This window comes from Erythrolamprus reginae, chromosome 1 (assembly GCF_031021105.1).
Source record: "Erythrolamprus reginae isolate rEryReg1 chromosome 1, rEryReg1.hap1, whole genome shotgun sequence".
NCBI lineage: Eukaryota > Metazoa > Chordata > Lepidosauria > Squamata > Dipsadidae > Erythrolamprus > Erythrolamprus reginae.
The window spans coordinates 395,329,463-395,401,359 of NC_091950.1; the positions used below are offsets into that span (position 1 = coordinate 395,329,463).

The following is a 71,897-nucleotide window of genomic DNA, read 5'->3' on the forward strand; positions in this document are numbered from 1 at the left end:
CCTAATCTCTGGGGGGAGCTGGTTCCAGAGGGTCGGGGCCGCCACAGAGAAGGCTCTTCCCCTGGGTCCTGCCAGCCGACATTGTTTAGTCGCTGGGACCTGGAGAAGGCCAACTCTGTGGGTCCTAACTGGTCGCTGCAGCAGAAGATGGTCCTGGAGATATTCTGGTCCGATGCCATGAAGGGCTTTACAGGTCATAACCAACACTTTGAATTGTGACTGGAAACTGATCAGCAACCAATGCAGACTGCGGAGTGTTGGTGAAACATGGGCATACCTAGGGAAGCCCATGATTGCTCTCACAGCTTTACATGAACTCTAAAGGAAACTGTACAGCAGGGAAAAAATATAAAAAGAAGAAGTGGTTTTCCTCTTTAGGCTGTTGAAAGTTCTACTAGGCAGCTGGATAAAGTCGTTTTGAAAATAAAGAAGAGATGGAGAGCCAAGAAATAAGAGATCTGTATAATGACTTACTTAGAAGCTTTAAGGAATGCAAAGAGGCAGTGAGAAATAGCATTGATTTTACAATTGTAAACAGGAAAGGAAGTCCTCCTTTCCTTGCAAGAATAAGATTGTAGCCTCATGTATGGTAGAAACCAGTACTGCAGACTGATTCTGCCCACAGGCTGATTCTGCGCAGCCATGCGGAGCATCAGGAAGTAAACCAGTAGCAAGAAAAATCAGAGCCCACCCTGGGTGGGGGCAATATGCTGACATTGTAAACTGCCCAGAAAGTACTATGAAGTATTATGGTGCAGTATATAAGTGCTATTGCTATATCTACTGCCAGTTACTCAAAGGTCTCCTCTCCTGACAATTTTTATACTGTATTACCAAACCTCAGAAAATAAAAGCAAGAAGCTTGAATGCTGGTAGGTTACAGAAATGATATGAATCAATTTGAAGAAAGAAATAAGAAACCCTGAAGATTTGCTAGTGGCTTTACAAATCCTGAAGATTTGCTGGTGACTTTACAAATCTATCCAATCAATTGATTTAACCTGATGACCTTAACCTTACTAACATATTGGAAAATTTTCTGCATTACCAACAGAAAAGAAAATGATTTAGCAAAGGAGAAAGCAACTTACAAGAATAAGAAGCTCTCCTGGTTTATCTTCCATCCACTGCTGGAGGGTTTGTGTTGGTATTGACTGGACTCCTGGAAACCGCTCTTCAATCCACTTGATCACCAAAGGTCTCATTTCAGAGGGTTCCCTCAAACCTGAATCTTCAAGGTCTTTCAAAAATTGGTCAGCCATTGACTTGTGAGGTTTACTGAATAAAGAACTCTTAGCTGCAAAAGTAAAAGTTGACTGCAAAAATTGCAAACAATTTTGATGGCAAAGATTATCACTTTAGTCGATATACGTATAAAATATGTTCAAGTGGTTTGTATGTCTCTTCTCTGTTTCATTTCTGCTTCTTGCTTCTCTTTCACTACAAGCATTCAGAATTTGACCTCTGGATGAATAGTACATAAAACCTGAACAATGAAAAAAAAAACATGACTGCAAAGGGAGGAGACACAGTCACAGGAAAAAGTTAATATTGCCTCCTGTTAACAAAAATCTGAAATCACTCTGCCCTTTGAACACTTAAAAAACGGAGGAGCCAAAGAGGAAAAAGGTGAGATCTAAAACAAAAGGCATATAAATTTGTTTGTAATGCATTACAGACAGTATTCTTGCACTTTTGACAGAGATGAATTTCAACCTATGTAATTTTATGATTTTTCTGTGTAATACTTTCCTCTTCAATACAACCCAATTCCAGGCTCCATTGAATTACATGATTATTTAAAACCATGCTAATCAAGCTTTGAACCTGTTTATGAAATAAACAGATTTAACTCCACAGTTGTTGATATGTCAGAGGCTGGATAGAGGAAGATTAAATGTGTCATTTTGGACATTTTTATCTTTCATATTTAAAAGTCCATTTTAAAATTAATTTTTAATGGAGTATGGAGTTTTAAATATGAAAGATAAAAATTAACAAAAACTAATATTTAAAATAAAGAAATAAGTACCAAAAATGCAGAAAAAAGAATAAATAATTCCTGAAGTATAAATGTAAATTAATGGTTAAAACATTACTTTCATGTTTTCTATTCTTTCTAGTTAACAAAAACATCCAGGTTAATTCTTTCTGTTTCACACAAAAAGTCCAAAAAGAATTTCCAAATGGCAATAAACTTCATAAATTTTATGTCTTTTTGCTGATCAAAGCTGTCAATGTAGCCATTTCAGCAAGTTCTATCATCTTCACCATCCATTCTTCCACTATGGGTACTCACATATAAAAATAAATTTCTGTAACTTTTTTCCAACTTTTTAAATTAGTCTCACAAGAAACACTTCTGGCTTTAATTGATATTAATATTTAAAATTTCCTGAATGAATGTATGTAATTGAATCCATTTTCACCTTTTTTATATATCTACCAAGTATAGAAACATAGAAACATAGAAGTCTGACGGCAGAAAAAGACCTCATGGTCCATCTAGTCTGCCCTTATACTATTTTCTGTATTTTATCTTAGTATGGATATATGTTTATCCCAGGCATGTTTAAATTCAGTTACTGTGGATTTATCTACCACGTCTGCTGGAAGTTTGTTCCAAGGATCTACTACTCTTTCAGTAAAATAATATTTTCTCATGTTGCTTTTGATCTTACCCCCAACTAACTTCAGATTGTGTCCCCTTGTTCTTGTGTTCACTTTCCTATTAAAAACACTTGCCTCCTGGACCTTATTTAACCCTTTAATATATTTAAATGTTTCGATCATGTTCCCCCTTTTCCTTCTGTCTTCCAGACTATACAGATTGAGTAAAATGTCCCACATTTCCTGTACAAATTCAATGTACTATACCTTTATACATTCTAGAATTTTTCCCCGCTGACTGGCGCATACTAACATTGTTAAATAAAAGTTCTCTTTAAGGTAATAATATAAATTTCATCCATTTCAACCACATATTCTCCCATTTATATGTGTAACCAAAAGAATCAGTCCATTTTATCATACTTTCTCCTGTTTCAAATTTCAGTAAACATGCATTTTAGAAATAACATGTTCATTATTTGTACACAGTTCTGTTTCAAACTCAGTCTTACAATGTTCAAAACCAAAAGTTATTTTACTTATGGTACTTTAAACCTTTTTAGTAATTGCATGTAGGAAAACCATTGACAAGTATATCTTTCTAATGGCAATTTTTCCTTGCATTCTTCTTCAGTAAAATCTAGCATCTTACCATAAGTTAACTATTTATGTTTAATTATAATTGTAATTCTTTAATACCATTTGTAACATTCTTCCTCTAAAGATTAGGATAGCCCTGCTGGAAGGCTTTGAAGATCTGTGTTGGGTCCCGTATATGTAAATGGCCTTTTTACCTGCTTATGTTAATACCAGAGGATAATAATATCTGTTGGTTGCTATTTGTATTTAATTTGGTATTTATATTAAAGCTACAAACTTGCTTTGACTGAACGGACTGGAATATTTTTAAAGATACCTCTGCAGACCTGGATGAACTCACAGATACTGTAACATCATACTCTAGGTTGGCCCCCCATCTTCTCCCAAATCTTCAACAAATCACTAGAGATATGCCATGTTGCTTCTTGCTTCAATTGCTCCACTATCGTCCCAGTGCCGAAGAAGCCCTCTATCAAGGAACTGAATGACTACAGACCAATTGCTCTAACATCTGTAGTTATGAAAACCTTTGAAAGACTAGTGATGTCCCACTTGAAAACCATCATGGAGCCACTGTTAGACACCCCCTGCAATTTGCACACCAAGTAAATAGTTTAGTTTAGTTTAGTTTAGTTTATTTAGATTTGTATGCCGCTCCTCTCCGCAGACTCGGGGCGGCTCACAACAAAATAACAGAAAACAATTTCAGCAAATCTAAATTTCTACTAAAAACATTTTAAAAACCCCATTTTCTAAGCACACATACATACACACATACCATTCATAAATTGTATATGCCCGGGGGAGATGTCTCAGTTCCCCCATGCCTGACGACACAGGTGGGTCTTAAGGAGTTTACGAAAGGCAAGGAGAGTAGGGGCAGTTCTAATCTCCGGGGGGAGTTGGTTCCAGAGGGTCGGGGCCACCACAGAGAAGGCTCTTCCCCTGGGGCCCGCCAACCGACTGTTTAGTTGACGGGACCCGGAGAAGGCCCACTCTGTGGGACCTAATCGGTCGCTGGGATTCGTGCGGCAGCAGGCGGTCTCGGAGATATTCTGGTCCAGTGCCATGAAGGGCTTTAAAGGTCATAACCAACACTTTGAATTGTGACCGGAAGTTGATCGGCAACCAATGCAGACTGCGGAGTGTTGGTGAAACATGGGCATACCTAGGTAGGCCCATGACTGCTCTCGCAGCTGCATTCTGCACGATCTGAAGTTTCCGAACACTTTTCAAAGGTAGCCCCATGTAGAGAGCATTACAGTAGTCGAACCTCGAGGTGATGAGGGCATGAGTGACTGTGAGCAATGAGTCCCGGTCCAAATAGGGCCGCAACTGGTGCACCAGGCGAACCTGGGCAAACGCCCCCCTCGCCACAGCTGAAAGATGTTTCTCTAATGTGAGCTGTGGATCGAGGAGGACGCCCAAGTTGCGGACCCTCTCTGAGGGGGTCAAAAGTCCCCCCCCCAGGGTAATGGAAAGAGAGATGGAATTGTCCTTGGGAGGCAAAACCCACAGCCACTCCATCTTATCCGGGTTGAGTTTGAGTCTGTTGACACCCATCCAGGCCCCAACAGCCTCCAGACACCGGCACATCACTTCCACTGCTTCGTTGACTGGACATGGGGTGGAGATGTAAAGCTGGGTATCATCAGCGTACTGATGATACCTCACCCCATGCCCTTGGATGATCTCACCCAGATCGCCAGATGCTGTTAATATGGCTCTGCACTACATCTATTCATTAAGGTTCCATTATTATTACTATTAGTCTTTTCATTGTTCCTATCATCCATCTCCTCCCACTTATGACTGTAGGATTGTAACGTTGCTCGTATCCTTACGATTTATATTATTGATTGCTGATTGCTTATTTGTATTTATATTATTGATTGCTGATTGCTTATATGATAATCATAAACATTTATTTCATGATTTTTGACAAATGTATCTTTTTATGTACACTGAGAGCATATACACCCAAAACAAATTCCTTGTGTCCAGTCACGCTTGACCAATAAAGAATTCTATTATCCTATCCTATCCTATCCTATCCTATCCTTTTAAATTGTTTCATGACTATTTGCCGTCCAGAATTATTGATTTGAGATGGCTGTCTAAACAAATGGAACAAGTAAACAAACAAACAAAAATAGAGGTTTCTGAGGAAAAAGCAAGAGAAAATTTCACATAGCAAAATGGAAGGTATTTTATACCTGTCTAAATGTGTGCTCATGAGATGGTCTCCAACTGCACAGAAATGACATTTTAAAATATTTTTTAAAATATTAAATAATATTATCATGGAAATCTTGTCACATTTACATAAATGTCAAAATGTGCTAACACTCTGCAATAAAGAATTTTTAAAAACCTGTAAGAATAACGAGTTCCCAATTTCTGTATTTAAAAAAAAAATGTGGATGTCAGAGATTGAATTACAGATCAGGTTCATATATTATACAGAATTTATAAATTCATTTCCATAACTACAAAATGTTAAATCACTACTGAGAAGCGTCCAACATGCTACACTAAAACCAAAGAACTTATATTATGGCTTAGCCTTAGTACAGGAAGGGACTTAATACATTCAAGAGCCATGATTTGGGAGTGGTTAGAAGCATTTTATTCTATCATGAGATTGCCTTAGGATGCAGCAGAAATATCTGAGAAGAGCCAATGGCAATACTTCAATAAAACACTGTTTTGTTTAGCAAACATGATCATTATTCAAAAGGAGAAAAAGGCTGTTTTTTAAAAATGCCCTCAGGAGGGCTAGATATCAGCTTCTGGCATCACTGTTACCACGGCAACGCGTCCTGGCGTCCTCCGGGAATTTCCCAGAATGCACTGAGATGCGTTGGGAGGGCTTAAGAACCGCCGCCGCCATTTTGGTGAATGGTATCGGGTGAGATCGGAATACAGTATTGTCTCCGCCACCATGGAGGGCGGTGAGTGGACGCGGCTCCGAGGAAATAACGGGACGGGGTGGGGTGCTCTGTTTCCCTTTTTAAGAGCCCTCTAAACAAACGGCGATCTCCCCTTTTATATAATTGATATTAATTCAAAAGTCACTCTCGTGATATAAGTGCATTTGTAGAGAGAAGTAAGTGAAACTCGCGTAAAAAACATGGCGGCTTCCTTGCCCCCGATACGGAATAGCCTCTTTGCTTAGGCTATCGTAAATGTAAATTAGGTGTGGCCTTGAAGGAGGAGAAATTGGTATTTAAAAGACCTCCAGCGGTTGCAGGAGCTGGGAGAGAACTTCTGCCTTTGTATCTGCTGATTACATGAGAGCAGCCACCGTCCTTCAGGTGGCCACCATATCTGTTGCTTCCCAGCAACTAATATCATATATATATATATACAGTACTGTATGTATGTATGAATATAGTCTGTGAATAAGCAGTAGACATATAAATAATAATAATAATAATTTATTAGATTTGTAAGCCACCCCTCTGTGAATAACCAAACAGCTGCTTTACAAATGATGTTCAAACTATCTACCTACCTACCTACCTATATCTCAACTCCTACCCTCAAAACCTCCCTACAGAGCACTACACACCAAGACAACCAGACGCAAGAACAGTTTTTCCCAAACACCATCACTCTGCTAAACAAATAATTCCCTCAAAACTGTCAAACTATTTACTAAGTCTTCACTACTATTACTGCTAGTTTTTTCCCATTATTCCTATCACCCATTTCCTCCCACTTATGACTGTAACTTGTTGCTTGTATCCTCAAGATTTTTATTAATATTGTTTCTTCATTGCTTATTTGGCCGTTATGACAATAGTTAAGTGGCGTACCTCATGATTCTTGACAAATCTATATTTTCTTTTAAGTACACTGAGAGCAAAGACAAATCCCTTGTATGTCCAACCACACATGGCCAATAAAGAATTCTATTCTATTCATCTACTGTCTATCTGATTTACATGCCGTCCCTCTCCAAGGACTCGGGGTGTCAAAATCAGGCAAACTATTAAGACCCTTTTATAAAGCCTTAGTAACACCCAGCTGGAATATTGCATCCAGTTTCGGCCATCACATTACCAAAAAAAAAAAGGCAGAGACTGGAAAAAGTGCAGAGAAGAGCAACAAATATGATTAAAGCCACAGTGGCACAGTGGTTAAGAGTACTGTACAGCAGTGGTCCCCAACGTTTTTTCCACCAGGGACCAGTTTCAGCAAGACAATTTTTCTATGGCCCAGTGGGGGCGGAAAGGGGCGTGGTTGGGGGCGGGATTAAGCATGGGGGTGCTGGTCCTCCCCGCCCCTCTTTCCCGCCATCGTCCTGTGGCCGGCAGAACCTGCCTCCCAAGCCCTCTTGCCCAGCGGGAGCTAAGCACTGGAGAGAGGGGGTCAGGCTGGCCCTCCTGCCTCCCCCCAGCCAAAAACGCAAAAGCGCCCCGCGGCAGAAGCCAAAAGAGGCTTGAGCCTCTCGGTCTTCCCGCCCCTCTGTCCCATCCATCGTCCTGTGGCCGGCAGAACCTGCCTCCTGAGGCCTCTTGCCCGGCGGGAGGCGAAGCGCTGGAGGGAGGGGGTGGTGGCATGAGGGCCGGCAGCTGCTGACTCCACGGACCGGTGCAACATGCCCCGCGGCCCGGTACTGGTCCACGGCCCGGTGGTTGGGGACCCCTGCTGTACAGTACTACAGGCTACTTCTGCTGATCACCGGCTACCAGCAGTTTGGCAGATCGAATTTCACCAGGCTTAAGGTTGACTCAACCTTCCATCCTTCCAAGGTGGTAAAATGAGGACCCAAGTTGTTGGGGGCAATATGCTTACTCTCTGTAAACTGCTTAGAGAAGGCTGTAAAGCACTATGAAGCAGTATATAAATCTTAGTGCTATTGCTAAAGGCCTGGAGACTAAAACATGAAGAACAGTTACAGGATTTGGGTTTGGCTAGTCTAGAGACAAGAAGGGCTAGAGGGGGCATGATAGCAGTATTCCAGTATTTGAAAGTCTGCCACAAAGAGGAGGGGGGCAATTTATTTTTGAAAGCACCAGAAGGCAGAACATGAAACAATGGATGGAAATTATTTAAGGAAAGGAGCAACTTGGAATTGGGGAGAAACTTCCTAACAGTGAGGACAATTAAAACTGTGGAACAACATGCTTTCAGTTGTTGTTTTTACCACTGGATAAAGCAAGGGTGTCAAATTTGTGACATCACATTATCATCATATTACGTATCATGACTTTTCCTCCCTTTGCTAAACCAGGGAGTGGGCGCGGCATGCGACGCATCTGGCTGACGGGCTGTGAGTTTGACAAGCAGGGAGTTGGACTAGAAAACTTCCAAGGTTTTGGAAGTTTTGGAAAACTTCCCTTCCAACTCTTGATTGATTGAACTATATAATGCAGAATGTTTTTTACTAAAGTCTGTATTAGGATATGTAGTCTGAAGTTGAATAAGAACTTTATACAGTAAATTGCTAAAGGAAAAGTGAAAGAGTAGTAGATGCTTGGAACAAACTTCCAGCAGACATGGTTGGTAAATCCACAGTAACTGAATTTAAACATGCCTGGGATAAACATATATCCATCCTAAGATAAAATACAGCAAATAGTATAAGGGCAGATGGACCATGATATTTTTTTCTGCCGTCAGTCTTCTATGTTTCTAAAACAGTATTGTTCCCAACAAGTTACTGAGGAGCTTCCATGCTGGTTTTCGGTATACTACTGTATACCTTTCATTTGTTTTGAGTTTATTAAACAGTATAACTAACATCTGATATGAATCACTCAGGTTGACTTACATGTTGACTAGGATTTTAAAATGTTGATATCAAAGACTGCATATTTTCTGAGACTCATATAGGTTACATTTCAAGAATTCCATTCTCTCTCCCCCCCCCCCCCCCATTTTAAAAGTGGCATGAAAACAACTCACCAGGTAATTAATACATGCAATATATAATATATACACTCCTTTATATTTGTCCTAGATGACACTGGAAATAGACTTCGTTTCCAACTAGAACTGGAATTTGTGCAGTGTCTGGCAAACCCCAATTACCTCAATTGTAAGTATCAAAAATACAATATAGATCAAAATCTCTTTATTGACTTCAGCCAAGCATCATAAAATCTGAGCAGAAAATTACAATACAAATACAGTATACAAAATTGAAAACTGTAAATTCATGCCCAAATTCATAGGCAATATATTTTAAAGCCAATGCCAAATATGGTGGCTAGTTGAACCTTGTTTGTTTATTTGACTAAAATCTGTGTGGTAGGATACAAATGAAAAGAAATATGATTTTAAAAAATCTCAAAGTTAATACATTAGAATTGTTGAAAACAGAAAGCTGGACATTTGGTGAGGACTAGCTGTACTGTTTTGTAATTTTATATTGGAGATTAACAATAATTTCTTACAGATTGTTCTGAGGTTATACAGAGAAAATCTATTTTAAGTAAATTTATGTTTTTATCTCTTAGTTCTTGCCCAGAGAGGATACTTCAAAGACAAAGCATTTATAAATTATTTAAAATACTTGCTCTACTGGAAGGAACCAGAGTATGCCAAATACCTAAAGTAAGTATAATAATGTTACCTCTTTTGTATTAAATATGTCTAGAGTTTACATAAAACATAGCATAAAATGGTATTTTTATTAAACACTTGCCAGTCCCTTTTTTAATGTACTGTAATTGCAAAATAAGAGAACGTGGCCAAATGCTGCGGTGAGATGAGTGTTCCCCGACTATCTAGGCAACAGAGGTGAAATTGAACTGATGCCTAACCCTTGAGAATTCTGAACTTTGTTAGTGAAGTGGTCGTTTAATAGTCTGGCAAAGAAGTTTTTTCAATGAAAATATTTTATTGATAAAACTGATTAAAAATACAGATAAATACTACAAAATACAAAATAGATTTGGAAGCATGGGTGCCATCTACAGACTGGAGAAATAATTGCAGTGATAGTAAATTTTAATTGATGTTTTTACAGTTGTTGGCCTTCAACAGGAAATCTATTTTGATATCAGAAGTACTGTGTAAGGAGTAATATGTTATTCTTCTGAAAGACAACTTGGGTCTGCCTGAATTAGATTGAAATTTGAAGAAACTTTAACCTTGAAAAGAATAAGAGATTGGGACCATAAAGATATAGACCAAGATACCAAAAAAGCTTTGGAAGCAGATACCTGTTAACAGCTGGATTTTGTAACATTAATGATTTTTGATATTGCTGACATAGAGATAAACAATTATGAAGAATTGATGATATTTTTAAAAGACCTTAATGAGGAAATAAAAGACACAAAATATGCTTCATGGGATTTAAAGAGACTTTTTTGGACTGAGAATTGGAAAGGAAAGAGAAAAAGAATTAAAGAATAATAATGACTTTAATGATAAACTAAAGGTTAACAACATTTGTAATGATGAAAATGAACATTTGTTATTGCTGTAAATTAAGATACAAAAGAACAGTATTATTGTTAATATGAGACCACAAGGTGAAAGTTACATTTTGATTCTTTATTGGATATATAGAAATGTTTGGGGGGGAAATTAAAGATGAGTTAAGATATTAAAGGAGAGAAAGCAATGAGGCCTAAAATTAAGAAGCACAAGAAATAACAATTAGCTGTGCAACCTGGCTGTAGCAACAAATTTAGAATACAATTGAATTGGCTGTTTGTAGTCCCAGGAGACATAACTAGGATAAAGAGGTAGCACATGTTAAAATACATGTACCAAAAGACAAAATTTAAATATATTAGATAGGAGATTTGAAAAAAGAGGAATGATTATGATAGGTAACAAATAGAGAAACATTTTAATCTGTTGTGTAATTATAATAGAACTATCCAGTTAGGAAAGGATTTAGAGAGGGGATGGGAAGTAGGAAGAAAGGAGAGAAAGAGGAGAGGGGAGAAAAAAGTGGAAAGGAGGAGGAAGGAGAAGGGAATGTTAGTAAAAGGAGGGAAAAGGAGTAAGAAAATAGGTAGTAGAGGCAGAATAGTCCTCTGAGATAGAAAGAGGGAAGTGGAGAGAAGAAAGTTGGATACAGATGAAATAATATAAAGCAAACCTGGAATGTGATGTAGTTTATTGTACTTGAAACATGACATATGCATATTAAGTTGTATTGACGGTATATGAAGCTGTATGTTGAATGTGGAGAAAAATAAAAAATTATTTAAAAAACCCCCAAAACTAAAATATTATTAACACGCATGCTTGTTTATTAGATATACTAGAAACCCGGCAATTTGCTTTGAGAATATTTTAAAATTCCTTCCTTCCCACTTATAGAATTCTTTATTTGTTGTCAAGGAAAAGCATTAAAAAGTATCTTATAATATATTCTTGTATTATGAAGGTATCCCCAGTGCCTACATATGCTAGAACTGCTCCAATATGAACATTTTCGTAAAGAACTGGTGAATGCGCAGTGTGCAAAATTCATTGATGAGCAACAGATACTCCACTGGCAACACTATTCCCGCAAGCGGATGCGCCTCCAGCAGGCCCTTGCAGAACAACAGCAGCAGCAACAGCAGAACAGCACCTCTGTCAAGTGAGCCATTAGGCGCTACAAAAACTCCTTGCAAGGGCAGAAGGCACCTGTGGATTTAATCTGGAGCATTGTTACCTGGAATGCCTTAGCACGGTGATGATGTTAGTAAAACGTTGTGGAGGTTTAACAGCTTCAGTTTGGAATTTTAGATTTGCCGCAAACAATTTCTTCAAGATGTAAGAGATTGTTATATCTTGAATTAAAGGTGTCGATGTGTTTCCTAATACTGTATAGTAGAAGAGTATTTTGGAACATTTATTGTGAAGTAAAAGTGGCTAAACATTTTTGTTGTATGTCAATTTGTGGGTGTTAGCAGATGGTGTTCTGGCTATCTCTTAATCCATAGGAATTAGCCTTGTACTCCTATATCCTGTGATTTGGATGTAGAGCATCAGCAATAACTAACAGGTGGGAAAACTTGTTAACTATAGCTTACAGCATGACTCTGAGACAGGCGACTTGAGGTTTACTTTTCATGGATAGTTTGGTTGTACTACACACTTTACAGCATTGGTTCTCAACCTGGGAGTCAGGACCCCTTTGGGGGTCAAATAACCGTTTCACAGGGGTCGCCTAAGACCATGGGAAAAGACAAATTTCCCATGGTGTTAGGAACTAAAGCTTCTATTCTGGCACCATGGAACACACATTTTTACAATCTGACCAGACGTTTACAGTGGGGGTGTTCCTCTGACCTTCCTGCCAATCATCTTAAAGCTATGTTGGGAGAATTGGTGCTAGACTTATGGTTGGGGGTCACCACAACATAAGGACCTATATTAAGGGGTTGCGACATTAGAAAGGTTGAGAATTACTGGTTTACAGGGTTGGACTAGATCAGAGTTCACCAACCTTTCAGATCTCAGGGACCACTGAATTCATAATTTTATATCCCGTAGATCACTAATATGATCTGCCTAATGACTGGGTGGCTAGGTGGTCATGTGACTGAGAGGGTGCGGGCAACTCAATGTCACTTATATAAAGGGGTACCTCTACTCGCAGATCATATTAGTGGTCCATGGGATTTAAAATTATGAATTTAGTGGTCCCTGAGATCTGAAAGGATGGTGATCCCTGATCTAGTCCTCAGAAAAGTCTTTTTTAAAGTCATTGTAAATGTATAGATTAATTATACTTTCTCATACTTGTCCTGGTATTCCCTAACTAGAGGTTTACTAAATATAAGAACAATACATGGCTTCATTACTTAGAATAGCTAATAATAGCTAATAGCCTTCCATCCTTCCGAGGTGGGTAAAATGAGGACCCAGATTGTGGGGGCAATAAGCTGGTTCTGTTAAAAAGTGCTATTGCTAATATGTTGTAAGCCGCCCTGAGTCCAAGGAGAAGGGCGGCATAAAAATTGAATAAATAAAAAATAAATAAAATAAAAATATATAAATTATTCTAAGTAATGAAGCTATATAATTTACTCTTTGAAAGAAACTCAACAGTCTTAATGCAGTGGGGGTTCATTTAAAATGTATAAAATAGTAAATTACTGCAGAAGCCTGAAATTATTTCTAAAATTTGCCGTAGACAGTGAAAGTAAGGGAGCAAAATCTAATCTTATGAATAGATATCCAGTCTCCAGCAAATGGGTTCATATGAACTAGCCACAATTTCAACTGATATGCAGTTTTACAGTAATTTTATTTAATTTTGTTGGCTCGTAGAATACAATTTATTCACTTGCAGTTTGACATGATAATGATTTCATCTAAAAGCACTTCCTCTGCTGGTAATAGCTTCAATTACTTAGTCCTCTGTAAACAGCATTCGCACAAGGTTAGGTTTAAAGCAGTCTTCTTCCACCAGCTTCTGAGACTGAAACAAAATAGGATATATTATTGCTTTTCCAAGTATGATAGGAGATCTAACTCCCTTGTAGAAATATTCCTTTCTATGTACTGTTGTTATATTGCTAAGTAACTTAAAAGTTACATGGCTTATTTTGGGATACTTTTTTCTCAACTGCATTCTTTTCAGTTCTTCTAGTACTTCCACAATCCCACTTTGGCTATCAACTCTACTTTTAGAAGACACAAAATTATATCTGCTAAATTACTCAATTACCACAAAGGAGAAATAGTTTATCCATTAAGATACCAGACAATAACTCTTTGGACACTTCTGAGATTTATACAAGATTAGACCAATTTTTTTTTGCAAATATAATTTCTTTATAGGTTTATCATTTTTACTTGAGAGTAATAAAGCCAGGCTTAATAATAGTGATGAAACAATTCTGCTAAGTACTATAGTCTTTTGAGCACATTTAACACTTTCCAAATTAATTAGAAAATGTATATACTTACAGTTCCATATTTGAGAAGTGTAGGCACACCAGTTAACTTAAGTTCCTTCTTGAATTCATTATTGGGATTTTTCCAGCTATGGAGAAAATAAAACAATGGTTTTATATCTTAAAATATATTTGAAAGTTGGAAAAAAACCATTTTTGTTAATATTTTGTGTGAAAAAAATGAGAAAATGGAAGTTGCTATATCTGACTGACTGACTGAGAAAGGCAAACTTTTGGTAAAAGTAAATTACCATTGATGTGATGAGATCCAGACAGATGAGTACAATGCACTCAATCATCTTTTTCAAACATTGTTACTATTCAAAAAACATAACTTTCAGATGGTGAAAAGCAAAATCTTTCAAATACACAAGACAGCTGCTATGTGTGGAAATTATATGAAAATAAACTGCAGTTACTGCACATTTGCAATTTTTTAGATTCAAACAAAGCATAACAGCTGGATCAGAATGCAGCAGTATAAAAGGTTCTGGGTATGTATCAGCACATACTTCCAGATGCTGATCATCAGCTATAAAGCTCTATACATGGCATAGGGCCTAGTTGGTTTAGGAAATCTTTAATGTTTAATTGGATTTGTATGTCGCCCCTCTACGAGGACTCGGGGCAAATGCCTTTCTCCAACTGTTTCTGTAAAAAAATGCAACAGAATAGGCATGCTCAGATCCCATCTTTTAAACAGTGCTGTCTTATAGAACCTCGTAGGTGTGTCATCTTGGTTGGAGTGAGTACTGTTGTTTACAATGGGTTTTTGAATATTCATTCCATTTTTAATGTGTGCTGTCCAAGTGAGTGGAAAGACCTAGAAATTTATATAATACTTGACAGATAAAACCCATTTGATTTCTTGTAAACTCTCTAGAATCATGTAACAATGGGATGGGCAGCTGTATAATCAAATTTCAGAGTTCAAAATGGTAAAGTTCAGCTGATAAGAGAAGTGGCAGAAAGGAAAGCAAACTATTGCAGGGAATCTGAGTAATCATCTGTCTCAAAATTGTACCTAAACTAAAGCCACTATTTCTGTAACTTAGGAGTTCCTTTTAATTTAAAAAGTTGGTTTTTTTGTTGTTGATTGAGGATATTCTGCACATGGAGATTTTCAAATATCTTTACCACATTAAGACCCTTGTACAACCTGACAACAGACTAAATGTTACACTTTTATGAACCCTATCTGCAATACTTATTTGGTTGGCTGAACCAAAGTAACACCTACCACTTTTTGCAAAATGTCTTTACTTACTAGTCCCTGGGTCCTACTTGGCAGTAAATGAATATAGATCCATCTGGCAGGTTTGGGAGTTCAGCTCGTACAATGGGTTCAGCTAGAATTAAAGAGAAAGGTTTCCAATTAGACCTCACGGAAGAAATGCTAGTAATAGATTTTATCCTGCAACTTTTCATCTCTATGCCCTCCTTTCCAACTTGTAGTACCCGCTCCCAGTTTGACTAGAACCTCCATTGAACCGGAGCATCCAACACTGGAAACTTTTAAGAAGAGATTGGACAATCACTTGTTCAGAATGGTATAGGGCAGTGGTTTTCAACCTTTCTAATGCCATGACTCCTTAATACAGTTCCTCATGTTGTGGTGACCCCCAGCCATATGTCTAGCGCCAATTCTCCCAACAGAGCTTTAAGATGATTGGCAGAAAGGTCAGAGGGGCACCCCCAGTGTAAACGCCTGATTGGATTGTAAAAATGTGTTCCAAGGCGCCAGAATAGCTTTAGTTCCTAACACCATGGGAAATTTGTCTCCCCGCCCCACATCTTAGGCGACCCCTGTAAAATGGTCATTCGACCCCCAAACGGGTTCTAACCCCCAGGTTGAGAACCACTGGTATAGGGTTTCCTGCCTGAGCAGGGGGCTTTGGACTACAACAGGGGTCTCCAACCTTGGCAACTTTAAGATTTGTGGACTCCAACTCCCAGAATTCCTCAGCCAGCAAAGCAAAGCTGGCTGAGGAATTCTGGAAATTGAAGTCCACAAATCTTAAAGTTGCCAAGGTTGGAGACCCTTGGAATAGAAGACCTCCAAGGTCCCTTCCAACTCTATTCAATTCTGCTCTTGTTAGGCTAGACCAGTGGTAGGCAAATTTGGCTCTTCTATGACATGTGGACTTCAACTCCCAGAATTCCTGACCTGGCATGATTGACTCAGGAATTCTGGGAGTTGAAGCAATTTTGCCTACCCCTGGGCTAGTCCATATGACACATAAGTGACACCTGCATATAAGCAGGGGCTAACAAGACTTTGCATTTGAAATCCATCAAAAGAAAGTATGGACAACTTCTCAGGTAACCTTTTAAGGCAGTTCAGCAACCACTATTTTACAGGAGAAAAATGAGGAATATTTAAACCTGGGGAAGACCTTGTCGGTCAAAAAACCCTTTGCAGAAGGGGTCCTCAAACTTGGCAACTTTAAGACTTGTGGACCTCTGCTTTTGCAGCTTCCATTTAACAGTCTCTCTCTGCGAGGAAAAAGCAGTAGCAAAAACAACAACAACAATAATAATAGATTTGTATGCCGCCCCTCTCCAAAGACTCAAGAGATGGCTTACCCTTAACACAATCTGGGCACCAACTACTCCCGCTGGTTGGATCCTTGTCGCCGCTAAAATAGGCGAACACGTCGCCACGCTGCTCCTGTTCGAGGGCGACCCGAACGAACTCCTCGTAGCCGCGCACCGAGATTTCCTCCCAACCCATGATGGATATTCACGAGCCTGGGCGGAAGTGTGGAAAGGCGAAAAAAAGGAAAAGCCAGGACCACGCCCCCTCCCCGAGGATGGTGGCCGCCCGGGCCCAAAACTTTCAAAAGCATTTTCAAGGATTAGATAGAAGGCGTGGCGACTTTTCTCGGGAGCTAATTGGCCCTAATCGCCATCCGTTGTCCTGGAACCTGTTTCGAGGCGTCCTTGAAAGCGCCGGTTGCCAAGGAAGCAAGGAGAAGGCGGGAGCGGCTCAGCCTGTAAGCTGGAGCCCCGCTGTGGCTCTGTAGCCTTCTTCCGGGAATTCCTCAGGTTGGTGGTCCCGTGTTGTTTTTCCTTGGAGAGAGAAGGGGAAGAGGAAAGGGAACCTCATCCTGATTTTTGCACTGATTTTGCTGCTGCAGGGCCAAAGATCCTGCTCCTTGCAGCGGCTTAACAATACAAAAATATATTGGCTGTAAGTGCTGCTTAGAGATGGGTTGCATTGGAGGGGTCCTTAGTGTTGTCTGATCTTGGTTGGCCCGAAGGTGCTTTTTTTTTTCCCAAGAGGCAACTGGACTTTCTAATTTTTCTTTGAGGTCGTTTCGCTTCTCATCCAAGAAGCTTCTTCAGCTCTTGGATGAGAAGCAAAACATCTTCAAACAATAGAATAGAGCAGAACAGAACAGAATAGAATTCTTTATTGTCCAAGTGCGATTGGACACACAAGGGATTTGTCTTTGGTGCATATGCTCTCAGTGTACATAAAAGAAAAGATACATTTGTCAAGAATCATGAGGTACAAATCAAGGTCAAGAATCATAGGGTACAAATAAGTAATCAGGAAACAATCAAGGTGCAAAAAAGGGCAACAAGAATGATCAAGGGAATGGAGCATCTGTCTTATGAAACCAGGTTGCAATGCCTTAGTCTCTTCAGCCTTGAAAGATGGTGTGACTTGGTCGAAGTGTATAAAATCATGCATGCAATAGAAAAGGTGGATAGAGAAAAAATCTTTTCTCTATCACACAATATTAGGACAAGGGGGCACTCCCTAAATCTCATAGGTAAGAAAGTGAGGACAAATCAAGGGAAATATTTCTTCACCCAGAGGGTCGTTGGTTTATGGAATTAACTTCCAGAAGAGGTTGTGACAGCTGTCAGCCTGGATAGCTTCAAGGCAGGATCAGACAGATTCATGGATGCCAAGTGTATCGGTGGTTATTGAAATGGATGTCCATGTGCCGCCTCTATGTTTGGTTGAGGCAGGCAGGAGTCCCCTGGGTACCATTTGTTGGGGGTCAGGAGAAAGGGAGGGTCTTGCCTCCTCTTTCTGCTGAAGATCCCCATGGACAATTGGTGGGCCACCCAGAATGCTGGACTCGATGGGCTTTTGCCTGATTCAGCATGGCTCTTCTTATGGTCTTATGTTCTTAATATTAGAAACATAGAAACATAGAAGACTGACGGCAGAAAAAGACCACATGATCTATCTAGTCTGCCCTTATACTATTTTTTGTATTTTATCTTAGGATAGATATATGTTTATCCCAGGCATATTTAATTTCAGTTACTGTGGATTTACCAACCACGTCTGCTGGAAGTGTTTTCCAAGGATCTACTTCTATTTCAGTAAAATAATATTCAGTACAATAATATTAATATAAGTCATCAAGATACAAGCAACAAGTTACAATCCTACAGTTGTAAGTGGGAGGAGATGGGTGATAGGAATGTTGAGAAGAGTAATACTAATAGTAGTGTAGGCTTAGTGAATAGTTTGGCAGTGTTGAGGGAATTATTTGCTTAGCAGAGTGATGGCATTGAGGGGGGACACTGTTCTTGTGTCTAGTGGTCTTGGTGTGCGGTGCTCTATGGCAGTGTTTCCCAACCTTGGCAACTTGAAGATATCTGGACTTCAACTCCCAGAATTCCCCAGCCAGCATTTGTTGGCTGGGAATTCTGGGAGTTGAAGTCCAGATATCTTCAAGTTGCCAAGGTTGGGAAACACTGCTCTATGGCATCGTTTTGAGGGTAGGAGTTGAAGCAGTTTGTGTCCAGGATGTGAGGTCTCTGTAAATATTTTCATGGCCCTCTTTTTGACTCCTACGGTATACAGGTCCTCACTAGAAGGCAGGTTGGCAGTAACTGTTTTTTCTTCAGTTCTGATTATCCTCTGAAGTCTGTGTCTTGTTGGGTTGCAGAACCAAACCAGACAGTTATAGAGGTGCAGTGACAGATGAAAAACCAGAAAGTCCAATTGCGAAGCAACTTGGGACAACCGTGCCCTGGATGACTGAAAAACTTTTTTGTCCTGCTTTTTAAGAGAGAGCTTAAAGGCTCACCTGTTGTAAGAGTTTGTTTATCAAATTTGTATGGCTGCTCCTCTCTCAGGCAATAAAACCAGTAATTAAAATATTCTACAAAACCAGTTGAAAAAAATAGATAAAAACAAACGAAATAATTCCATAACTTTTTAAAAAGGTAATCTTAACATTTGTATTCTAAGCATTGTAAGGGCTGATGAGAGAATTGCAATTCTAAGCATGCTCAGAAAATCAAAATTCTTATGTCTAATTACCTTTCAGCTAAGGAAACAGAATGTATTTATGTTAATGGCAATTTAATATTTGGTGACTTTCAGCAACTTCATAAACATCAGGAGCTTGAGCTTCTGAAAATTATGATGGAGCTGCGAAAAGCAACTACAACCACTATTCCTTTGGCATCCCATCCACAAATGGCCAAAAGTGATACAAAATCCCCGCAGATACAGGTAATACGCAGCATCAGCATCTTCTGTGGATTTTACGTGATGAAATGCTAACATATAATAACATTGCCAATATGTATTCTAGCATTGCCAGTTGTCATGTTTTTAAAATGTGAGGGTGCTGATTCTTAGCAACATATTGCATGGGATTTGTCCTTTTAATATTAATTATCATAAACCTGGTAAGTAAAATCCTGCCTGAATTTGTTTTTATGTTTTCTGCCTTTAAATAAGTTGCATACAACCTCTTGCATTCATACAAACATTTTTCCATGTATGAATTGAGGTATAAGACCTATTTACGAATCCCAGCGGCCGATTGGGTCCCACAGAGTTGGCCTTCTCCGGGTCCCGTCATTTAAACAATGTCAGCTGGCGGGACCCAGGGGAAGAGCCTTCTTTGTGGCGGTCCCAGCCATCTGGAATCAACTCCCCCCAGAGATTTGAATTGCCCTCACCCTCCCCATCTTCTGAAAGATGTTAAAGACTCACCTATGTCACCAGGCATGGGGGGATTAATTCCTCCCTCTCTTCTGACTATAGCACTTGAGAATGTTATGACTGTGTCATATTGATTGTTTTTAATATTAAGGGGTTTTAATTCTACTTTTTATTAATTGGATTTGTATCATCATTACTGTATTTGTTGTTGTTGTGAGCCGCCCTGAGTCTTCGGAGAGGGGCGGCATACAAATCTAATTAATAATAATAATAATAATAATAATAATTATTATTATTATTATTATTATTATTATTATTATTATTATTATGTTGGGGATTTCTCAGAGGAATATGAGAGGAATTATGGAAATCTAAGCTCCACACCTGACTTCTTTCCTTCAGTTTGCAGAGCAATTATTATTGCTTCTCTAAAGTTAGTTTCAGGTATATTTTGGGCTATATACTGTTAACTGTTCTCTGTGTGGAGAAGCTAACAGATAATGATGTTAGTATAAGGTGCATTGTTTTTTTAATTAAGTAGTCTACTTTTTAGTCAACTGGTTTGGGAAATAATTTAAGATCCTTGTAAGCTGCTTATTCTATGCTTGTGCATAGAAACCTGAGCAAACCTATATACTAGAATATATAGTGGTCTCCGCTGCCTAGATAGATTGATTGATTGATAGATAGATAGATAGATAGATAGATAGATAGATAGATAGATAGATAGATAGATAGATAGATAGATAGATAGATATGCCACCCCTCTCCCAGGACAGGGGTGGCTTACATTAATCCAGTGTTTCGCATTCACTGGCTGGGGAATTCTGGGAGTTGAAGTCCAAATGTCTTCAAGTTGCCAAGGTTGGGAAACACTGCATTAATCCTCACCACAACTCTTTCAAGTCACTTGAACTTCTAGGGAGTGATGGGTTCAGTTGTCCAATGGTTTTTTTATGTGTGTGGTTAAACAAGGATTTGCATTTGGGTGATTTTCATCCAATACTCATCTTGCACCACACTGTCTCTTTTAAATGTTTGGAACAGTTGCAGTTTAGCCGGAATGTTCCTGCATTGCCTGAAAACCTCTCAGTCCACTACACCAATCCCTGTCCAATTGTCATAGAGAAGTTGAAACAGCCAGCAACTCAACAGAATCAAGGTGCTGGTGATGGACCTGATCTGAGGAGCTCCGTTGAATTCTCGGTTGTCTCTCAAGAGAAGCTCAACCTGGCTGTTCAGATGGCCAGAAGGGATGTGAAAAGAAAGCACCTGCAAGAACAAGTGAAGCAGCATCTCACCAAGATGAACAAGGGCCCCGCTGGATTTCATTGGGGAAAGGAATCGGGGAATGCTGCAGTGTTGAAAGCACCTAGGCCCCACTCGAAATACGAACACCAGCACAGTAACCTTTCAAAGATGGAGAGGAACCACACTGGAGCAAAAGTCCTCCTTTGTGACCCAAGTCATGTCAAGTCAGAACCCCCTTTGTCTGATTCCCCACCAACACATGATCCAGGACCTGGGCCCAAAAAGGAGGAAGACAAATGTGCCATAGAAATCAGAAGGCTACAAAAAGAGCTTCAGACTTACATTCAGAAAATTGAATTCCTAGCAACAAAAGGTAAGGGGGAAATCTGACTTAAATGAAGATGTAATGTAAGAAAATAGAAGAGATACAGGTCGCTCTCTTGGCCTAACAAGATAGATAATAAGTCTGTGACTGGTAGTAATAATAATAATAATAATAATAATAATAATAATAATAATAATAATTATTATTATTATTATTATTATTATTATTAATTAGATTTGTATGCCGCCCCTCTCCGAAGACTCGGGGCGGCTCACAAAAGTAATAAGAAACAGTGTAACAATGGGACAAATTTAATAATAAAAATATATATATAAACCCCAACAATTAAAAACCATACAGCACATACATATCAAACATGACATATAAAAAGCCTGGGGGAGATGTCTTAGTTCCCCCATGCCTGGCAATACAGGTGGGTCTTGAGTAACTTGCGAAAGACAAGGAGGATGGGGGCCGTTCTAATCTCCGGGGGGAGTTGGTTCCAGAGGGCTGGGGCCGCCACAGAGAAGACTCTTCCCCTGGGGCCCACCAAACTACATTGTTTGGTTGACTGGACCCGGAGAAGGCCAACTTTGTGGAACCTTATCAGCCGCTGGGATTCGTGCGGTAGAAGGTGGTTCCGGAGGTATTCTGGTCCAATGCCATGTAGGGCTTTAAATGTCATTACCAACACAGAAGAATCTTCATGGATTTCATCTGTTTCCCACTGAATGGAGGCTTTGAATTCAATGCAGCCAATATTTTTGTAGCAAGTCCTGATAAGTGATTTACAGGGAAAGAAAATTGTGACAAGCAAATAGAAGAGAACAGAATAGAATAAAAATCTTTATTGGCCAAGTGTGATTGGACACACAAGGAATTTGTCTCACACCTATGCTCTCAGTGTACATAAGGAGAATAAAATACATTCATCAAGAATAAAAAGATACACTTAGTGATAGTCAAGGTTACTAATAAGCTATCAAATCGTATTAGGAAACAATATAAATTGAAAGATACAAGCAACATGGTTATAGTAATAAATGGGAAGAGATAGATACTAATAGGGAAGAGAAGAAGAATAGTAATACAGTAATACAGGCAATTAGTTGTTAAGCAGAGTGATGGCATTCGGGAAAAAACTGTCCTTGTGTCCTATTGTTTTGGTGTACAGGGTCCTATAGCAGCTTTTTGAAGGTAGAAGATGAAATTATTTATGTCCAGGATGTGAGGGGTCCGTAAAACCCACCACTATTGCTACAATTTTGAGTATACAGTGTTCCCTTGACTTTGGCGGGTCCGACATTTGCGAAAAGTCTATACCACGGTTTTTCAAAAAATATTAATTCAAAAATACTTCGCAGGGTTTTCTTTCTATACCACAGTTTTTCCCGCCCGATGACGTCATACATCATCACCAAACTTTCGTCCGTCTTTAATAAATATTTTTTAATAAACTTTAATAAATAAATATGGTAATTATCTAAATGGTTGCTAAGGGAATGGGAAATTGTAATTTAGGGGTTTAAAGTGTTAAGGGAAGGCTTGTGATATTGTTCATAGCCAAAAATAGTGTACAGTGATCCCCCGCTCGTTGCGAGGGTTACGTTCCAGGAGCCCCCGCAACGAGCGGGTTTTCGCGAAGTAGCGATGCGGAAGTAAAAACACCGTCTGCGCATGTGCAGACGGTGTTTTTACTCCCACAGCGCTAGCGAGGAGCCGAAGATTGGGGGCGGGGCGGCTGTTTGCCGCCGGCATGGAGGGCTTCCTAGCAGCCCCCCAAACCCGGGTTGGGGGTCCGGGGGGCGCTTGGTATCGCCGGTTTTGAGCTGAGTCCGGAAGCGAATTCGCTTCCGGACTCAGCTCAAAACCGCCGATAGCAAGCGGCAAGGAACGCCTTGTCTCGGCGCTTTCGAGCTGTCAGCTCGAAAGCGCCGAGACAAGCCGTTCCTTGCCGCTTGCTATCGGCGGTTTTGAGCTGAAAACCGGCGGTTTTGAGCTGAAAACCGGCGATACCAAGCGGCAAGGAACGCCTTGTCTCGGCGCTTTCGAGCTGTCAGCTCGAAAGCGCCGAGACAAGCCGTTCCTTGCCGCTTGCTATCGGCGGTTTTGAGCTGAAAACCGGCGGTTTTGAGCTCAAAACCGCCGATAGCAAGCGGCAAGGAACGGCTTGTCTCGGCGCTTTCGAGCTGACAGCTCGAAAGCGCCGAGACAAGCTGTTCCTTGCCGCTTGCTATCGGCGGTTTTGAGCTAAATCCGGGAGCGAATTCGCTCCCGGATTTAGCTCAAAAGCGGCGAGAATGAACGGCGTGGGCGGGCGAAGGGCGGGCGGCAGCGAGGAGTTTGCGTGGGCGGTGGGGAAACTCCTCGCTGACGCCAGCAAGAGGGGGAAGACCCAGGGAAGCCGCTGCCATCTACGCATGCGTGCCCGGCACGCATGCGTAGATGGTATTTTTGACTTCCGGGTTGAAAAATAGCGAAGTACCCTGTTCGCAATGGTTGGGGACGCAATAAACGGGGGATCACTGTATTTACTTCCGCATCTCTACTTCGTGGAAATTCGACTTTCGCGGGCGGTCTCGGAACGCATCCCCCGCGAAAATCGAGGGAACACTGTATTTAGTTCAAAATTATTTTGATTGCACCACAAGGCTAGCAAAAGATGAGTCTTTATAATTGTTGTTCCTGACTTTCAGGACTTAGTTATGTAAGTTCTCAAGACTAACTGAGGCTTATAAGTAAGACTTGAGTAAGCACGAGGCTCTGTGCCTACTATCCGACCCATTTATCCTGATAGCCATCTCCCAGTTTAATATAAAAAAATGTTCGTAATAGTAGTGTTTGACCAGAGACTATTTTTGCCAATGTTACTGACCAGAGTACAGTGGTACCTGGTGATATGAACCCCTCGTCATACGAACCTTTCGAGATACGAGCCCGGGGTTCGGAAATTTTTTGCCTCTTCTTACGAATTTTTTTCACCTTACGAATCCACCACCGCCATTGGGATGCCCCACCTCCGGACTTCCGTTGCAAGCAAAGCCCCTGTTTTTGCGATCCTGGGATACCCCTGAGACTCCCCTCCATGGGAAATCCCACCTCCTGACTTCCGTGTTTTTGCAATGCTGTAGGGAAATCCCCAGAGGGGAATCCCAGGATCGGAAAAACGGGCGCTCTGTTGGCCGCCGCCGCCCGGCTGTCACTTTCTGAAACAGCCAGGCACTTCTTGGTGTTCTCCCAAACACCGAACCTGAAAAGTTCGGCAAAACTTCAGGTTTGGGTTCAGGTTTGGGAGAACGCCGAGAAGTGCTGCCGCCTGGCTGTCACCTTCTCAGAAGAGCCGTGGAGCTGTTGGCCGGTCGGGAGGTGTAAACGGAGGTGGGAAACGTCCTTCCTGGCCAGCCGAAATGGGGACTCCAGGAAGGACGTCTCTGTGACGTCAAAGCTCCACCCCTGGAATTCCCTATTGGGATTCCCCACCTCCGTTTGCGCCTCCCGACCGGCCGACAGCTCCACAGCTCTTCTGGGAAGGTGACAGCCGGGCGGCAGGGCTTCTCGGCGTTCTCCTGAACCCAAACGTTTGCCGAACTTTTCAGATTTGGCGTTCAGGAGAATGCCGAGAAGCCTCCGGCTGTTTTGGAAGGTAACAGCCAGACGGCGGCGCCCAGTGGAGCGCCCATTTTTGCAATCCCACCAGCGCAAAAACGGGCGCTTTGGCTTGAAAAAGGGGTAAATTTTGGGCTTGCACGCATTAATCAGTTTTCCATTGATTCCTATGGGAAACATTGTTTTGTCTTACGAACTTTTCACCTTATGACCCTCCTCCCGGAACTAATTAAGTTCGTAAGACAAGATATCACTGTATATGTACTTTGCAGCCAGATTCTCCCACAAACTGATTAGGAGTCTTAAAATTGTAGCCCATGTGTTACATACAGTCTTCTTATTCATTTTCTGATATTCTTGGGGGGGAAAGTATCAACACAGTAACAAATCAAATATACTGATTTGTGGCCAGACTGAAACTGCCTTACACAGTATATCTTTTTAATTTAATAACTACAGTACATGCTTATTACCATACTATGATACTTAGTTTCTTCATTTTTGTATCAATGTATGAAAAGGCTTCAGTGCTGTTCTTTTGGACTAATGATCTCATGTGACATAATTTGCGTTTAAGCTCACTTGTTTGGAGGCTGCTCGTGAGCTGATTATTTGAATTGCAAGAATTAAAGAGCAGAACTCTTGAAAATCAGTTTTAAAAGTTTACCCTTGAGACAGTAAGCGAAGAACCGCCTGAATATTGCTGACTTCTCTTGTGCAGTCTGCATCTAAGCTGCTATTATGGGATATAGGGCATTTAATACAGTTTTTGGAACACTTTATTGATGGCTTTTGAGTGCTACGGACATTTTTCTTCATTGCCTCTTCTCATTTATTTATTTATTTATTTTTGTTTATTTTGTCCAATGCACAATAATACACAATAAAGGTTATAGAGGTTATACTCGAGTAAAATACATTAGAGAAAGAATAGAAGTGAAAATTTAGGAATAGAATATATCAATTAGAGAATAGAAAGATATTATGAGAGTAGTATAAGAAGAATAGAATAGAAGAATAGTAGATATGATATATGAGATACAGGAGAGACAATAGGACAGGGGACGGGAGGCACGCTAGTGCACTTATGCACACCCTTTACTGACCTCTTAGGGATCTGGAGAGATCAGCTGTGGGTAAAATGTTGGAGGTTAGGGGATGACACTACTAAGTCCGGTAATTGTGTCATTGTAATTGTGCTATGCATTTCATGCTTTCTACACTAAACCATCTGCTCTTAATTCAGCATAATCAACTGTTTCCCTAAACTTTTTTTTCCCCAGAGAGAAGTGAAATATGTCTGGATCCTGAGGAAGAACGCCGGGTCCATGTTCGGAGGCAGGAACAAGCTGTGCGCTCTGCCCGAGTGCTCTATGTGCTCCAGCAACAGGTCTGAACAATCGCTGGAAATTTTGGGAAGATATTTCAGACCCAAACTGGGGGAATCCAAACAAGGCAGTCTGACCCAGATAGTTTGGGTCCAAATTATTACACAGAAAGTTTTCCAAACTGTATTCTGTTGTTAATTTATTTGTCACATTATCACACAGGTAAAACAAATCCAAGAAGATCTGGAGAAGCTGAGTCCCCTTAAAATTAAACATACGAAGAAGGTGAGTTGGAATTGTTTTACAAGCTTGAAGGGGAAACTGAGTGATGGGGGGAAAGCTCAGTCGGAGCCTTTGGGGCAGGGTTTCTCAACATCAATGTGGCTGGGGAATTCTGGGAGTTGAAGTTCACACATCTTAAAAGTTGCTGCAGTTAGAGTCTCCCTGAAAGGTCCTTTCGGACAATAGTTGGAAGCATGAGGGTAGAAGGTGACTTTTTAAACTTTGTGTTCAGTGTGCTTTTCACTGAGCTGTGTGATCTTTCAGTCAGACCTGAGGTTTGTTTCTACTTTGCGTATTGTCAGCAGTCCAATTTTATGGTATTCCACTACAGTTGTTCCATAAGAACATAAGAAGAGCCATGCTGAATCAGGCCAAAGCCCATCGAGTCCAGCATTCTGTGTCACACAGTGGCCCAGCAATTGTCCTTGGGGATCTTGAGCAGAAAGAGAAGGCAAGACCCCCAACAAGTGGTACTCAAGGGAATCCTGCCTGCCTCAACCAACATAGAGGCGGTGCATGGACATCTGTAACCACCGATACACTTCTTCTGATACAGACTAGAAATGCCTCCTCCAATCTTGATGTCTTGGTTGTATGGGCTTCAACTTCCAGAATTTTCTCCAGCACCCGTTCTGGCTGGGGAGTTTGTGGAAATGGATTCCGCAGATCCGGCCAACCTGCCAAGGAACTAGTGTTTAAAGATCGTGCGGATATGCTCTGGGTGTCTTGACAAGAGACTACCATACTATTTGGAGTATTAGATGCACTTCTCCCCCCTCTCAAATTGTATTGAAATGTTGGCGCATCTCATACATCGAATTCAGCCATTTTTGGCCTGCCGAACCCCTGCCCCATGCATTCCATTTTCACCAAAAACAGGCTCATTGTTTCCAAAAACAGGGTGCGCAAAGGAGGCCTGCAGAGGGCTTCTCAGGACTGGGGAGGGCAAAAACACGACACGTGACAAAACATGCAAAAAATGAGCCCGTTTACGGCCTTCCAAACCTTCCACCCTTCACATTTTTGCTCTCCCTGGCCCCCAGGAGTACTCTGCAGGCCTCCCAAACCCCCCTGCGGACTCCTTTTTTTTGGCCCGTTTTTGGCCTCCCAAACCCCATTCTGTCATGTGTTTGCCCTCTCTGGTCCCCTGAAGCACTCTGCAGGCCTCCCAAACCCTCTTTGTATCCTGGTTTTCACAAAAACGGGATGTCAGAGGGTTTGGGAGGCCTGCAGAGTGCTCCTGGGGACCAGAGAGGGCAAAACCTTTTTTTCTTGTCTACCTCTTCAAAATCTTGGTGTGCCTTATACTCTGCCACATCTTATAGTCTGAAAAATATGGTACTTGATACAAGCCAGAATTCTTTTTCCTTTGTGATGCAGTCACGAGCTATGGCCAAGCTGGCAGCAGCTCACAGAGGTGCCATACGAGCTCTGCAGATGTTTGTCACTCATTTTGATGACCATTCGGAGCAGCAGTCTGCCTCTGCGCATTGTAAAGAGCTGAGCAATCTCATCAGGCAGCTCTCTCTCTGTTCGGCTCGCCTCGAGATGGACTCATCCATTCCTGAAATCATCATAGATCTGCTGCTGCAAATTGAGGTCAGGAGAGAATGCGTTTTTTCCTTTGCTTGGCATCCAGGACAGTGTAATATTATTATTATTATTATTATTATTATTATTATTATTATTATTATTATTATTATTAATTCCATTTGTATGCCGCCCCTCTCCAAAGACTCGAAGCAGCTTCCAACAACAATACAGTGTACAAATCTAATTGTTAAAAGCAAACAGTTATAAAAACCCTTATTTAAAAACAGTCATACAATCATAACCATACATAAAGCAGGACAGTCAGGGGAATCAATTTCCCCATGCCTGGCGACATAGGTGGGTTTTCAGGAGTTTACGGAAGGCAAGGAGGGTGGGGGCAGTCCTAATCTCCGGAGGGAGTTGATTCCAGAAGGCCGGGGCCGCCACAGAGAAGGCTCTTCCCCTAGGTCCTGCCAGACGACATTGTTTTGTCGACGGAATCCGGAGAAGGCGAACTCTGTGGGACCTAATCGGCCGCTGGGATTCGTGTGGCAGGAGGTGGTCTCGGAGGTATTCTGGTCCGATGCCATGTAGGGCTTTATAAGTCATAACCAACACTTCGAATTGTGACCGGAAACTGATTGGCAGGCAATGCAGTCTGCGGAATGTTGTTGTAACATGGGCATATCTGGGCAAGCCCATGATTGCTCTCGCAGCCGCATTCTGCACGATCTGAAGTTTCCGAACACTTTTCAAAGGTAGCCCCATGTAGAGAGCGTTACAGTAGTCGAACTTTGAGGTGATGAGGGCATGAGTGACTGTAAGCAGTGACTCCCGGTCCAAATAGGGCCGCAACTGGTGCACATAACTCTTCGTGGGGAGGATCAGATTTTCATCATCCAGAGAAGGCAGGACCCTTTGAAATAAGTGTTGAATAATGGCATGTGTTGGCATTTGGCCTCTAAGGAAATTACACATTGCTCTTGAGTTTCATATTCAATTCAGTTCAATTCAATTTATTAGCTTTGTATGCCGCCCCTCTCCGAAAACTTGGGGCGGCTCACAGAATAAGTATAAAAACACAGCATATAGAAGAAATCTAATATATTAAAAAAATACAACTAAAAATCCTATATAACACTCAGTCAAACAGTCCAATCACGCCATATATAACGTTTATTGGTCAGAGGGGCAAGATCTAATTGCCCCAAACTTGGTGACATAGATGAGTCTTAAGACTCTTGCAGAAGGCGAGGAAGGTGGGGGCAGTACGAATCTCTAGGGGGAGCTAATTCCAGAGGGCTGGGGCCCCCACTGAGAAGGCTCTTCCCCTAGGCCCCACCAAACGACATTGTCTGGTTGATGGGACCTGGAGAAGGCCGACTCTGTGGGACCTAACCACCGCAGGGATTTGAATATATAATTGAGAATATATTATCTATATACTATTAAAGCGCTTAATACCCTGGTTCCCAATGTGGGGCTCACACCCAACAGGGGGCAATTTGATTTTTAATGGGGGCAATTGGAACCTTGTTAAACCAAGTTAATGGTCTTTTAGGCTTCCTTTGCATGTGTAGAGTTCACTTTTTGAATAGTTAGAATTATATGTCCAGGGGTGGGTGGGGGGTGGCATCAGGATTTTAGAGATGCTTGGGTGGAGCATGGCCAAAAAAAGGTTGGGAACCACTGGCTTAGTAACTTTTAACAGGGTGAAATGGTGCATCATGGGCAACCATATTTGGGCGTCCTCCTCGATCCACAGCTCACATTAGAGAAACATTTTTCAACTGTGGCGAGGGGGGGCGTTCGCCCAGGTTCACCTTGTGCACCAGTTGCAACCCTATTGGACCGGGAGTCACTGCTCACAGTCACTCATGCCCTCATCACCTCGAGGCTCAACTACTGTAACGCTCTCTACATGGGGCTACCTTTGAAAAATGTTTGGAAACTTCAGATCGTGCAGAATGCAGCTGCGAGAGCAATCATGGGCTTTCCCAAATATGCCCATATTACACCAGCACTCCGCAGTCTGCATTGGTTGCCGATCAGTTTCCGATCACAATTCAAAGTGTTGGTTATGACCTATAAAGCCCTTCATGGCACTGGACCAGATTATCTCAGGGACCGCCTTCTGCTGCACGAATCCCAGCGACCAGTTAGGTCCCACAGAGTGGATCTTCTCCGGGTCCTGTCAACTAAACAATGTCGCTTGCCAGGACCCAGGGGAAGAGCCTTCTCTGTGGCGGCCCCGTCCCAATGGAACCAACTCCCCCCAGAAATTAGAATTGCCCCCACCCTCCTTGCCTTTCGTAAGCTACTTAAAACCCACCTCTGCCGTCAGGCATGGGGGAACTGAGATCCTCTTTCCCTCTAGGCCAGCGGTCCCCAAACTATGGCCCGCGGGCCGGATGCGGCCCGCTGAGGTCTTTTAACCGGTCCGCAGCAGCACAGGAGATTTTACCGATCGATATAATAAGAGTGAGAAATAGAGAGGGAGAGAGAAATGAAGAGGAGAGATAGAAAGAGAGAGAGAGAAAGGGAGAAATAGAGAGGGGGGGAAGGAGAGAAAGTGTGAGAGATACAAAGAGGGAGAGTTAGAAAGAGAGTGAGTGAGTGAGAGAAAGAGAAGAGAAAGAAAGAGAAAGAGGGAGAGAGAAATGAAGAGGGAGAGAGAAATGAAGAGGGAGAGATGGAAAGAGAGAGAGAGAGAAAGAGAAAAATGAGAAAATGATGGAGGGAAAGAACAAGGGAGAGGAAAATGAAACAAATGAGAGAAGAGGAAGAGGAAAGAGAGAAGTGGAGAGGAAGGAGGGAGGGAAGGAAAGAAGGAGAAATGGAGTTTGTTGATTTAAGTTTAAATTTAATTGTTAATAAAGAAGTATAAATTACTTTATTACTTAATTATTAATTAATTACTTAATTGCTTATTACTTCTTTATTTTAAATATTGTATTTGTTCCCATTTTGTTTTTTTACTTTAAATAAGGTATGTGCAGTGTGCATAGGGATTTATTCATAGGGTTTTTTTTATAGTCCGGCCCTCCAACTGTCTGAGGGACAGTGAACTGGCCCCCTGTGTAAAAAGTTTGGGGACCCCTGCTCTAGGCCTTTACAATTCTATGCATGGTATGTCTGTATGTATGTTTGGTTTTTATATTAATGGGTTTTTTAATCGTTTTTAGTATTAGATTACTATTTTACACTGTTTTATTGTTGCTGTTAGCCGCTCCGAGTCTCCGGAGAGGGGCGGCATACAAATCCAATAAATAAACAAATAAATTAATAAATATTTAAACCAAGGATCCCAAATGGGCTAATTAAAATCTGGGGCTCAAGACTCCTGTGGAATGGAAAGTTGGCAAATTTTATAAAGCGCGTTACCATGTTATGATAAAAATTGTCATAAAACATCTTATGACATAATATAAAGCGTCAGAAAACGTTTCCTGTGCTGATGTTTGACTCTGCCATAAATGTAGGCCATTTTCAAAGCAGATACATCTTTCCAGTAAAGGCAGGACATTACAAGTTCTGTCATTTTTTAAAGGCTTTGAGGAATCTGGTGAAGAAATATCTCTAAAAGGGTGACTCAACAGATCATCGGTTGATTTTTTTAAAAAAATGTATTGTGCCCATGGGATGAGAAATATAATTACATTATCTTAAAATTATCCCTAAATCTTGTTCCAGACAGTGAGTATGTTAGCGAGATAGCATTTTTCCTTCTAATTTATTCAGAAGTGGCTTTGCTTTTGGTCAATTAAGTAAATTGAACATCCATCTAAATTTGCATCCTGTGGATTGAATTGCGGGTGACCAGTGTAAGATTGTTATGTGTTTAACTTGATGCAAATTGCTATGACAGGACTTGAACTCTGTGTTGTCCAAAAAGGAGTCCCCCAAGAAAGGACAGGAATGGCTCTCTACCACTCAAGTTGAGGCGCCGAAAAACCAAAAACCAAAAGAATTGCCAAAAAAACAAAAGAAATTTTGTGCGTTGGACCGAAAAAAGTCTCCAGTGGCTCGTAAACTTCTTCCTGGTGAGTCTTCTCGGTGCTGAGTTGGAAGAAGTCTGATTAGTAATTCTTATGCATTGTTTTTGATTTCCCCCGCCACCTCTGAAAAAACGTAGACCCAGGTGAGTTGGGGATTTCTGGGTGAACTCATTACAAATTCTGATTCAATTGGATGGTCAGAATTCAGGTTGTTCAGAAATGAATACCTCTTCTTATGAACTTAATTCGTTTCGTGACCAGGTTCTTAAGTAGAAAAGTTTGCAAGAAGAAGCAATTTTTCCCATAGGAATCAATGTAAAAGCAAATAATGCGTGCGATTGGGGAACCCACTGGGAGGGTGGAGACCCTGTTTCCTTCCAGGAGATTCCTAGAGAGGCCCCACGGAGGCTTCTCCCTGCATTTTCTGGCCCTGTTTCCTTCCAGGAGATTCCTAGAGAGGCCCCATGGAGGCTTCTCCCCACCTTTTTTGGCCCTGTTTCCTCCCAGGAGATTCCTAGAGAGGCCCCACCTTTTCTGGCCCTGTTTCTGCCCAGGAGATTCCTAGAGAGGCCCCACAGAGGCTTCTCCCCACCTTTTTTGGCCCTGTTTCATCCCAGGAGATTCCTAGAGAGGCCCAACCTTTTCTGGCCCTGTTTCCTCCCAGGAGATTCCTAGAGAGGTCCCACAGAGGCTTCTCCCCACCTTTTTTGGCCCTGTTTCCTCCCAGGAGATTCCTAGAGAGGCCCCACCTTTTCTGGCCCTGTCTCCTCCCAGGAGATTCCTAGAGAGGCCCCACAGAGGCTTCTCCCCACCTTTTCTGGCCCTGTTTCCTCTCAGGAGATTCCTAGAGAGACCCCACAGAGGCTTCTCCCTGCCTTTTCTGGTTACAGTTTCGGAGGCTCGGGGTTGTAAGTGGAAAATTGTTCTTGAGAAGAGGCAAAAAAATATTGAACACCCGGTTCTTATCTAGAAAAGTCCGTAAGTAGAGGTGTTTTTAGGTAGAGGTATCACTGTACTTCAGAAGAAGGTACTGAGGGGTAAAATGCTTATTTGAATGTTTATTATGTGAAGAGACTTCTGCTTCCTCTTAAAATTATTCCCTCTGCTTCCTATCCCTAGATCTTCCTATAATTAAGTCAAATGTTTATCTCTGTTTTTAGTATGCCTCTGTTGCATACTGTCCCCTATTTTAAATAGTAAGTGCCCTAGTTTGCAGTGATGGCAAACCTTTTTTTCCACGAGTGCCAAAAGCACATGCGCTTGTGCTGTCGCGCATGCATGAGTGTCCACCTCCATAATTCAATGTGTGGGGAGAGTGAAAACGGATTCCCCAGTCCCACTAAAATCCCTATGGAGGCCAGAAATGGCCCATTTCCCAACTTCTGGTGGGCTCAGTAGGCCCATTTTTCACCCTCCCCAGATTCCAGAGGCAAAAACGTCTTCTCCCATCCCCCTGGAAGCCTCTGGAAGCCAAAAGTGCCCTCCCAGAGTCTCTGTGCAAGCCAAAAATGAGCTGGCCGGGTCACACATGCGGGTTGGATCTGAGCTAGGGTAACACCTTGCGTGCCAGCAGAAATGGATCCATGTGCCACCTGTCACATGCGTGGCAGAGGTTTGCCATCACTGCCCTATAGCATTCAACTATTCTTAACATTCTTTTAGTTTGGTAAAGTATCAGGGCCATATAATAAATAAATTATTATTTATTAGATTTGTATGCCGCCCTTCTTGGAAGACTGTTGTGGTTGGACGTTTCTTCAGGGGAATTCTCGCGCTCAAAGAGGCTTGTGTTATTGCCAGCAGATTCTGATAATGAAGATTTACAGCCAAGGACAGACAGTGGGGGAGAGGAATCAGTCGGAGAGATGAGTACAGCCAGCCCATCAGTTAATGCTCCCATTAGTGAGACGTCAGAGTCAGAGGAGGATCCGCTTGTGGATGCCTATATGCGCAGGCTTCTGACAAGAAGGGAGCAGCTGCGCAGGCGTCTACGCAGATAAGGGAAAACACCTATGTCAGAGGCAATTATGTTAATGTGTTTGGGGATAAATTACGGGCGTTGAGGAATGCGCATGTGGGCGTTTATCCGTTGCAGAAAGACCATTGCTACTGTTTGGATTGTTCCACAACTTCTACTGACTTTTGGACACTTCACAGTTAAATAACTCTTGAAGGGGATGGCTGTGAAGATTCACAGCTGCCTTAATTGCTTGTTTGTCTTGTCTTTTGCCGCATTCCAGCACTGTTATCTGGGTGAGAGAAATTTGGCTCTTTTTTAGAGTGTGTGCTCACAAAACTGTTTTGGATAAACTTTATTATTATTATTATTATTATTTATTGGATTTGTATGCCGCCCCTCTCCACAGACTCGGGGCAGCTAACAACAATGATAAAAACAACATGTAACAATCCAATTTAATAAAACAACTAAAAACCCTTATTATAAAAACCAAACATACACACAAACATACCATACATAACTTGTAATGGCCTAGGGGAAGGAATATCCTAATTCCCCCATGCCTGGTGACAAAGGTGGGTCTTGAGTAATTTGTGAACGACAAGGAGGGTGGGGGCCGTTCTAATCTCTGAGGGGAGTTGATTCTAGAGGGCCGGGGCCGCCACAGAGAAGGCTCTTCCCCTGGGGCCCGCCACTACTACTTTCATTTCATTTCTACTATTACTTTCATTTCTTCTGTGACGGTGTATGTGTGTGTTTGAATTTGCATTCCTAACTCACTGGAGGCTATTAGTGAAGGGCCCAGTATAACACCATGAGTGTAACATTGTCGTAACAAATTACTTTAGATGAATATCCAGAATCTGCAGACCTGTCACCATATAAGGCTACTATCAATCACTGCAGCGCAAGAGCCCAGGAAGGCCGGCTCCCCATTGAGCGATGGGCAGTTGCACAGTGCAAGGGTGAGGCCGTCAGGAGATCGGGGCCTTTGAAAGCAGGCCCTGCTTCAGAACTGAAAGCAGGAACTCTGAAGAAGAGAGGAGGCTCGCTTTCCATCAGACCTCAGGTACGGCTATATAATCATCAGCTTCTACTCCTCTACCTTGTCTCCAAAGCTTTAATTTTGGATGCTGCGAGACACACTTTCTCCCCTGATGTCATGTCTTTTCCTCCAAAATTACAGTGATTGAAACGAAAGCTTTAATAGTTGTTGCTGCGTAGGGGAAAAAGTGCTAAAATGTGTCTGGAAAATACATGTTATTTTAATGTTTTTGTTTCTCTAAAGGGTAGAAGTCGACCTCCCAAAACAAAAACAGTGCAGCCTGTAGCCAAACAATCCCGCATTCTAGACCCGACCGTTGCATTCCGGCTTAAGGAGACCAAACCGCCGGTCCGAGATAATAGGGCCCCATGGATGCCTCCCAGTGTGAAGTCTCCCCTCCACGCTGCTCTGCGGTAGGTTAACACTCTTGCGAAGGCAGTTTTTAAGGGTATAAACATCCACAGTGGATTATGACGGTTGTGGTGGTTTATTTATGGCAGATGGCATAAAAGCTTCTTCAAGTGCAGCTTCTGGGATTTTATCTGGAGATTGAAACATTCGGAGCTTCTGGATGGATCTGATATCTGATTCATTCGGTTCAGTACGATCTTCATTCTGCAGAATTTCAGATGTTCCCAATGGTCACCGAGTGATAATAAGGAATGAACCTAGAACTTTGTGAATGTAAACTTAGTCATGGCCCCGTAGTCACCACTTTTGAGATCCTGTTGGGTTTGCATAGTATAGCTATTTTCAACTTCTTGTGAGGAGGCCCTCATGTTCATTGGAGACTGGTTCATAGAAACATAGAAGATTGACGGCAGAAAAAGACCTCATGGTCTGCCCTTATACTATTTCCTGTATTTTATCTTAGGATGGGTGTCAACAGACTCAAATTCAACCCTGATAAGACGGAGTGGCTGTGGGTTTTGCCTCCCAAGGACAATCCCATCTGTCCGTCCATTACCCTGGGGGGGGGGATCACTGATCCCCTCGGAGAGAGTCCACAACTTGGGCATCCTCCTTGATCCACAGCTCACATTAGAGAAACATCTTTCAGCTGTGGCGAGGGGGGCGTTTGCCCAGGTTCGCCTGGTGCACCAGTTGCGGCCCTACTTGGACCGGGAGTCACTGCTCACAGTCACTCACACCCTCATCACCTCGAGGCTCGACTACTGTAATGCTCTCTACATGGGGCTACCTTTGAAAAGTGTTCGGAAACTTCAGATCGTGCAGAATGCAGCTGCAAGAGCAATCATGGGCTTTCCTAAATATGCCCATGTCACACCAACACTCCGCAGTCTGCATTGGTTGCCGATCGGTTTCCGGTCACAATTCAAAGTGTTGGTTATGACCTATAAAGCCCTTCATGGCACCGGACCAGAATATCTCCAGGACCGCCTTCTGCCGCACGAATCCCAGCGTCCGGTTAGGTCCCACAGAGTTGGCCTTCTCCGGGTCCCGTCAACTAAACAATGTCGTTTGGCGGGACCCAGGGGAAGAGCCTTCTCTGTGGCCGCCCCGACCCTATGGAACCAACTCCTCCCAGATATCAGAGTTGCCCCCACCCTCCTAGCCTTTCGTAAGCTCCTTAAAACCCACCTCTGTTGTCAGGCATGGGGGAATTGATACTTTCCCTCCCCCTAGGCTTATAAAATTTATGCATGGTATGCTAGTATGTATGATTGGTTTCTAAATTGGGGTTTTAAATTAACTTTAAATATTAGATTTGTTTACATTGTATTATTATTGCTGTGAGCCGCCCCGAGTCTGCAGAGATGGGAGGCATACAAATCTGATAAATAAATAAATAATAAGTACAGCTTCTGGGATTTTATCTGGAGATTGAAACATTTGGAGCTTCTGTGTGTACTAAGATGGATCAGATATCTGATTCATTTGGTTCAGTACGATCTTCATTCTGCAGAATTTCAGATATTCCCAATGGTCACCGAGTGATAATATGGAATGAACCTAGAACTTTGTGAATGTAAACTTAGTCATGGCCCCATAGTCACCACTTTTGAGATCCTTTTGGGTTTGCATACTATAGCCATTGTCATCTTCTTGTGAGGAGGCCCTCATGTTCATTGGAGACTGGTTCATAGAAACATAGAAGATTGACGGCAGAAAAAGACCTCATGGTCCATCTAGTCTGCCCTTATACTATTTCTTGTATTTTATCTTAGGATGGATATATGTTTATCCCAGGCATGTTTAAATTCAGTTACTGTGGATTTACCAACCACGTCTGCTGGAAGTTTGTTCCAAGCATCTACTACTCTTTCAGTCAAATACTATTTTCTCATGTTACTTCTGATCTTTCCCCCAACTAACCTCAGATTGTGTCCCCTTGTTCTTGTGTTCACTTTCTTATTAAAAACACTTACCGTATCTCCTGAACCTTATTTAATCCTTTAACATATTTAAATGTTTCGATCATGTCCCCCTTTCTCTTCTGTCCTCCAGACTATACAGATTGAGTTCATTAAGTCTTTCCTGATAGGTTTGATGCTTAATACCTTCCACCATTCTTGTAGCCCATCTTTGGACCCGTTCAGTTTTATCAATATCTTTTTGTAGGTGAGGTCTCCAGAACTGAACACAGTATTCCAAATGTGGTCTCACCAGCACTCTATACAGCAGGATCACAATCTCCCTCTTCCTGCTTGTTATACCTCCAGCTATGCAGCCAAGCATCCTACTTGCTTTCCCAACCGCCTGACTGACTCCTATCCCTCTTTCTGGAATGCTTGACGAAATTCACCAGATGATGTTTACACCGGTGTCAATAATTAATTTATGATGCAGAAATTCATAATTGGTGCCAGTGGGACAGTAAAACTCATGATGAGCTTGTCTTGTTGTTTTTCTTCTCCCACTTAAACTCAACATTCTTGTAGGCCCCTGGAGAAAAATCCTGAGAATCCTGAGCCATCTCCGAAGATAGAGACAAAGGAAAAAGAAATACCGGTACCCGAGAAAGAAATGCACAGGTAGGCCTGGAAGGAAAGGTGGAAGGTTGTGGATTTTAAAATAGTTACATTTTGAGAACCTTTCTCTCTCTCCCCACCTCTCTCCTTCTCCCTCCTTCCCTGTGTCTTCAAGTAATGGCTAGTCACGTCCTTGTAATTTTCTTTGGCAAGGTGTTTTGGAAGTCATTTGCCTTTGTCTCCTTCTAGGGCTGAGAGAGTATAATAATAATGATAATAATAATAATGATAATAATAATAATAATAATAATAATAATAATAATAATAATAATAATATTTGTATGCTACCCCTCTCCGAAGACTCGGGGCGGTTCACAACACAATACACAATGTACAAATCCAATATTAAAAAACAGATTAAAACCCTTATCATAAAAATTAATCACACAACCCAAGCAAACCATACATAAATCATAGTAGCTACGAAGAATGTCAACTTCCCCAATCCTGGTGACATAGGTGGGTTTTTAGCAGCTTGCGAAAGGCAAGGAGAGTGGGGCAGTTCTAATCTCTGGGGGCAGTTGGTTCCAGAGGGCCGGGGCCACCCCAGAGAAGGCTCTTCCCCTGGGTCCCGCCAGATGGCATTGCTTAGTCGACGGGACCCAGAGAAGGCCAACTCTGTGGGGCTTAACCGGTCGCTGGGATTCGTGCGGCAGAAGGCGGTCCCGGAGATATTCTGGTCCGATGCCATGAAGGGCTTTATAGGTCATAACCGGAAACTGATCGGCAACCAATGCAGACTGCGGAGTGTTGGTGTAACATGGGCATACCTAGGGAAGCCCATGATTGCTCTCTCAGCCACATTCTGCACGATCTGAAGTTTCCGAACACTTTTCAAAGGTAGCCCCATGTAGAGAGCGTTACAGTAGTTGAACCTCGAGATGATGAGGGCATGAGTGACTGTGAGCAGTGACTCCCGGTCCAAATAGAGAATGGCTGACCCAAGGTCATCCAGCTGGCTTTGTGCCTAAAGAACACACAGGCTCTCAGGTTCTGCCTTAACCACTACATCTAACTGGCTCTTTCTCGTACATACAGATTTTTCTTTGTCCTCAACAGATATCATTTGTCATTCTAAATTTGGACTGAAACCCATGTGGAAGAACATTTACTTTGGAAATAGATCTGAATTGGGCTTGGTTTCTTAGACCACCATAGAATATAGCAAGGAAAACTAGCTATGGGGGAAAATACCCTAGATTTTACATCCTGACCACAAAGAAGCAGTTGGGATGATTTACCAAAATGATGAGAGAAAAGAAAAAACTCTGCTTTTCCCATAGGAATCAATGTAAAAGCAAATAATGTGTGCAATTGGGGAAACCACAGGGAGGGTGGAGGCCCTGTTTCCTCCCAGGAGATTCATACAGAGGCCCCACGGAGGCTTCTCCCCGCCTTTCCCCATTACTTCGGGTCACCAAGGTTGGAAAACACTGTTCTAGTCCAATGCCTGCTCAAACAGGGAACCTTATACAATTTCAGACAAATGGTTGTCCAATCTCTTCTTTAAAACTTTCAGTGTAGCAATACTCACAATGTCTGGAGGCAAGTCATTCCACTGATTAATTGTTCTAATAGTCAGGAAAATTCTCCTTACTTCTAGGTTGGTTCTCTCCTTGATTCGTTTTAATCCATTGGTTCTTATTCTGTCTTTAAGTACTTTAGAGCAGTGATTTTCAACCTTTTTTGAGCCGCGGCACATTTTTTACATTTACAAAATCCTGGGGCACACTACCAACCAAAATGACACAAAATGACACCCTAAAATACTCTCCTCTCTTTTTCCATCCCTGTCTCCTCCCCACCCTTGTGTGTGTGTGTGTATGTGTGTATACACACTCTTGAACCATTTCCAAAAACAGGTGAGAGCTGGGTTTTTTTCTCTCTTATTCTTTGGGTGCTTTTAATCATATGCTTTAAATCAAGAGTCACTTCTCTCTCTTTTGTTTCTCTCTCTTTCCTCTCATTCTCTGTCTCAATCATTTTCTCATTTCTCTTTTTTCCTCCCCTTTTTGCTCATTTCTCTCTCTCTCTCTCTCCCTTCCTCTCCTTTTCTCTCTCTCTCTTGCTTTCTTTCTCTCTCTCTTGCCTTCTCTCTCTCTCTCTCTTTCTCTCTTTCTTTCTCACTCACTCTCTCAACAAAAAGTTGCGAGACTGGAACCTGAGCTTCCTTCTTCGCGGCACACCTGACCATGTCTCGCGGCACACTGGTTGAAAAACACTGCTTTAGAGAATAGATTAACTTCCTTTTCTTTGTGGTAGCCCCTTAGATATTGGAACACTGTTATGCCGATACCCAAAGTTCCTAAGAGGTCAGTAAGGGGCGTACATAAGTGCACCAGAGTGCCTACCGCCCCCTGTCCTATTGTCTCTCCTATATCTCCTATATCGTCTCTTCTATACCTACATCTTTTTCTGCTATTCTCTCATAGTTATATTTCACTCCTTTATTTTCTCCTCTATTTAATACATTCTACCTGATTATATCCTCTATAACCCTCATTGCGTATTATTGTGTATTGGACAAAACAAACAAACAAATAAATAAATAAAATTACAGTTTTAGAGGTTCGGGGTTGTAAGTGAAAAATAGTTCTTGAGAAGAGGCAAAAAAAATCTTGAACACTCAGTTCTTATCTAGAAAAGTTCTTAAGTAGAGACGTTCTTAGGTTGAGGTGCAGTATACTAAATTATGCTGTCCTGTTATTTTTGTGTGTTCTGCTAGTCACATTTTTAAAAGATGAGATGAACCATCAGATTGTCACTGTGCTGTATTGTTTGATAAAATTACAGGGACAATGGTGCTTCCCCAACAGAGGAGGTAGAGCAAACTGATCCTGAAAGTCTGGAGCTTCTTTTGGAAAACATGCAGGTATATCATTCTTTGTCTTTTTCTTTTGATTTTCTTGACATATTTCCTTGTTGACGAAATGAAGAAATAACTTCCTCCTTTCTTTCCCAAACTTTTATTGAAGAGCACCTCAAGGCTGGATATTTCACATATGTTGAGTCTGACTTGCTTTCAAAGTCTTACCTCTTGTATTAGTCAGGACTGCAAGTAAAATTGTTGCTTCGACTAAATAACAGCAGCATTTAGATTTACTGCATGTATCGCTTCACAGTGTCTTACAGCCCTCTCTATGCAGTTTACAGAGTTAGCATATTTCTCCTACAATTTGGGTCCTCATTTTACCCACCACAGAAGGATAGAAAGCTGAGTCAATCTTGAGCCTGTGAGATTTGAACTGCCAAATTGCAGGAAGCTGGCAGTCAGCAGAAGTAGCCTGCAGTACTGATTTAGGGGTAGTGATTTCTGACAGTCTCAAAATGGGTGAACAGTGCAGTCAGGCAGTAGGAAAAGCAAGTTGGATGCTTGGCTGCATAGCTAGAGGTATGACAAGCAGGAAGAGGGAGATTGTGACCCCGCTGTATAGAGCGCTGGAAGGACCACATTTGGAAGACTGTGTTCAGTTCTGGAGACCTCACCTACAAAAAGATATTGATAAAATTGAACGGGTGCAAAGGCAGAATACGAAAATGGTGGAAGGTCTTAAGCATAAAACGTATCAGGAAAGACTTCATGAACTCAGTCTGTATAGTCTGGAGGACAGAAAGAAAAGGGGGGACATGATCGAAGCATTTAAATATATTAAGGGGTTAAATAAAGTTCAGGAGGGAAGTATATTTAATATGAAAGTGAACACAAGAACAAGGGGGCACAATCTGAGGTTAGTTGGGGGAAAGATCAGAAGCAACATAAGAAAATATTATTTTCCTGAAAGAGTAGTAGATCCTTGGGAAAAAACGTCCAGCAGACGTGGTTGGTAAATCCACAGTAACTGAATTTAAACATGCCTGGGATAAACATATATCCATCCTAAGATAAAATACAGGAAATAGTATAAGGGCAGACTAGATGGACCATGAGGTTTTTTTCTGCTATCTTCTATGTTTCTGTGTACTGCACTCTAACCACTGTGCCACCATGGCTAAATGCAAGGCGTAAGGCTTATGAGGCAATAATTGAGTCATGCTTATTAGAATTAATTCATTCGTTCATTCATTAGACTTAATTTTGGAGTATAAGACCCACTGGATTATAAGACGCACCTAGATTTTAGAGGTGGAAAACAACGAAAAAAGTATTCTGAACCAAATGGTGCAGCAATATATTATTTAATAAAATACCAGCATAGAGGAATACATTTTACAAACATGTATACTTTTTACAGGCCTGTACACTTTTTACAAACTTCAAACGTGACAGCTTTAAGACTTGTGAACTTCAACTCCCAGAATTCCTCCTCCAGTCATGCTAGCTCAGGAATGGGAGTTGAAGCCCACAAGTCTTAAACTTGCTAAGTTTGAAGACCCTTGCACCCCTAAGCCAGGGCTCTTCAAACATGACAGCTTTAAGACTAGTGGACTTCAACTCCCAGAATTCCTCCTCTAGTCATGCTAGATGGGGTAATTAGAAGGCAAAAACAGCCCCATTTTTGTGAGAAACGAGACTTTTTTGCCCATTTTCCCCCAGTCCCCAGGAGCTCTCTGCAGGCTCCCCCAAACCCTTTGCCCACCCCATTTTTGCAAAAAAAAAAAAAGGGGGTGAAAAATGAGCCGTTTTGTACAAAAACAGAGGTATTTTTGCTATTCCCCAGCACCCAAGAGCTCTCTGCAGGTGGGGGTGGTGATGGTTTTGCCTTCAGGAGAGCAAGTATGGCTGCATTTGGTGTATAAGACACACCAACATTTCCACCCTCTTTTTTTGGGGGGGGGGACGGGGGGACGGACAGTGCATCTTATACTCTGAAAAATATGGTATATCTTGCTTTTCACAAAGGAGCTCAAGGCAGCACAAGCAGTCTTTCCAATACAGGGCAATCACAGCATTCAAATAAGGAAGTCTGAAAATTTTGCCTTTCTTTATAAGATACTTAATCTGTTTATTTCTCTCTTTATCTTTTTTTTTTTAAAAACCCTGTAAAATAAGTTTACAGATGCTGTAGGAATATGGTTGCCCATACCTGCATTATATGATCAGGCAGACCTGGGATAAAAATGGCTTTCAAAATGGCACAGAAAAGTCAGCTAACCCAAGTATGGTCCAAAGGAATTAATGTGGTTATAAGTGAAACGAAAGCTCTACTTTTGTAAAGAAATGTGGCCCTCAGGTTTAAATCTTTTTCTCAGTTGCATTGGATGCCAGGTGTTGAAATACATCACAAAGTCCGTGTGAAACCAGTTGTTGAGCTCACTTGATTGTTAAACAGTTTCACACTGGGCATTTAATGTGTGATAATTTACGCAAAAAGTGTCAGACTTTACAAAGTAATTAGAAAAAGTGTCAGACTTTTCCCCCCACTTTCTTTTGAAATGGGGTATGTGTTTAACCATTCCTGTCCCCTAAAATAATTTAGCTTTGCAACACTGCTCCAGGACAACATCTTGACTAAAAATAAATAAAGGGGCTTAAAGGGTTCTAAAGCTAAACAAATTTCACCATAGAGACAAAATATTTCCACATAATAATTTTTAGGTCCCCCCCCCCCCCACTTTTAATATTCTGTAAGGCAAGAAAAAAAAACAAAATATAGGACAGTAACGCATAACAATATATTTTAAAGTTGTAATTTTTACATAACAGTAACTTTATTAAAAACAAGAGTTAGCATAAATTATATACAGTACTGTAATTATCCTTTTTTGTTGCAGCATAGTATGGTATATTGTGAAAATAGTCGTTCTGGGGAAACTACATTGGTTCCCTCTGCTGGTTTTCCACAAGCCTTTACTTCAGAGCCTTCCCTTGATTTGTGTTGTTGTTACCAATTTTCTTTTCTTTCAATTCTTCCAGTTGCGTTTTTCTTTTGGGATGGAGTTGTTTTATCTTACATTTTTCTATGTGCTTTGCCAAGAGTCCAATAAAAACACGATTCATACTTCTGCGAAATCTTTTGAACTTTATCAGTAACTTTTTCTGAAAAATCAACTGACCATGCTTTAACATGTCAGTTATCCAATAATAAATTATTTTTGAGTGGTTATTAATTTTGTAGCTACGAGTAAGAGAGCTGCTGAGAAACTATAAACGCTCTTAAACCGAGTTTATTTCGTTGGCCTTTTTATCAGAAAGTCCTAATTCAGACTGAGGTGATGTCGGCCATCTTGACTAACTGATGAATTTTTGTTTCATTAGAAATTGAATCTCTCCTTGGAAAGAAGGATTGGTTAGGAGGTATCTTTGTGGTATAACCATTCAGCACTGGACATTTGGAAAGTACAATATACCTCTAATTCTGTATTGCAGTGGTTCTCAACCTTTCTAATGCCGTGACCCCTTAATACAGTTCCTCATGTTGTGGTGACCCCAACCATAAGTCTAGCACCAATTCTCCCAACAGAGCTTTAAGCTGATTGGTAGGAAGGTCAGAGGGACACCCCCACTGTAAACGCTTGACTGATCCGATTGTAAAAATATGTTCCAAGGCGCCAGAATAGAAACTTTAGTTCCGAACATCATGAGAAATTTGTCTTTTCCCATGGTCTTGGGGGACCCCTGTGAAACGGTCGTTCGACCCCCAAAGAGATCCCGATCCCCAGGTTGAGAACCACTGCTAGTGTTACAATTCACTGATGATGCTTTTTGACATGGTTCCCCTCATTCTCCCAGTGGATATTTTGTGTATGGGAAAGTAGTTTTAAAGACTGCAACAAGTTTGTTTATTTTTATTTATTTATTTTGTCCAATACATAATGAAGGTTAATGAGATTAGCCATGTAGAATATATATCAAAAAAAGGAAAGAAAGAAAGAAAGGAGTGAAGATATAAGAATAAAATGCAATACATCATTGGAGGATAGAGGAAGAGATATATGAGTGGAAGAAAAGAAATATGAGATATAGGAGAGACAATCGGACAGGGGATGGAAGGCACCCTGGTGCACTTATGCACACCCCTTTTTCTCTCTCTCTCTCTTCCTCCCTCCCTTTCTCCCTCTCGTTAGGATACAACAAGCTTACCAGGTATTTGTTTGGAGGATTGCCACCTGGAACAGTTCAAGAAGATAGAAGATGAGGCTCTTTCTGCATTCAGCATCTCTGACCTGGAGACAATGATGAAGAGGATGGAGGAAATAGAGGTGAATTCATTAGTTGGTTGCTGACCTATGTCTGTGCATCAGGTTATTGGGCTTCAATGTCTCTTACAGGTCAGGCATCTGTAATACTGAGCTCAAGGAATATCTTGAGAACCTGCTGTATTTTGCTGCTTATAGGTGCTGCATTTTGTCATCATTTCTCTTGCCCTTATTCATCATCAAAATTTGATCCCCAAATTGGACTTTTGGGGTTATATGATTTTATGTTTCTTTTGTAATTTTGTTTTTGTCTTTTTGTAAGCTGCAAAGCACCCTACTAGTTTGTGGCAGGATATGAATACTGTCTATTTATTGTGCGTTGTACAAAGTATTGTATAAAAGTCCTTTTTTCCAGAGGGAGAAAATATAACTTCATTCTGAATTCTTCATTAATTTAAATTTCGCATTGCATTGCGGCAGTTTGCTTTACTAGGAGTATTTTAATGTTAGTCTCCCAATCTTTCCCAAACCCAGTCAAATTAACTAAAATATTTGATTAATACTGGGCTTGTCTTTCTATATTGAAGCACTATCAAGAAACCGTACGCAGACGATACAACCAGATTGCTTACTCTGATGTTGATTTTGGGGTCCAGGAGAGCAAAGGTGAGGTTCTGGTTTTGGATTTTTAAGAAATAACAACTGAGCAGCGAATGGTTCTCTTTCATTCTCTAGTTGTGGGTATATATATACTGCTCAAAAAAATAAAGAGAACATTCAAATAACACATCCTAGATCTGAATGAATGAAATATTCTCATTGAATACTTCATTCTGTATAAAGTTGAATGTGCACAACAGCATGTGAAATTGATTGTCAATCAGTGTTGCTTCCTAAGTGGATAGTTTGATTTCGATTTACTTGGAGTTATATTGTGTTGTTTAAGTGTTCCATTTATTTTTTTGAGCAGTGTATTTTTACATTTTTAATATATATATATTGTAGAGATGAAGGAAACAGACATGGTTGATACTACAATTTATTTTTATTCGATTTTTTAATGCCGCCCTTCTCCTTAGACTCAGGGGGGCTTACAACATGTTAGCAATAGCACTTTTTAACAGAGCCAGCCTATTGCCCCCACAGTCTGGGTCCTCATTTTACCCACCTCGGAAGGATGGAAGGCTGAGTCCACTTTGAGCCGGTGATGAGATTTGAACTGCTGACCTGCAGATCTACAGTCAGCTTTAGTGGCCTGCAGTACTGCACTCTACCTGCTGCGCCACTTCGGCTCATGTAATCTTTGGGATAAACTCATGGTCATCAAATAAATATTCCATAGATTCTTCTTGGCTTATATGTCTATAAAAATATGTTAACTGAATAGGGAAGATGGAATTTGAAATACAGTACGAACCTGTCTACCCTGGCATTAGTGTGCTAATTGTTTTCTAACAATTCCATCTCCTAGAGGAAGAGTCTGTAGTGAGAGACCAACAACCTGCAGTTGTTCATCCCATCCAGATAACAAAACTAGATAATCACAAAGAGCCACAAGTAGCCATAGTGTTGGAAAAACCCTTGGATGCCAGGTGAGTAAGAGATTTAATAGCTTACTGTGCTTAAACAGCATCATCTTTGTTTATGCTAAAAATGGATTTGCCCCCTTGGCTACAATGTATGGAGTGTTTAGGAATAATCAAATTATCACGTTAACACAGGACAGCAGGGATATTAGTACTTTGGGAAAATAAAAGCAATGGACTCTGGGAACTGGGTAGATATAATAGAATAGAATAGAATTTTTATTGGCCAAGTGTGATTGGACACACAAGGAATTTGTCTTGGTGCATATGCTCTCAACGTACATAAAATAAAATATACATTTGTCAAGAATAATGTGATACAACAATTAATGATTGTCATAGGGGTCAAATAAGCAATGAAGAAGCAATATTAATAAAAATCTTAGGATATACGCAACAAATTACAGTCATACAGTCAACATGGGAGGAAATGGGTGATAGGAATGATGAGAAAAACTAATAGAAATAGAAGTGCAGATTTAGTAGAAAGTCTGACAGTGTTGAGGGAATTATTTGTTTAGTAGAGTGATGGCGTTCGGGAAAAAACTGTTCTTGTGTCTAGTTGTCTTGGTATGCAGTGCTCTGTAGCGACATTTTGAGGGTAGGAGTTGAAACAATTTGTGTCCAGAATGTGAGGGGTCAGTAAATATTTTACCTGCCCTCTTTTTGACTCGTGCAGTATACAGGTCCTCAATGGAAGGCAGATTGGCAGCAATTTTTTTTTCTGCAATTCTGATTAACCTCTGAAGTCTGTGTCGGTCCTGTTGGGTTGCAGCACCAAACCAGACAGTTATAGAGGTGCAGATGACAGACTCAATGATTCCTCTGTAGATAGGAGCATTAGTGCTAAATAGACTGAGACAATTCTATCTAGCCCACTATTTTGCTTCACATTATTCTTCAGAGAAGTTTAAGAGTACAACAAAATTAAATCTTTCAGCGTGAACAAACGAATGAAAGTTGGAAGGTGAGCTGAAGTGAAAGAGAAGCAGCTTTTATTTCTTCGACTTTTCACCTTTTCACTGAAACTTGCTTGGCTTTATAGAAACATAGGAACATAGAAGACTGACGGCAGAAAAAGACCTCATGGTCCATCTAGTCTGCCCTTATACTATTTCCTGTATTTTATCTTACAATGGATATATGTTTATCCCAGGCATGTTTAAATTCAGTTACTGTGGATTTACCAACCACGTCTGCTGGAAGTTTGTTCCAAAGATCTACTACTCTTTCAGTAAAATAATATTTTCTTATGTTGCTTTTGATCTTTCCCCCAACTAACTTCAGATTGTGTCCCCTTGTTCTTGTGTTCACTTTCCTAAACACTTCCCTCCTGAACCTTATTTAACCCTTTAACATATTTAAATGTTTCGATCATGTCCCCCCTTTTCCTTCTGTCCTCCACACTATACAGATTGAGTTCATTAAGTCTTTCCTGATACGTTTTATGCTTAAGACCTTCTACCATTCTTGTAGCCCATCTTTGGACCTGTTCAATTTTGTCAATATCTTTTTGTAGGTGAGGTCTCCAGAACTGAACACAGTATTCCAAATGTGGTCTCACCAGCGCTCTCTATATATATTGTTTTCTTTAATTGTTCGGGAGACAGATAGCTGAGGTCTAAAACCAGCAGCTGAAGTTACACAAGAGATGGGTTAGAAAGGAACAGGGCACCAACAGTTAGGGCAGTGTTTCTCAATTATTTTCTGTTACAGCCCTCCTAGGAAGAAATAAACATTTCGCAAACATACACCCAACTCTCCGCTAGGACGATGGTGTGCAATATTCATCACATTTTCGTTGAAAAAACTCAAGCGGCTTATCAGTGTGATTGGGGTGCAATGTATTTAGGTGATGCCTTAATGTATTTGGCTTCATGTTATCCACTGCCAACATTTTTAGACACAGTAAACATACCGGTTTTTCCTCGTCTCCCACCGTAGTCACAGTGAAGCCAAGCGCTACATACGCTTCATCATATTTCCTCATCTTAGCTTTCAGGAGACTCATGTTTGTCTCATTATCTCCGTCTCTCTCCTCCTTTCTTTTCATCCCTGTTAAATATTTTTCCATGGTGTCTCTTAGTTTGTTATCTGCACTTCGTATCTCCTACTCTGTACTGTGTGCTATTTATTTATTTATTTATTTATTTAATTTATTGTTAGAGTTGGAAAGGACCATGCGGGTCATCAAGTCCAACCCCCTGCCTAAGCAGGAACCCTATAGCATCCCTAGCCAAATGGCAGTCCAATTTCCTCTTTAAAATGTCCAGAGTATTGGAGTTCACAACGTCCGCTGGTAGGTTGTTCCACTGGTTGATCGTTCAGACCGTCAGGAAGTTCTTCCTTATTTCCAGGTTGAATCTCTCCTTGGTCAGCTTCCAGCCGTTGTTCCTCGTCCGGCCCTCCGGTGCCCTGGAGAATAAAGTGATCCCCTCCTCTTTGTGGCAACCTCTCGTATACCTGTAGACTGCTATCATGTCTGCTCTGGCCCTCTTCTCTAGGGTATCCATGCCCAGTTCCTTCAGTCTCTCTTCGTATTGTTCACACCCCCATTCCCTGCAGCAAAAAAAGCATGTTCCCCAGGGTAACAAGCCCCCCCTGGCATCGCTCTGCACACACACACACCCCAGGGAGCCCACCCCACTATTTGAGAAACACTGAGTTAGGGAAAGGGAGCATTTAAATAAACTTGGGGGACAATAGATGGTCTGTTTTAAGTTTCACTGAACCTGAGAAGAACAAGCCAAGCTTGCTAAAGAGGCAGAGGGCTGCAGAAAGAGTTAACGGCTGTGGTACTGTGGTGAGATCCTATCGGTTTTGAACTATACATTTGATTTGCGTGTTCTAAATCCTTTGTATAGCAGGCTCAGGGAAAGAAATGGGGGAGAAGACATTTGCCATTGTGCCCAGCCTGTTTGCTTCTCGTAGGTGTTGGTCATAACAGGACTGTCACACCAACACTCCGCAGTCTGCATTGGTTGCCGATCGGTTTCCGGTCACAATTCAAAGTGTTGGTTATGACCTACAAAGCCCTTCATGGCACCGGACCAGAATATCTCCCGGACTGTCTTCTGCCGCATGAATCCCAGCAACCAGTTAGGTCCCACAGAGTGGGCCTTCTCCGGGTCCCGTCGACTAAACAATGCTGTTTGGCGGGACCCAGGGGAAGAGCCTTCTCTGTGGCGGCCCCAGCCCTCTGGAACCAACTGCCCCCCAGATATCAGAGTTGCCACCACCCTCCTTGCCTTTTGTAAGCTCCTTAAAACCCACCTCTGTCGTCAGGCATGGGGGAATTGAGATATTCCCTTCCCCCTAGGCTTATACAATTTATGCATTGTATGTCTGTATGTATGATGGGTTTCTTAAATTGGGGTTTTTTACATTACTTTTAATATTAGATTTGTTCATATTGTCTTTTTACTGTTGTTAGCCGCCCCAAGTCTACGGAGAGGGGCGGCATACAAATCAAATCAAATCAATCAATCAATCAATAAATAAATAAACAAACTGTCTCAGTGAAGCAGAGAGAGGCTTTTGATCTGATCCAATTTTAAGGCTTATATTTTTCCTAATTCCGGCTATATTTGTGTTTTCAGCGCTATTGATGAAGAGCTGTCAGAGCCCAGGAGTGGGACTCTGCAGTCTTTTACACATCACATCGCCCCACGGAAAGAGTCTGGCACTTTCCTCTCCGTACCGAAACATGTTCTCCAAAGCCTCAGTGATTATGATGCCCGATACCGGCAGCACCTGAAGAGCATTTTCCTCGAAGAGGTGGGGCAGTTCAACCCTTGGAACATTGCAGAGAGGTATGAGGGATCTTGGTGGGGTTGCTTTCTTTGTATCTTCTGGAGGGATTTGCTTTTTTAAAAAAATTTCAAAAACCCGTACTTCACTGTCAGAAAAGAATGGGGTTCCCCCCCCCCCCTTGGTTGGGGAATTCTGGGAATTGGAGTCTCCCCATCTTAAAAGTCGCTAAAGCTGTTTTTTTATTATTATTATTTTTTTATTAATTTTTAACAAATTTATATACACACAACATAAAACAGTGCATAGTGAAATGTGCCCACCACCCAGACACACACACATTCCCCACCACCAAATCGGGGGTGTTTCTTGTATAGTCCACTTGACCCAAGAGCAATATACCTATTTACATATTATAGAGTGATTGCAATTTATTTCTTGTAGCTTGGTCTCGGATTCTACTCGTCATATATCGTCTTACCTTGTCCCACCGTCCCATCAGTTGTCCCAACTCAGTTTCATTATCCGAATTTATCCTTTTATCCATAATTTCAAATTGAATATGATCCACCATGTACCTACACCAATTTTGCATTGTCCATTTTGTCGCATCCTTCCAACCCAAAACTATTACTGCCTGAGCGCTTTCTATTGCTGCTTGTTTTATTTCTCTAAATTCTCCCATTGCATTGCTTTTAACTAGTACTGCCATTTCCTTAGTGATTGTCCATTGTACATTTAGCGTTCTATTGATATCCTCTTTCACTTTTTGCCAAAATTCCTGCACTATCGGGCATTCCCAAAACATATACATAAACACTCCTTTATCTTGACACCCATGCCAACAATTCCCCCTGACATTCTGATGAAAGTGTGCGAGTTGAACGGGAGTAAAATACCACTTATGTAATATTTTCCTTCTCATTTCCCTGATTCTTGTATTTTTAATTTTCCTTATATTTTCTACTATATTTTCCATCTCTTGTACCTCTACTTAGAATAGAATAGAATAGAATTTTTATTGGCCAAGTGTGATTGGACACACAAGGAATTTGTCTTGTATCTTGTATCTCATTTTGCCACCATTTAGTCAATCCTTCAATCGTGTCCCCGTCTGACTGCACTAGCATCTTATATATATTGGTTGCTTGCGCCTTTATACCCCCACTTTTTTCTCTTATTATTTTCTCTAACCCTGTCTCCTCCCTCAATAGTACTTCTTTATTCTCCCTTTCGTTAAGATATTTACATATTGCATTTATTTGTAGCCACCTTCCCTTACCTAACCACCATTCTATACGGTTTCTACTTGGCCTGCCATCCTTCTCATATAACTGTTCTATCTAGTTGCTAAAGCTGTGAAACACCAAGTTAGAGGTTGAAGAGAATTGTGCTGTGGATTCTTTTTGGAGCCAGTAGGTGGCAGTCAATCTCCTTCTGTTTTCCCAAGTTTTTCCTCTGGCTCTTATCATTTAATTTTCAGACTAATTGCTGTAACAGGAGTGTATTTGCTGACACCTCAAAGCCTATTGCCAAGATTTTCCTAGATTTTGCAACAGTATTAATGCTTACTGTTCATTGTGTATGAATGACCATATCATGTAACCTGCGCATGTACATAGCTGAAAGCTGCATAGTGATAACATCCCTATCAAAAAAAAGCTGGCTGGGAAGAAGAAAGGAGGATTGCTTGACGGACTGATGGATGGATTGAGGACTTTTCGCTCTTGGAATAAAGTTGGCTTCTTCCACTCCTACAATGGTCTCTGTTTATCTTTGGACCCTTCCCCGTTCTACATCCTATTCCATTTCTTTCCTTTTAGCCTGGCGGAGGAGCTGACCGAGGAAATATTGGCAGATGTAGCAGCTGAGCTCCATGGCTTCTGTGAGGACTATGCAGAGGCTGTCTTCACGTCAGAGTTTCTACAGGTGGCTGAGTAAGTGGCCTTTTGAAGAACACCGATAAACTGGATCTTCCAATGAATATGTTTGGCGGAAAGATTGAACCCGACAAAGACCAGTTCTCAGGAATGAAATTTGACAAACATGTGTATTACTTTCTATGTTCCTTCTTGTGAAGGCTGGTACTGGTGGAATAAATAAATAATGTTGGGAGAATTCTGATCCTTGAAAGCCTGAAAAAACCCCTCCCCACTTTCCTTTAAAAGATGTTGCGCATTCCAAAGGACCTTTTCCCCCCCAATCATTTTCAAAGCATGCATAGCCTTATTGTCCATTTCATGATTCATTTGGACTGAGTATTTGACAAATTATTCCCCTCCAACGTTCTATGTCTTACAGAAAGGGTCACTCGTTTTCTTAGCTGAGTTCTTACAGTGGCAGCCATCCATACAAGGTTGCTCATTACTCAAGGGCTGAATCCAGTTAGTTCAAGCAGTGGCAGAAAACGCCAACTTTGTATTTTAGAGATACAAGTTCAGCTCCTGGATTCTCTACCGCTGATGTTGATAACACAGTACCTCATTTTACAGTATTTCAGGTAATGAAAAAAAGTAGGAAACCAATACTTGAAAAAAAGTTGCTGACCTTGAGATTTTGCACCTGTTCTTGGGGAAATGAATAAGATACAGTGGTACCTCGACATACGAGTTTAATTCGTGCCAGAACCGACCTCGTATTTCGATCAATTCGTATCTCGAACCAATGCATTTAGATTTGGCTTTTCGCGCCGAGATAACTGGAAAAAATGGAATTCTTGCGCCACCTAGTGGACGCTCGGCTCGTATCCCGAATTTGAGCTCGGGTGTCGAACAGAAATTTTGCTCGCGTCTCAGCACATAACTTGGAATACTCGCATGTGGAGCAGCTCGTATCTAGAGGTACTACTGTACTTCTAAAATGTTCAAAAATCTGTGGAAACCCTTCCAGTGGCTAATGGCAACATAGGTTTGGTGGAAGATTTCCAATGGCATCCATATTACCGGGTTCAACTTTGGATGTCATTTCTGTTCCTCTTCTGTTCAGTTTGATTTCAGTGAGCCTTGTTTACCTTTTCTTAGGGGGTTACGGATCAAACAATTATTTGGGGTTTTATTTAATCCTGATGTCTCTTCACATTGGGATGCTATCCTATCATTTGTAGTTAGTCTGATGTATTTCACTGTATAGAAGGAAGAGTTATGCATGTACAGCACTGATTTTAGTCTGAATTGTCCCACTTAGCAACCACTTGAGGCAGAGGCGATGGGGGGCTTCCTTAAGCCGGCTTCTTTTGAAAATAAAAATTAAATATTTATTTTACTGTTGCTGTGTGACTAGCCATACTTATTTTTTATACAGTCCAGAGGGATTTGTACGATAAATCAATGCAATTTATACTTGATTACTTTGTTTTTCTACATCAAAATTATTAAACCAGCTTAATGTACTTAAATGTTTTGTGTAATGGGTTTTCCCCCCCCTAACTGCACTGTTTTGTAATTTGTGTTTATAAAAACGAATTCTTAAAAGAGGGTGGCTGAGAGGCTTCAGGCACTGTGTTGCACAAATTATTAACCCATTGGTTTTGAGTCGTCTCAACATTTATTCATTCAATTTTTTTAATGCTGCCCTTCTCCTTAGACTCAGGGAGGCTTACAACATGTTAGCAATAGCACTTTTTAACAGAGCCAGCATATTGCCCCCACAATCCATGTCCTCATTTTACCCACCTCGGAAGGATGGAAGGCTGAGTCAACCTTGAGCCGGTGGTGAGATTTGAACCGCTGACCTGCAGATCTAGCAGTCAGCTTTAGTGGCCTGCAGGACTGCACTCTACCCACTGCGCCACCTTGGCTCACATGACTAAAGTGAGAATTTGGGGGCGGCGGAGGGGGCTGCTTGTGTTTGCTTCTTCCTTGTGTTGCTAATGGCTTACTGGAAGGTCACCAAACATCAGCCACTTTTGGCTGCTGTAGATACAAAGTCTGGGACACCCTTGGCTTTTTGGCAGTGATCAGGAGGCTGCAAATTAAGGGGATTGTTATGTACTGAGAAGCTGGGAGGTTTTCACTCCAGTCCAACCAGGAACACAAGCAGGTAAAATCTGAGTGGCTCCTGATTTAAAGGGCTCTAATAATAATAATAATTTATTAGATTTGTATGCCGCCCCTCTCCAAAGACTCGGGGCGGCTCACAACAATAACAAAAACAATATAATAGTAATACAAATCTAATATTAAAAAAGTATATATAAAACCCCAACAATTAAAACCATACAACACATACATACCAAACATAAAATATAAAAGCCTGGGGGAGGTGTCTCAGTTCCCCCATGCCTGGCAATATAGGTGGGTCTTGAGTTATTTGCGAAAGACAAGGAGGGTGGGGGCAGTTCTAATCTCCGGGGGCAGTTGATTCCAGAGGGCTGGGGCTGCCACAAAGAAGACTCTTCCCCTGGGGCCCGCCAAACGACATTGTTTTGTCGATGGGACCCGGAGAAGGCCAACTCTGTGGGACCTAATCGGCCGCTGGGATTCGTGCGGTAGAAGGCGGTTCCGGAGGTATCAATTTAAACCCCTGGCTATAGCAGGACCTTGCTGATGTTTGCTCGCTATGACCAATAAAGAGCTGAAGTCACTAAACCATCTCCTGCCTCTTCAGTAGAGGAAATTGACAGGGACCTTTTTCTTTCCTCGGAAAGAGTGAAATGAGAAGTGGTGGGTTTTTTTAAAGTGTGTGTGTGTGTGTGTGTGTGTGTTGTGTGTGTGTGAACCTATTAAGGAAGGAATTTCTTGGGACATTTTCACATATATCCCCAGTAGATGGCAACAAAACAGAATAACAGAGTTGGAAGGGACCTTGGAGGTCTTCTAGTCCAACCCCCTACTTAGGCAAGAAACCCTACAGCAGTGATGACGAATCTTTTTTTCCTTGGGTGCCAAAAGAGCATGTAGGCATGCTGTCATGCATGCACGTGCCCACACCCATAATTCAATGCATGGGGAGGGCAAAAACAGCTTCTCCCACCTGCCAGAGGCACTCTGGAGGCCAGAAACGTCCTGTTTCCTAACTTCGGGGGGGGAGCTCAGTAGGCTCATGTTTCACCCTCTCTGTTGTGGTTAGCTCTGGCCCAGCTCCTGCCCCAAGGACTGTGGATGTGGGGGAGACATCCACATGCTGCAGGCCTGTTTTCCCCACACACACCGTTGGAATCTGCTGATGAAGGCTCCTCTGACCAAGAAGACATGAGTGACAGGGAGGAGGAGGAGAGTGGGGCAGACAGCTCAGAAGGAGATCAATTATCTAGCTCTTCCTTGGATTCAGAACAAGAGTTAATGATACAGCCACGCATGCGGAGAGCAATGCATAGGCAACAACAACTGAGAGATTATTATCAAAGAAAATGAGGCCACCTGTGGTTGGGTGGGGCTGTGGCAATTAGCGAGGCTGCTATAAATAGCAGCCTGTGGGTTTGGCCATTGTGGAGGATTATCTGATCATTGTGTTTCCTGACTGCTTTACTGACTTTGACCTTTTGTGTGCTGATTTTTCCCCGCTTTGAAACTAAACCAGGGCAAAGTGTGTTTCACTTTGTGAAAGAAGAAGGACTGTGAATTGCCTCACAGCTGCAAGCTAAGTATCACAGGACTGATAAGGGACTTGTACAAATTACCAGTTTGTTTGTAGACGAGTGCTCTTTGCTATACAAAAAGAGGGCTTAGTTTAAGTGAATTTTCATTATAAAGAACATTGTTTTGAATTTTCAAACCTGTGTCTGAAATTTGTACCTGTGAATTTTTGGGAGGATTCTACCAGAGAGCCCAACAGAACACTCTCCAGGATACAAATGCTTCCCTAGAGCCTGGGGAGGGTGAAAACACCCTCCCCCATCCCCCGGAGGCTCTCTGGAAGCCAAAAACGCCCTCCCAGAGCCTCTGTGCGAGCCAAAAATCAACTAGCCGGCACACACATGCACGCTGGAGCTGAGGTAGGGCAACGGCTTGCGTGCCAGCAGATATGACTCCGCGTGCCACCTGTGGTATCCGCGCCATAGCTTCGCCATCACTGCCCTATAGCATTTTAGACAAATGTGTTATCCAATCTCTTCTTAAAATCTTCCAGCGTTGGAGCATTTACAGCTTCTGGAGGAAGGTTGTTCCACCGGTGAATTGTTCTGTCAGAAATTTTCTCCTTAGTTCTAGGTTGCTTTTCTTCCGGGTGAGTTTCTATCCATTGCTTCTTGTCCTACCCTCAGGTGACTTGGAGATTCTTCTTTGTGGCAACCCCTGAACATAAGAACATAAGAAGAGCCATGCTGTATCAGGCCAAAGCCCATCGAATCCAGCATTCTGTGTCACATAGTGGCTCACCAATTGTCCATGGGGATCTTGAGTAGAAAGAGAAGGCAAGACCCTCCCTTTCCCTTGACCCTCAACAAATGTGGCGGCCCTGACCCTCTGGAACCAGCTCCCCCCAGAGATCAGAATTGCCCCCACTCTCCTCGCCTTTCGTAAGCTCCTTAAAACCCACCTCTGTCGTCAGGCATGGGGGAATTGAGACATTTCCCCCCAGGCCTATACAATTTATGCATGGTATGTTTGTGTGTTTGTTTGGTTTTTAAATAAAGGGTCTTTTAATTATTTTAAATATTAGATTTGCTATATGTTGTTCATTATTGTTGTTAGCCGCCCCGGGTCTACGGAGAGGGGCGGCATACAAATGTAATAAATAAAATAAAATAAATAAAATAATTAATAAATAAACGGTACTCTAGGAAATCCTGCCTGCCTCAACCAACATAGAGGCAGCACATGGACATCCGTTTCATGATATCAGGATATCTGAGATATCAAAACACTGCTATTATGTCATCCCTAGTCCTCCTTTTCATCAAACTAGACATACCGAATTCCAACAACCATTCTACCATACTTAATGAACTCAATCTGTACAGTCTGGAGGACAGAAGGAAAAGGGGGGACATGATCGAAACATTTAAATATTTTAAAGGGTTAAATAAGGTTCAGGAGGGAAGTGTTTTTAATAGGAAATTGAACACAAGAACAAGGGGACACAATCTGAAGTTAGTTGGGGGAAAGATGAAAAGCAACGTGAGAAAATATTATTTTACTGAAAGAGTAGTAGATCCTTGAAACAAACTTCCAGCAGACGTGGTTGGTAAATCCACAGTAACTGAATTTAAACATGCCTGGGATAAACATATATCCATCCTAAGATAAAATACAGAAAATAGTATAAGGGCAGACTAGATGGACCATGAGGTCTTTCTCTGCCGTCAGTCTTCTATGTTTCTATGTTTCTATGTTTTAGCCTCCAGTCCATCTAATCAGGGAAAGGAATGTTTTCCCCTTCAAGGGATCAATGGAGTTTGAATGAGAATCCATGGGATGTCAAACTCTTTGCCCGCAGGCTCGGTGCATCATGTGCTGGCCACGCCCACCCCCGGTTTAGCAAAGTGTGGGGGGGAATTGTGATGCATCATTTGATGATGTGTCGTCATCAGTTTGACACCCCTGGACTATCTGTATTAATGAATCTCAAAAGAATTAGTATAATAAAGGTTGGTATAATGAATTAGTGAAAGCAGTAGACAGAACTTGAGGCATCACTTGAGTCTACGAAGTGTTCTGTCGAGCTCTCTGGTAGAATCCTCCCGAAAATTCACAGATACAAATTTCAGACACACACACGTTTTAAAATTTAAAACAATGTTCTTTATACCGAAAATGCAAATAAACTAAGCACTCTTTTTGTATAGCAATGAGCACTCGTCTCCAAACAAACTGGTAATTTGTACAAGTCCCTTATCAGTTCTGAGATACTTAGCTTGCAGCTGTGAGGCAATTCACAGACCTTCTTCTTTCACAAAGTGAAACACACTTTGCTCTGGTTTAGTTTCAAAGCAGGGAAAAATCAGCACACAAAGGTCGAAGTCAGCAAGGCAGGCACGAAACACAAGGATCAGATAATCCTCCACAATGGCCAAACCCACAGGCTGCTATTTATAGCAGCCTCACTAATTACCACAGCACCACCCAACCACAGGTGGCCTCATTTTCTTTGATAATAATCTCTCAGTTGTTGCTGCCTATGCATCGCTCTCCACATGCGTGGCTGTATCATTAACTCTTGTTCCAAATCCAAGGAGGAGAGAGATAATTGATCTCCTTCTGAGCTGTCTGCCACACTCTCCTCCTCCCTGTCACTCATGTCTTCATGGTCAGAGGAGCCTTCATCAGCAGATTCCACCGGGAGCAAAACAGGCCTGCGGCATATGGATGTCTCCCCCACATCCACAGTCCTTGGGGCAGGAACTGGGCCAGAGCTAACCACAACACGGAAAGGGGTGGCATACAAATCTAATAAACAATAATAATAATTACTAGTAACATTACATTTGTACACCACAATTTATAAAGCTGCCTAACTATGGTGTGCACAAGTTTATTATATTTATACCCCATCTTTCTACATATATCTATAAGCACTCAAAGCAGTTTAGAACATAGCAAAATATAAATTACAGACCATTAGGAAAATCAATACCATCAAATTTAATGACAATCATTAAGCGTTGTACCACATGATTCTTGACAATTGTATATTTTCTTTAATGTACCCTGAGAACATATGCGCCAAAGACAAATTCCTTGTGTGTCCAATCTCACTTGGCCAATAAAGAATTCTATCTATCTAAAGCTAGTAATATTAAAAACAATCCATAGCCTCCCCCCCACAAAAAAAGATATTTATTTTTGACATTTTATAAACATTTGAGATACTGGGGACCATATAAACTTCCTATAGTCAACCATAGAGAAGAAAGTCTATGGAGATTCTCAGCCATCCAGGCTATGGTTGTCCTAAAGGCGCGTTTTTCAAGGGGCAACTGGACGTTCTGATTTTTCTTTGAAGACGTTTTGCTTTCCATCCAATAAGCTTTTTCAGTTCCAAAGCTTCCTTTACTTTTTCAGACCTGAAGAAGCTTCTTGGATAAGCAGCAAAATGTCTTCAAAGAAAAAAGCGGAAAGTCCAGTTCCCCTTGAAAAAAAACACCTTTGGGACATATAGAAGAAGGCCCTCACCTCTGTACCTAATACAGTGGTACCTCTACTTAAGAACTTAATTCATTCCGTGACCAGGTTCTTAAGGAGAAACGTTCTTAAGTAGAAGCAAATTTTCCCATAGGAATCAATGTAAAAGCAAATAATGCGTGCAAACCCATTAGGAAAGAAATAAAAACGTGGAATTTGGGTGGGAGGAGGAGGAGGAGGAGGAAGAGGAGAACAGTCGCTGCTGAAGGAAGATGGTGAGGTGAGGGGAATCAAAAAAATACAAAAAATTAATGCTTAAAAAAGAAGAGGGACTCTGAGGCAGCGCCCAGAGAAAGAAAACGCTCCGTTTGTTCTGGGCTGCCCAGAGCAAAGGGAGTGTTTCTTTTCTCTGGGCGCTGTTCTGTCGGGCTCCCTGGTAGACTCCTCCCAAAAATTCACAGGTACAAATTTCAGACACACACATGTTTGAAAATTCAAAACAATGTTCTTTATAATGAAAATTCACTTAAACTAAGCCTTCTTTTGGTATAGCAAAGAGCACTCGTCTCCAAACAAACTGGTAATTTGTACAAGTCCCTTATCAGTTCTGTGATACTTATCTTGCAGCTGTGAGGCAATTCACAGTCCTTCTTCTTTCACAAAGTGAAACACCCTTTGCCCTGGTTTAGTTTCAAAGCGGGGGAAAATCAGCACACAAAAGGTCAAAGTCAGCAGGGCAGGCACAAAACACAATGATCAGATAATCCTCCACAATGGCCAAACCCACAGGCTGCTATTTATAGCAGCCTCACTAATTACCACAGCCCCACCCAACCACAGGTGGCCTCATTTTCTTTGATAATAATCTCTCAGTTGTTGTTGCCTATGTGTCGCTCTCCGCATGCGTGGCTGTAACATTAACTCTTGTTCTGAATCCAAGGAGGAGCTAGAGAATTGATCTCCTTCTGAGCTGTCTCCCACACTCTCCTCCTCCCTGTCACTCATGTCTTCTTGGTCAGAGGAGCCTTCATCAGCAGATTCCACCGGGGGCAAAACAGGCCTGCAGCATGTGGATGTCTCCCCCACACCCACAGTCCTTGGGGCAGGAGCTGGGCCAGAGCTAACCACAACAGGCGCTGGCAGGGGTTTATTCCCTCTCCAAGCGCCCAGAGAAAGGAAAATGCTTTGTTCGCTTTGGACTGCCAACGCCTCCTTAAGTGCAACTGAAAGGCTCCTCTGGCAGCCCAGAAAAGCCCAAACTGGCCAGGATTAAAGGGGGAATGGCAGGAAACTGGCCGGGCCTTTGTGCCTTTCTCAAATTTCCTGGAAAATTTTTCCGGGCTCAGGTTCTTAAATAGAAAATAATTCTTAAGTAAAGGCAAAAAAATCTTGAACATCCGGTTCTTATCTAGAAAAGTTCTTAAGTAGAGGCGCTCGTAAGTAGAGGGACCACTGTAGTTGTGCTTTTGGCACTATGGGCATCTTTCAAAGAGCCTCTCGTAATCCAACATTCATAGCAGGAGAAGAAAGTCCATTAGGTGATTAGGTCTTAAGCAATTTACGAGTTTAAAGATCAATTGCAGCAATTGTGCCCAGTAGGGAACTGGCAACCTGCACAGAACTTCCAAAACAAGCATTAAGTGATCTTATAGTTAGCAGTCTGCCTCACTGCTTTATTTTTAATCAAGAGCATATTCACATTGTCTGGATATAATTTCATTTCATTTTCTCTCATCCAGACGCTCTCCAAACTCATAATGGCGATTAGGCAATCAGAGCGTTGATTATTTTCTTGAGTTGGATGGCATAGAGTTGTAGTGGTAGATGTACCGTAATCATCAAAGCAGTTTCATTGTGTATCTCAAACCCAAATTGCTTCCAGATAATTATTTTCATACAAAGGCATCTGGATATAGAAGACTACCAATATCTTGATCAATTGTTCGAAGAAAAGAATATTTAACCCTGGCTTTAATTACTGGCTTATAATTGTTCTGTCGAGCTCTCTGATAGAATCCTCCCACAAATGCACAGAGACAATTTCAGACACACACACGTTTGAAAATTCAAAACAAAGTTCTTTATAATGAAAATTCACTTAAACCAAGCCCTCTTTTGGTATAGCAAAGAGCACTTGTCTCCAAACAAACTGGTAATTTGTACAAGTCCCTTATCAGTTCTGTAATACTTATCTTGCAGCTGTGAGGCAATTCACAGTCCTTCTTCTTTCACAAAGTGAAACACACTTTGCCTTGGTTTAGTTTCAAAGCGGGGAAAAATCAGCAGACAAAAAGTCAGTAAAGCAGTCACTAAACACGATCAGATAATCCTCCACAATGGCCAAACCCACAGGCTGCTCTTTATAGCAGCCTCACTAATTACCACAGCCCCACCCAACCACAGGTGGCCTTATATTCTTTGATAATAATCTCTCAGTTGTTGTTGCCTATGCATCGCTCTCCGCATGCGTGGCTGTATCATTAACTCTTGTTCTGAATCCAAGGAGGAGCTAGATAATTGATCTCCTTCTGAGCTGCCTGCCACACTCTCCTCCTCCCTGTCACTCATGTCTTCTTGGTCAGAGGAGCCTTCATCAGCAGATTCCACTGGGGGGGGCGGAAGGGGGGGGCAAAACAGGCCTTCAGCATGTGGATGTCTCCCCCACATCCACAGTCCTTGGGGCAGGAGCTGGGCCAGAGCTAACCACAATAATAATTACAACATTTTTGGTGATAAGAATTTCAAAATTCTCTCCCTGAAATTGGTGGAAACATATCTCATACTTCAGGTGGCTGTAATTAGCTTGGTTAATCATGTGTCAACCTATCATAGTGAGTTTTTGTTGGAATCCTTAAAGGCTGTGATTTCCTCACTTTGCTTACATGTATCATTCACACCTGCATTATGCAGCTTGTAATGTGTACTTAATAATGGCTCATTTGTAAGTTACACACAGAAATAAAAGTCATATTTACAATCTAATTCTACTTAATCGCTGCCATCCAAAACCTGATTAAAATAGCAGAGACTGTAAGGCAGTGTTTCTCCACTTTGAAAAGTGTAGACTTGGAGGCTTCCGGTTTGGTGGAGATCGCGGCGAGACGTGTCTGGCAGGGCTCTGCCAGGCAAATCTCTTCTACCCCCTCCGAAGGTCGCAATTGCGATCGGATCGGGCCCGGATGGCCCGATCCATGAACAGGGGGCTCTCCTCTGCCCGAGGACCCATCGCCAGGACTCCAGAGGCAGCGGTTCGCCCCGCAGCTTCGGAGACGGGAGAACCGCTCCTCTTTGCTTAAGAGGACCGGCCAGCGCTTTCTCCCCTCACTCAGCGGGAAGAACAAAAGCAAAGAAGTGAAAGTACAAAGATCTACATCTACATAGAAAAAGAATATAGCAGAGAAAGGACTTAAGGTAAAAATCTCCATTGTGTTTCGTTTTTAAGTCAGAAGATCGTAAAACTTTTAAGTAAAAGTTTTTATTTTCCAGGGCGAAAGTGAAAGTTTTTTCTTGTTTAAACCCATCCGCAAATAACAGCCGGACCTAATTTTTTCCTTCACTTTTACTTTTCCATTTTGAACGTGAGCTTGGGAATCTACAAAATAATTTTCTGACTTTATGCTTTAACAAAATAGTTTAAATTTGATATGACTATTTAGAAAATTTTAACTGCTAAAGAAAATTTCTAGTGATGAACAGAATCTGTTTTTGATAGACTTTTAAAATCATAATCTTCTGGACTTAATTTTTGAAGCGGAGGAACACAGTCTTGCTGCCTTTTTTTTTCTTTCTTGCTGCCTATTTTTACAACATGAATAACTTAATAATCATGAATTAAATGGAACCTAGAAGAGATTGAAATCACTTCTTTCTTGGATTACTTATTGTTGGATTAACCTATTTGGAATACTTGCTGAGCCTTTTGGACTATTTGCTGACACCTTTTGGATTATTGCTGACACCTTTTGGATTATTTGCTGAGAACTCTTTGGTTTAACATCTGCCTGCTGCACGAAAATTAACTTGACTCCATCTTGGGATCTCTTTCTTTGTTCTTTGCTCCTGTCTTGAATTTGGAAAATAAACTGACTCCATCTTGAACACAAGCAAGCTTTGGAATTGCTTTACTCCTTGAATTTTGAATTGAAATCAAATATAACTTTACCCTTTGAGATTTGGATCTTCATTTCTACTTCCTAGCAAAATTACAGGATTTATAAGAAGAACTTAAGTATACAATACTGTTATTGTGTCTTTGAATAATTATCTGGTTTTTTCCCTGATTTTTCTTTGACTTTCTTCCTTACATTTTTATTACTAGAAGAAGTTTGGTTTGAACTATATGCATTGTTAAAACCTTGGGTTCCTGCTCTATTCTAAATAGTTGAACTAAAATACCACCCTCCTTCTTTTTCTTTTTGAATAATTCTTTTTACTTCACTTTTCCCCCTTTTCTTTTTTTCTTCCCTCCTCCTAAAGTCTTTTCTTCCAAAAAACTTTTTTTTTCTTCTCTTTCTTTTGTCTTCTATATACAGTAGATATTCCTTCTCTTCTTTCATTTTCTGTCCTCCTTTTACTTGAAAAGGCTAATACTTGTTTTTTTTTTCCCTGTGGCACTAAACAATAATATTTCTTTTTTCTCTTCTTCTTTTGAACTTTGTTATTAATTGAATTGCTATTGAATTGGTATAGTCATATTATAAGGGAAACAAAATATATTGAATAGATTTGGAATTTATAGTAATTTCTTTTCCTTTTCACTATATATAAAATTGAAACTAACCTTAAAATTTGAAATAGTGGATTCTAATTTGATAATGTCCCACACCTCAACTTTTGTTAAAACAACAAAGAAACAAACAACACCAACTACCCTATCTCCACAAGTGTCACCGCATTCTTCTCCTTCGCATCAAGTGCTAACCATGTCTACCAAAGACAAAGACAAAGACAAAACAATGCAGTCCAATATTGCAACTATTCATGAGACTTTGAATGCTTTGAAGGACTTTATGGTCAAATCACAAGAAGATGCCACCCAACAAAGAGAGGCCATAAAGGAGGAGGCAACACAACAAAGAGAAGCCATAAAGGAGGAGGCAACACAACAAAGAGAAGCCATAAAAGCTGACTTGGCAGAATTTAAAGTGGAGATGGCTCAAATGAAAGCTGATATGGGCGAGATGAAAGATCAGATAAAGCAGATTCAACAAACTCTTCAAGAAAGTGATGACCGAGTTAAAAAAGTTGAAGAGCAAGCTGACAAAAATGAGAAAAGAATGGAGTATCTTGAAGGGAGAGCTGATGAAAGATACAAAAGATATGATGAATCTATCATCCAGCTGGAGATGCAACGAGCTTCGTACGGACTTCGATTTCAGAATATAAAAGAGGAAAAAGATGAAGACTTAAAAACGACTATGGCGGAAATCATTGGAGGTATACTTCAAGAGGACCCCATGGCTTTACAGAAAGAAATCGATGAAGTATACCGAATTTCGAATAGCTACATCCGTCGACACAACCTCCCAAGAGAGATACATATTAAATTTACAAGAAAGGCGTTGCGAGATGAGATACTTCATTATTCAAGAAACTCCCCGCCTCAACGACATGGAGTAGAAATAAAGATATTAAAACAAGTTCCAAGAAGTGTCAGAGAAAACAGAAGAGATTACCACTTTTTAACCAAAATCTTGATTAAAGAAAATATCACTTACCGTTGGCTTATTCCACAAGGACTTTCTCTGACATGGCGCTCTACAAGGTATAAACTGGAAAACGTAGATCAAGCTATGTTCTTTCTTGAACAGAGTGGTTTGGGCCACTCCGACCATGCAAGTAAGCAACTAGTGGTCCAATTACAACCAGCTCAACAGCAACCAGGGGAAAAATCACTAATTCAGCAAGAAGAAAACCTGGGGGCAACTGCCCAAGTAATAGAGCAGGACCAAGGCTCTAGAAGAGTTCAACCTCAGCGAGAAACCAAAAAACCTATTAAATGACAACGAATAAAGACTTGAAAATCTTTTCCGTAAATGTTAATGGACTTAACGAACCAAGAAAAAGGAAGCAAATTTTTTCCAAAATCAGAAACCAAAATGTTCAGATTGCAATACTACAAGAAGTTCATATTAAAAAAGATAACCAAAAATTACTGTTGAATCCCAAAATTGGAAAAATGTACGCTGCATTAGCAGACCAAAAAAAAAGAGGTGTAGTGATGTATGTCAAGAATTCTATAAATTCCAAACAAATATATAAGGATAAAGAGGGTAGGATACTGATTGTACAAGTAGACATTGAACCCAGACCTCTAGTGGTTGTTTCTATTTATGCCCCCAATGAAGACCAAATGACATTCTATAAAAATTTACACCAAATAATAACAGATTTAGCTATTGATAATCTTTTGATAATAGGTGATTTTAATGCTATCGCGAATAGACAATTAGATCACTCAGGAGGGGGAGGTAATAAAAAAAGGGGAAAAGGCAAAAAAACAAGAAGAAACTTGCTACCCAGTACTTTTCAAAAAATGAAAGCGGAACTATTATTAAGCGATATTTGGAGGGAAAGACACCCTCTCAAAAGGCAATTTACCTTTTATTCCAATCCTCACAAAATTTGGACGAGAATTGACATGTTATGGGCACCAAAAACAGTGGCAGAACAAATAAGAGAAGTTGAGATAGACGTTAATACATGGGCCGATCATAATCCAATAGTGGTCTATATGACGATGAATAATAAACAGAACAATTGGCGGATGAACAGGTATATATTAAATGACAAGAAATATAAGGATTGGATTGAAAAGGAATTAAAAATATTTTTTGAAATTAATAAAACATCAGATACTACTCCACAGAACTTATGGGATACAGTTAAAGCGTACATAAGAGGTTTAACAATATCTTATACAGCAAAATACAATAAGGAAAAGAAATTAGAGTATTTACAATTAACAAACGAATTAAAACAATTAGAATCCTTATCGCAGCAACATACTAAGAATAGAGATCTAAAGACAGAAATAAACGTAATTAAACATAAAATTAGAGTTATAGAACAAAACCAACTAACTGAAAAGATTAAAAGAGCAAAGCAACAATACTTTGAATATGCAAATAAACCTGGCAGATGGCTAGCGTATAAACTTAGAAAACAGAGTCAATCAAAATTAATCCAAAAATTAGAAGATAAAGATGGTAAAATAAAATTCGATACAGAAGGTAAGGCAGACATTGTGTATAATTTTTATAAGGAATTATATGCTAAAGATCATGTCATTGAAGATGAAGTTTTTAATTATTTAGAGGCTTCAAATTTACCACAAATAACAGAAGATCAACAGGCTACCATGGATGGACCAATAACAATGGAGGAACTCCTAATAACAATTAAAAAACAGAAAAGCAACAAGGCCACAGGCCCAGATGCCATACCTGCAGAATGGTATAAGATAGATAATGAAACAATAAGAAATCATATGTTAGAAACTTTTAATTCCTGTAGACTTGACGGAAAAATTCCTAAATCTTGGTCAGAATCACTGACAACCTTAATACATAAACAGGGTACAGAACCAGAAAAAATTAAAAATTATAGGCCTATATCACTATTAAATGTAGACTATAAGATTTTTATTGCCATTTATGCAGAGAGACTCAAAGGAGTTATAAATGGAATAATACACCAAGACCAAAATGGGTTTCTTCCAGGGAGACAAATTAAAAATAATATTAGAACTGTAATAAATATACTAGAGTACTATGAACAACACCCAGATAAGATGGCATCTTTAATGTTTTTGGATGCCCAAAAAGCCTTCGACAACGTTAATTGGATATTTATAAAAATGCAATTAAATAAAATGAGATTTGGCCCAAAATTTGTTAATCTAATAGATACCATATATTCAAAACAAACAACGAATATAATATTGAATAACAGTCAATTACCAATACTTGATATAAATAAGGGAGTTCGCCAAGGATGTCCTATATCACCACTGTTATTTATTATGACCCTTGAAACCTTATTAATTAAAATAAGAGCGGACCCCAGAATAAAAGGTTTAACCGTAGGAGATGAAATCTATAAACTCCAGGCCTTTGCAGATGATCTAATGTTTATAATTGAAGAACCGACTACAACAGTTCCTACTTTATTACAAACCATTGAACAATATGGAAACGTAGCAGGTTTAAAGATAAATAAAAACAAAACACATTACTTGACTAAAAATATGAACAAAACACTAGAAACTAAATTAGAAACTATTTCTGGAATAAAGACTGTAAAAAAGGTAAAATATTTAGGAATAAATTTAACAGCGAAAACAATAACATTAAAAAATGATAATTATATGAAATTGTTAGCAGAAATTAAAAAAGACTTAGCAACCTGGAACAATTTGAAAATATCTTTCTTAGGAAGAATTGCAACAATTAAGATGAATATTTTACCCAAGGTCTTATTTCTTTTTCAGACAATACCAATAAACCCAGGGGGTATCTTTTTAAAAACTTTAACCAACTTAGTTAAAAAATTTATATGGCAAGGTAAAAAAGCAAGGATAAAAATGAATTGCTTAGAAGATATCAAAGAAAGAGGAGGATTTGGCCTTCCAAATTGGAAATTATACTATCAGGCCGCCGCACTAACATGGCTTAGAGATTGGATAATCTTAGATAATAAAAGAACACTTGAACTAGAAGGACATGATTTAATGCTTGGATGGCACGCATTTTTATGGTATGATAAGGACAAAAACCATTCATACTTTAAAAGGCATACATTAAGGAAATACTTACTAGAAGTATGGAAAGATATAAAGAAAAATCATTTCTTAAGCATCCCAGATTGGTTAGCTCCCTTAGAAGCAATAACGCATCCAAAGTCTATAAAGGACAAGAAAATGACTCATAGATATAAAGAACTATTAAATGATCAGATGAAGCTTAAATCTAGAATTGAACTACAAGAAGAAGGGATAATAATAGATTGGTGGCACTATGCCCAGATCCGATCTAGATATCAGAAGGATAAAACTCTTTACATTTTTAATAAAAGTAAAAATTCTTTAACTACTTTAATAACCACTAACTCTACAAAAATGATAGGGAAAATATATAAACTACTTATTGCTCATAAAAATATAGAGTTGACTTTAAAAGATACTATGATAAGATGGTGCAGAAATATTGGTAAGGAAATAGATATAGACACATGGGAGAAAGTGTGGATTAATAATTGGAAAATGACTAAATCAGTTTCCTTAAAAGAAAACCAAATCAAAATGTTCTATAGATGGCACCTCCCACCAAATAGGATAGCAAAAATGTTTCCTAAAACATCCCCAATATGTTGGAAATGTAAGAAGGAGATAGGAACTTACTATCATCAATGGTGGACATGTAGCAAAGCAAAACTATATTGGAAGATGATTGAAAAAATATTAAAAGAAATAATAAAACAAGATATAGATAATACCCCGGAATTTTATTTATTAGGTGTCACAACCCAGATTTATAAGAAAGAAATTTTTTATTTAATCATACATATATTAACTGCGGCTAGAATAATATATGCGCAAAACTGGAAAGGGGAGGAAATCCCCAAGGAAGAAGAGGTTATAGCTAAGATATTAGATTGCGCTGAAATGGATATGATGACAAGAAGATTAAACGATCAAGAGGATACTAAATTTTACGAAACATGGAATAACGTTTACAAATGGATAGATAAGAAAAAATAAGATATATCTTTAGTGGTTGTTTTTTCTTTCTCTTTATTCTGTATTAGTTTTTATCTAGATGATAACAATAGTAATATTAGTTTAAAAGGATTTTTTGATGATTATGATATAGCTATGTATGTATAAGTACAAACAATATATTAAGATTTTTGAAGTATAATAGTTGAATTTAGTTTTACTGTTTAGATTGAAGGTTTAACACTATTTTATTATAGTAATTAGGATTATATTAAAGGTATCTTTCCTTTCTGGTAACTATGTTATATTAACCTTAATACCCACATTAAGATTTGTAAACTTCAACCCAAATTTATTAATCTTTTCTTTTTTCTTTTTTTTTATAATAGTTAACACATATGTATTCTTTTTCTATATTTGAATTTATACTTTCATAAGAAGCGGGGGAAATATACCCCCACTTTATGTTCATTGTTTGTTTGTATTTGTTTGTCTTTTTATGAAAAATAATAAAAAAAATTGAAAAAAAAAAAAAAGAAAAGTGTAGACTTCAACTTCCAGAATTCCCCAGCCAACAATCCATACATCTTAAAGCAGCTAAGGTTGAGAAACATTGCTATAAGCGAAGTTAGCCATCAGTTCAAGGTAAAAGAGGGGATTGCCAGTAGCACTGCTCTCCAGCTGTCAAAATGAACGCTGGTGGGGAGATGCTATGGAGCAGGAGTGTCAAACTGGCGGGCCAGATACATCATGCACGGGCCATGCCCACCCCAGCTCTGTGAATGGGGAAAACATGAAACATCATGTGAGAGCAACGTAAACACAGCAAGTTTGAAATCTGTGCTTTGGAGTGTACAGATTGTTGATTATTTTATTTATCTAATTGAATTTATTTATTTAATTGGATTTTTAACTGGATTTTGGACTCAGGGCGGCTCACAGCATATATAAGAAACGATAATAAACAATCCAATTATTAATACATTAAATAACAATCCTAAAAATTCTACTTTAAAAAACGTCCATTAACCATTCATTCGACAATCATACTAAAAACATTCATTGGTCACTGGGAAGATCTAGAAACCCCAGGCCTAGCGGCAAAGATGAGTTTTTTAAGCTCTTTCGAAAGGCAAGGAGGGTGGGGGCAGTACAAATATCTGGGGGGAGCTGATTCCAGAGGGCCGGGGCCCCCACAGAGAAGGCTCTTCCCCCAGGTCCCGCCAGTCGACATTGTTGGGTTGACGAGATCCTAAGGAGACCAACTCTGTGGGACCTCCCCGGTCGCTGGGATTCGTGCGGCAGAAGGCGGCCTCGGAGGAACATCCTCTGCAGCTGGGCGAAAGCTTTGAAGGGCACCCTAAAGCCTCCTCCCACATCATTCGGTGAGTGCCCAGCAGAGGTGGCACTTATGGGGCAGGCTGGTGACACCAAAACATCGGCTTGATTCAGCTGGCCTGCCGCCATGTCAAGACACTAAAATTCCATTGGGGTCCAGATCAGAGAGTTGGGTGGGAGGGTGCAAAATGTTTACTTCTTCCTGGAGAGGGGTGTAACAGAAAAATAATTGAGAAGCATTGTATTACACTAAGGTGGAACACTGCGTTCATCTCTGGCCAGGCATTTTCAATTACTTCAGTTGCAGTATTATTACAATTTAATTCTGTTTTTGGAAAGGAAATATGCTTTGTGGTCAAAAACAACATCTTCATCTATCAGAATGGGGAATTTAGCTATTAATCATTGGGTCTTAGTTAGTTCTCACGTCTACCCAACTGTTCTAGGCCCATCTTTGATACAGTAAGGTTGGTCTGGAATGAAATATCTTCCTGTTCATTCTGGGGTTATTTTATTTATTTATTTATTGGACTCTGTGGACTCGGGGCAGCTTGCAACATTTCAATAAAAAATACAATATATAAAATACTTCTAATCCAATTAATAGAAATAATTAATTTAAACATTATCTTAAAAAGCTAAACATTTAAAAATCAAACGTTTTGTTCAATAGTCATGTGTGCAAATGAATTTATCATTCTGATATGACTTTATTTTAAAGCTGTTCTTTAGCCATGCACAGAATGTGTAAGAACATAAGAAGAGCCAGGCTGAATCGGGCCAAAACCCATCGAGTCCAGCATTCTGTGTCACACAGTGGCCCAACAATTGTCCATGGGGATCTTGAGTAGAAAGAGAAGGCAAAACCCTCCCTTTCCCCTGACCCCCAACAAATGGTACCCAAGGGAATCCTGCCTGCCTCAACCAACATAGAGGCGGCACTTGGACATCCATTTCAATAACCACTGATACACTTGGTGTATTTCATGTGTTTACCCAGGTGACACTTTACTCAAACAGGGCTGTTGATAGCTTATGTCAAGCTCTAGGTATCCCTTCCTGTTTCATAATAATTCACATACTATTTCAATAACATATTTT

The 71,897-nt window shown here is 40.7% G+C and overlaps 3 protein-coding genes across 5 annotated transcripts; 2 read left to right on the forward strand and 1 right to left on the reverse strand.

Moving 5' to 3' along the window:
• Positions 1-6,082: 6,082 nt before the first annotated feature.
• On the forward strand, positions 6,083-12,054 carry MED31 (mediator complex subunit 31). The gene is made up of 4 exons (XM_070735024.1): positions 6,083-6,164; positions 9,182-9,259; positions 9,681-9,777; positions 11,573-12,054. Exons 1-4 carry the CDS (start codon positions 6,155-6,157, stop codon positions 11,772-11,774), a joined length of 387 nt encoding a protein of 128 aa, XP_070591125.1. The 5' UTR covers positions 6,083-6,154; the 3' UTR covers positions 11,775-12,054.
• Positions 12,055-13,407: 1,353 nt separating this feature from the next.
• TXNDC17 (thioredoxin domain containing 17) lies at positions 13,408-16,859 on the reverse strand. Its single transcript, XM_070735025.1, has 4 exons — positions 16,665-16,859; positions 15,346-15,427; positions 14,092-14,167; positions 13,408-13,600 (listed from the first exon to the last, which is right to left on the reverse strand). The coding sequence occupies exons 1-4, from the start codon at positions 16,810-16,812 to the stop codon at positions 13,532-13,534; spliced, it is 375 nt and encodes a 124-aa protein (XP_070591126.1). The 5' UTR covers positions 16,813-16,859; the 3' UTR covers positions 13,408-13,531.
• Positions 16,860-17,032: 173 nt separating this feature from the next.
• KIAA0753 (KIAA0753 ortholog) lies at positions 17,033-54,002 on the forward strand. 3 transcript variants are annotated; one of them, XM_070735021.1, is made up of 16 exons: positions 17,033-17,126; positions 19,438-19,569; positions 21,055-21,631; positions 26,473-26,579; positions 26,740-26,802; positions 28,180-28,398; positions 32,201-32,375; positions 35,139-35,359; positions 35,579-35,748; positions 38,239-38,331; positions 41,122-41,200; positions 45,334-45,468; positions 45,993-46,071; positions 46,877-46,997; positions 50,591-50,803; positions 52,565-54,002. In XM_070735021.1, the coding sequence occupies exons 2-16, from the start codon at positions 19,477-19,479 to the stop codon at positions 52,680-52,682; spliced, it is 2,463 nt and encodes an 820-aa protein (XP_070591122.1). In that variant the 5' UTR covers positions 17,033-17,126; positions 19,438-19,476; the 3' UTR covers positions 52,683-54,002. The 3 variants fall into 3 exon arrangements, with proteins under 3 accessions (XP_070591122.1, XP_070591124.1, XP_070591123.1); XM_070735023.1 differs by having other exon boundaries at positions 32,228-32,375; XM_070735022.1 differs by having other exon boundaries at positions 17,053-17,271.
• The last annotated feature ends 17,895 nt before the right edge of the window (positions 54,003-71,897 follow it).

Coding starts and splice junctions, on each gene's coding strand:
- KIAA0753 (XM_070735021.1), top strand. CDS start 19,477: ATGATGGAGCTGCGAAAAGCAACTACAACCACTATTCCTTTGGCATCC. Junction 32,376..35,138: donor GGCTCGTAAACTTCTTCCTG/GTGAGTCTTCTC, acceptor AAATTACTTTAG/ATGAATATCCAGAATCTGCA. Junction 41,201..45,333: donor TTCTTTTGGAAAACATGCAG/GTATATCATTCT, acceptor CCCTCTCGTTAG/GATACAACAAGCTTACCAGG.
- TXNDC17 (XM_070735025.1), bottom strand. CDS start 16,812: ATGGGTTGGGAGGAAATCTCGGTGCGCGGCTACGAGGAGTTCGTTCGG. Junction 14,168..15,345: donor CAAGTAGGACCCAGGGACTA/GTAAGTAAAGAC, acceptor TTTTCTCCATAG/CTGGAAAAATCCCAATAATG. Junction 13,601..14,091: donor CACTTCTCAAATATGGAACT/GTAAGTATATAC, acceptor ATTTTGTTTCAG/TCTCAGAAGCTGGTGGAAGA.
- MED31 (XM_070735024.1), top strand. Junction 9,260..9,680: donor AAACCCCAATTACCTCAATT/GTAAGTATCAAA, acceptor TTTATCTCTTAG/TTCTTGCCCAGAGAGGATAC. Junction 9,778..11,572: donor GAGTATGCCAAATACCTAAA/GTAAGTATAATA, acceptor TGTATTATGAAG/GTATCCCCAGTGCCTACATA.